Raw genomic sequence first — 72,089 nt, 5'->3', positions numbered from 1 at the left:
AAAGTATTGGCACCCCACCGGATATTCTGGTCACGTCACGTGTTGTCACGTGATGTCAAATGTAGCCCCGCCCCAAAAACAAGCAAAATTAAAAATTTGCACAAAATGGACATGTGACATATCAAAACACTCAGCACAATAAAGGGAACTGCCCCACGGGTATTCTGGTCACGTCACGTGACGTCACGTGAGGTCACGTGTAGCCCCGCCCCCAAAACAAGCAAAATCAAAAATTTGCACAACATGGACATGTGACATATCAAAACACTCAGCACATTGAGGGGAACTGCCCCACGGGTATTCTGGTCACGTCACGTGACTTCACGTGTCGCCCCGCCCCCAAAACAAGCTAAATTAAAAATTTACACAACATGGACATGTGACATATCAAAACACTCAGCACAATGAGGGGAACTGCCCCACGGGTATTCTGGTCACGTCACGTGACGTCACGTGTAGCCCCGCCCCCAAAAGAAGCGAAATAAAAAATTTGCACAACATGGACATGTGACATATCAAAACACTCAGCACAATGAAGGGAACTGCCCCACAGGTATTCGGATCACGTCACGTGCTCATGGCCGATCACCTCCAAAAGTATTGGCACCCTAGCGGTCCAGTAGCTTTCACAATCTTTCTGTCCACTCGCCTCCAAAATGCACCAAAATACTTGCACCGTCAAAGCCAACATCAAAGTTTGTCGCGACGAACTTTACAAATCTAGTTATTTTTGTTTTTTCAATAAGAGATTAGCCTCTGAGTACATTTTATATAAATGTGTTGTTCTTATATCTCAAACAAAATATATATAATTTTTTCTATAAGTATGAAAAATATAAATACATCTTGAATAAGAAGGAGAATAAAAAAGAAGACATGGTACAGTAAGAAAACCTAAAAAATGACCCAAATCGAAATACAGTACCATTTACTTAGGCCTGTTTGTTTCCTACTTTTTACATTGTTCCTTCTCACCAGAAGTCAACAATGACTCAAATAGTCTCTGTAATTCCTATCTTCAAGCATGCATGCATGACTAATGCTCATCTAAACTTCCGGAATGCCATATTAAGGCCATTACTTCAAGGAGCAGGGTGACATTTAATCTTCCCTAATTGTCAGAATATTGTTCTTCCTCTTCACATCACACCAAGAGGATATGATTCTCTTTCTTGGAATTGTGATGTATTTAATCATTAGTAGAACTGAAGATCATGATCTCCTGAGTTATTCTGTGCCTACATTATGTGAATGCAGAATGCATTACAATAAGCTATACACAATAATTAAAAGTTTCCATTTAATAGAAGTAACTATTTTTCTTTGTTCCAATAAAAAAAAGGCTCTCAGATATTTATGGGCCAAATACATTGAGGTCCACACCGAAACTCTTTTTAAAATTATTTTATAGAAATTTGTCAGAATCTTGAATATTCTTTTAAAAATAACATTTGAATAATATGTTTAAATATAAGTTAATTTGTTGATATTTTCCTTCAAAATGAAATGAAAGATTTCTATTTGTAAGAACCTTAAAACAGGTTTCAAATAAAGACAAAAACAAATTAAAAAAACAAGGTCATTCTTATATAACATCATATTTTTTTTACATCTGCTGTGCCTCATTTTCTATTAGATTTATACTCTATTTTCTCCCAGTTTAGTCATTTGCCAATTACTGCCCACCTGTGAGTTCTCATCTATCACATTACAGCTTCAGGATGGCTGAAGTTTAGCATGTACTTCTTTCTAGGATGCTGCAATACACTGGAGACAACTGGGCTTGAGCTCTAAAGATAAATATAAAACAATTCAGAATTTCATCATTTACAGTGATCCCTCGTTTATCTCGGTTAATGGGGACCGGAACCCCTCGTGATAGGTGAAAATCAGCGAAGTAGGATTGGCCCTAAGTTTGACCTTTTCACTGATGGTCATCATCTTCTTCTTCCTCTTGGGCTCACTAGAGGAATATTTCGCAGGGGCACAGCCCTTAAAGTTAATTTCGAACACAATACGCGAGACACAGTTGACAGCGTGAACGAGAGTGGCGAGATACAAGGGAAGAAGCTGGGAGATGATGCGATGATGCACAGCCAATCAGCTCAGATCTTGCGCCGGGAACCAATCATGTGCCTTGTCTGAGTGCCCGTGGGTATGTACGAAGCCTCTGAGAGTTTCTCTCTTTGTCTGGCATTCTGGGAAACCGTTTTTATTTTTATTTTTCAATGAATAATTTTTGAAAAATCAGCGATGCACTGAGGCCGCGAAACTTGAACCGCGAAACTTGAACTGCGAAGTGCCGAGGGATTACTGTATATCTATATGAATAATCTTTGGTGACACCTCTGAATAAAGTAAATAACACCAGTGACTTATTGACATCACCAAACTGTTGCACTCCTCTATTGTGATGTTAATCCTTTCTTGTTTAGCCTGAACAGCCTATTTCACTTCTTGTTTGTTTTGGTGGCTTTCTCCCTTCAGTCTCCTCTTCAAAGAAGTGAAATGCTGCTAAATTGGGTTAAAGTCTGGTGATTAACTTGGCCAGCCTAAAACATTTCACATTTTTTCCTGGTGAAGACTTTTGTTGTGTTGGCATTGTGTTTTGGGTCATTGTCCTTCTGCATGATGAAGTACCTCCACATTAGATTGAATGTATGTCTATATAAATTGTCCGACAAAATGTTTCTGTGTTCTGAATTTATTGAATCGTCATTTATTTCTCCACACTTTGGTCTTCCCATCACTTTGTTAGAGGTTGATTTTAGTTCCAGAACTTCTGAGGTCATGTCCGTATTTTTTGTTAAAATTCCAATCTGGCCTTCTGACTTCACTACCTTCATCCCTGTCATGCGGTGGTTGTTGGTGATATCAATGACTGATGTTTTTGGGTTTTTCTCTTCAAGCTCTCACAATGTTTCTGCCATCCACTGCTTTTGTTTCTTTGATTGATCTGTTCATTTGTAGCTGTGAGTACACCAGCTGCTTTTATTTTTCATGACATGCCAAATTGTTGTTTTGTTTATGCTCAGTGCTTGTGCGATGACTGTGACTGATTTTCTCACTTTTCAAAACATCAGACAGCTCTCTGGTCTTCATGTTGGTTTATCCCTTTTTACAAGAAAATGCAGTCTTCACAGGCAAAACTCAGGACTTGAAGTGTTGACATTTAGAGCTATTAACTGTTTATCTACCTGGGCACACTTGAGAAACAAAAAAAACATCTGTCAGACACATGTTTCAATATTGATTTATATTGTGATATTTCAGTTACTTGAAAAATGGGTGGAATGTCTTTAGTGTATAGCCAAAAATTAAAAAAATAATTGTCCTTGCACAAATGTAACATTTGACAAAATCTCTGTTGTCAAAAGTTGCTTTTAAAAGGCTTAGATTTTCCACCCAATAGATGGCAAGAAATGGCTTGTGGCAATAAAGCCATTAAGCACAATTATGGAACTAAAAAATAATTTTAATAATTTGTGATTTTTGCACAGAATTGGACCATGTTCACGCACACAATGAAGAGAATGATGCCGGATGGAAAAGTAATACAAAGATCTCGATTTTAGAGTTTCACAGTTCAGTAGATTCTTGTGGTTGTAAAGTTTTAACCATTTCAGCCGTTAAATTCCAATTTCAATACAACAAATTGTTTGGAATCATTAAAAGACAGAGTATACAACACCTGAGCAACAAATGGCATTGGACTGTGGTGGGATCATGACCAAACCCAAAAGTTTTGATCATGCACACTTTTTGCATATGTTGTTGAGTTAACATTAACTTTTCCTCATTTCTGAATGGCTAGAATTATGCAAAGCACTGTAGCTACCAGGTTACACAATTAAAGACATGAACACACTAAAACTCAGTGGTGCACAAACCCTATGCTTGTTCTGTGTTTAAGGCATTTTCTTTGTCACCAGTAGAAAGAATATAAGTTCAGGAAGTTTAGGTTTAGTCAACAGTTTAATGCCTGGTATGAATCAGTCACCGGCAGATTATGGCACAGGCAGTTGGCTTGCTTCCAGATATGAACAAAGAGCTTCCTCTTCTCACTACTAGACTTATTGAACTCTGCTTGAGCTTTACGTTCTCCAGTTTCCTGGTTTTAGGTGCTGTAACTAAACTTTAGACTAGACTTCTCTAAATTTTCTTCCTTAGACACACATACTCTCTCTCTCTGTCTCTCTCTTCTAATTTGCTGGCTGCAGTTAGAAATCAGCCGGCTGGGACTTGCCAGTAATTGAAGTCTCCACAGTGACTGCCTACAGCAGAGCATTCAGCGATGCACAGGGGAGATTTCCTGGAGGAAATTCAATAAGCTGTTCAAAGTTAAGTGTAGTCATCAACAGGCCATGTCCAGCATGAAATGCAGAAAAGCACTTGTCAACATATCTTAAAATACATGGAAACATGCCTTACACGCAGGCTAACAAATGTGTCAAAGTGTTCCAGGTTTTGGTAAGTAATGCCCTATAAACAAACTAATGACAAGAGGAAGATGCTACATCATATAGGTAGACAACAATATCTAGTAGTGTTAATCAGTTGAATGGTCTTTGAATACTTAGAAGATCACCAGACGAGAGAAGATCTCTACTTATTTCATTTAAAGGCTTTAAACAGTGAGGAATTACGTGCTTACTTTGGAGCCCACCATGCCACCTCTTTGGGACTAGGTGTTAATTGCGAACATAGACTTTCTGTCAGCTCAACAGTACATTATTCTCCCTATGCTTGATTTCTTATGCTTATTCTTATGGGTTAATTTTACCCACTATTAAGAACTTGGCAAGTGGATAACATTATATAAGATAGATGGAATAAAGATGCAAATGTTCAAAATGAAAAGTTCACAAAGGCACTCTGTCTGAAAGCATGCTGAAACATACTCTGGGGCCTCATGAAAGTTCCTAGAAAGTTGAAGAAAGTACATATTGACAACTACAACAGAGCAGAAAGAAAGGCAGAGCATAAAAGGCACCAGTACAGATGAAAAGAACACTTAACCTAACCACTGAAGTATGAAGCACATATCTTATGACATGCAAGCTGAACTATAAATCAGAACTTCCTGATATGGAGGCTAAAAATGCAGATCCTTGGTGCACCTGGACGTATAAGCTGAAATTCTGACAAGTCACAGAGTGTTTGATGGATGCCTAGTGATGTTTTTTTAAGAGCCTCCCGAAAATCAGGGGGAAAAAATCTGACTCCCATGAAGTGATACAGGCCCCAAGACAACTCGGTGTTGAAGGTGTACTGAATAGTGAGAGGCTGATTATGGCTCGTCTGGTGCAAAGAGGGATAGGGCAGTGTTTCTCATGTATCAACTTATTCTATTATGCATTTTTAAGACAAAATGAAAATAACCACATCAGTTTTAAAGTTAAAAATAACCCTGTGTTATATCTTCAGAGCTGTACATGCACAATGACGTAATTCTCACGTTCTATAATCAAACTAGGGAAGGAAGCTGATGACATGATTGCCTGTTGACGGTGGACTCTTCCTAATTAAAACAGGAAGAAGAATAACTCCTCACACTCTTGCAGCATTATCAGGCTTAAGGCTCTGCTGTGGCTGTGACTCAGCTCTCAACTTCTTCCTCCTGATAACCCACTGGGGCTTAAGAAAAAAAGTGCAAGAGGAAGGGATGCAGTACAGGGCAGCATGCTGTCACTTACTAAGTTTTGTTTACACCAATACCCAGCCTGAGCTGTTATAATGCAATTTCCAATCTGATGTTTAGTGCTCTTTAGGGGCAAAATGGGCCATAATTTTTCAGCTATTTAAGGGTTCCCCTTGGCCTACATAATGTTTAATGAGGTGGGGTATGGTTAAGCAAGAGGGTCAGCAATGTTCCACTGATAAAGAAATATTTCAGGACACTTGACTTCAATCCTGAGGGTAAAACAAGCCTCCTTGTGGATAATGAAATATGAAGCTTGAAAAATGATGCATCTAATGACGCTCCCTGACAGCTCTTGTATTAAGTAGCCATTGCTGTGGGATGAATCTAAATAGCACACAGATGGCCAGGACAATTTCTTTCTTACTTCATAGTAGCCTTAAGCGGTTGTATCTATCTTGTCTTTTTTTAGAAGGGAAACAATGAAGGCTTGAGCTAATTATACTGCAGAAATAATGATCAAAAAGCACACAAGACAACACAGGTGGCCAAATAATTAGTGTCTACTCAGATTTCTGGCAAACTACCTATGAGTAATAAATAATAAAAAGATTCAGCATAAGTGCATGGTGTCCTAGCTTAAAATCTAGCAAACATAAAATTTCATTTAAATTTTACATAATACTTAGTCCTATATTAAAAATAACAATAATAATCCATGTAAGTTAATCATTTTTGTACTTATTGCATTTTGAGTATAACTAAGACACTAACTAACTTTATGAGTAAATTAATAAATACATTTTAAATGTTCATGGTCCAGTCCACTTTTTTCCAGGTGGGGATCACAGTAACACCAGGTTGAGAAGATCATCTTAGACATCTCTATTCCCAGCCACAGATTTCTGCTACTCCTTGGGGATCCCCAACACTCCCAAGCCAAATATGATGTATACTCTTTCCAGCAGGTCCTGGTTCTGTGCAAAGGTCTCTGTCCATTGGGACATGCCTAAGACAGCACTAGTAGGAGTTGACCAAGGTGTGTTCTTGAGACTCAAATGGCTGCTCATGAAAATTGAAAAACAGCACCTCTACTACAAAAGCTACAAAAGCACTGGCATTAGTTCTCTGGGGAAACTGAAGAGACATCAGACTGAATATCCCAACAGTAACCACATTTGTCTTTAAACAAACAATACCAGACTCTCCCAAGCAACCAAAAATGTTCTGCTGGCTTTGGCGAGTAAAACTGGTCAGCACCCAACTAATTTTTTGACATATCTGTCCTTTATTTCTACAGATATGGTCTAATATCTGATGATAAAATCAACAAATAATTAACTTATATACTTTTTGGTGCTCTGGTACCATTTACAGAGCACTCTGACAGACATTAATTAACCATCCAAGCTTCACCCAAGTCTAAGGAAGTCTATTTCACTATTGCAAGTTCATATCCTCAAGGGAAAATGTTTGGTTTGGAGCCTCTGTGTGTATGACTCTATCTAGTCCTTACCGTTCTTATTTCACATACTCTGTTCTCACGGTGAACTGTTCTAGTCAGACCCATCCCTTGTAAAACCTGACCCCTACCCCACATTACTATTTCAAGCTGAGCTTGACCAGGTTATGTGGGTGGCCCAGTCACCAGGCATTCAATTGTGGACACCACATCCAGCACTGGATCCAGGGGTGGTGGGTCCGAGTACCCAAATCAGAGCAGGGTAATGTTTGTACGTATCAAGAGGCCCTCTTTCATATCTGTTCATCAAGCATGGGCTTACCAAGAGCATTAAGCATCTTGTGACATAGCTGTAATGTTCATCAAATTACACAAGCCCCATCGCCAGGACCTGGACTTTATCCAGAAAGGGAATTTCAAAATAATGCCAAATGCAAACACATGAAAGTACATATGCAGTACAAACTGAGTATGACATAAGTAAAACAGGGCTTAAGCTTTTAAAATGCCTCTAAGCCACTGGTTTTCTGCCTCATATTCACTGTTACATCATATCATGTTTAACTTATTTTGTTTTATCGCTGATTAGATGTCTTTTAAGCTAAACAGTTTCCAACCATACTTCTTCTGTATCAGAATGGTGAAATTGATTAAGTTCTGGCATGTATTTAAGTCCTTCTATTTGCTAGAATAGTATTTCAGTCCTTCTATTTGCTTAAAGGCAAAAGAGGAAAATGGCTTTCTCATAAAACCAGTGATGATAGAGCTTAAACTATGGTAAGAAACCATGGCAACAAAAATCTTCCATTTGTAGAGAAGCAATTTTCCCTCTGTCTGCACCAATAACATCGTTGATCTGTATGTCCTTACACACAAATTAGTGGAGATTTTGAAAAAGACACCTGAGACATGAAACAGGCAGAACATCAGGATTAAATTAAGTATTTCCAGCAAGCAGCTAGAGTCATGAATGTCTTGATTTGTAAAGGCGAACTGTGTTTGCTTTAAAGAATTGTGCTTCAACTCCAGTGAGACACTATATATTAAAACAAGTGTAACATTACAAACAGTAAAAAAAAAAAAAAAACAAGTAAGGATGATTAGGATTAACTAATGGATCCTATTTAAGATACATAAATCCTTCAGTAGGTTACACTAGATGAGGTTAATTTACCAGATGCACACATGTATTAACTTACATATTGGAACATGGGGTTAGATCACAAACACAAAACCAGTGGGCTGGTGTCTAATAGTAACCTATTATGTTGTTGATTTATTATTTTTTTTTTTTAGAAAACCTAAGATTTTAGGTTCCAGATGAAGCTAGACTTGCAACTAAATCAACTAAATCTTGCAACTAAATCTACGTAGATCATAATTATGAACAGCTCACTCTGTTAAGTCGTTCACTGTTTATTTTTTGACTTCCCATTAGAGGTTTAAGTTATTTCTTGATGCCTTTACCAGATGTGGAAATTATTGTTTGTTCCATGATAAATGTTGTTTGTACTGGTTTATGAGGTCTCAAGAGGTATGTGCTTACAATTAATATAATGTTTTATGTTATTTTTCATTTACAACTAAACCCATTCACTACTTAAACCTTGGCATGTGTTTGAGTTTTTTCAAGGATTTTACTAGATTTAACATAGATTATAATAGATCAGTATTCACTCAGATCTGACAATGTGCACTTATAGATAACCTCAGGACAGCTACTAACTAAACTATGACCCATTCTCTTCCATTTATCTTTTTTCTATTTATAATTTCTCTTACTCTGCCAATTTCCACAGTCTTTTATTATTATTATTATTATTATTATTATTATTATTATTATTATTATTATTATTATTATTATTATTATTATTATTAGCACCAAACTTGCAAAAGTATAAATGTTTCTTATAGTGTTATAATTTTACCCAGAGTAATTCCATACCATTTTGTCAGATGGTTAGATAGCTTACTTTGCAAAGCCTGGTGAAAGACTTGAAGTTAGGCCTTTTTCTTGTCATTTTCAAATTTATGGTTTGCTGTGAAGTGGACTTAAAATCATATGGAGCTGGTGGGATCAGGATCAAGCTAATCAGATATTTTATTCAAAAGTTGATTGAGATATGAATAGCAAGCTGAAAATTCCTGTTAAATCAGTTTACAGACAAGATCCTAGTATATTAAATCAGTTTACAAACAAGATCCTAGTATTTTTTAAATTTTGCAGTTTTAAATATTAGTATTAAATATTACAAATATAAAACTTGGTACTCTTAAAGTTGGCAACAAACATCTTAATCCTAATTAAACAACTTTGAATTGCTGCTGTACACCCACACACACCAAAACACACACACAACCCCCCCCCCCAACACACACACACACACACACACACACACACACACACACACACACACACACACACACACACACACACACACACACACACACACAGAAAACAATTAATGTTTATTAATGTTGCATCACACAAACACTTTAATCTATTCGGATTTATTCAGACATTTGTTGTCTGTTCAAGCAGAACTACTGAGCTGGGAGGAAATGTAGAACTGTAGCTTTTGTAAGATCCAGCAGAGTGTAATGCAGTGTTTCCTGTGACTAATACTGTGGATGCTCTTTCATGACACCTCCTGCATCTTCCCTTATGCTCATTCAATTACTCTACTTGAGCCAGAGCACAGAAGCTGTAGGAACAAAAATATAGTTTCTTTATGTGCTGTAATGTACAGTAAATACTGTATACAGTAGTGAAGCTGCCATTTGTTAACGTTGTAATACAGCAATAAAGGTATAGTTTGTTCGGTGGGAAAATTATCATGGTAAATAACTATCAGTCCACATTTGTTCAGGCCAGTTTCTTTATGAACCACAAAGCAGCAAAGCTTCGTAGCAAAACATTAAGGCACACAGCAACTACACTGTGAACAAGTTGTAGCATGCAAAAGAATTAGAATTGAGTGGAAAAAGTGACTACTATGTTCACACAATCTAGAGTGAAATACAATCCTTTAACACTCTTTACAAATGGTCTCAACCACTTAAACTAGTGTTTAGAATACTTTTGAGGCCTGAGGTCTGTTTCTTTCTTTAGTACATCAAATTACTTTGTGCCTCTTAGATCACTTATTCCAGTGTTATTGCAGTGAGAGCAGCACTATACACAATAAATTATATATTTTTACTTTTTTTTTAATATGGAGAACTTGAATTATATGTTTCCTGACAGCTGGCTCAAATCTGGCAAACCTGTGCTGATGACCAGTTTGGAGAATGTGCTAAAATGTCATTTGTCCTTTGCCCAAGTTCCCAGAGTTGTTGCCTAGACAGGACAGAACTGAAATGTTTTAAATGTGCAGATCTTGTCATCCATCCTCTACTTCTTATGGGCCATTTTTGGTCCAGTGCCTACAGAGTTCAATATGAGCATGAAGTTCAGAGTTCAATAGAAGTATGAATAACAGTAACAACTGGGAAATAAGGAAACATGACTGAAGTGTCATTCGCAGCACAGTGCTCATCATACATGTCTGTAACCTGGACTATGTGCTTACAATAAATACACTGAATTATGGCTCAGATTGTTTGTCAATAATATAGTTTGTGTTAAAATATTGTGTGTAATTATTATGTCCAAATGTCTCAAAGGAATGGATGAAGAGGAAATATGCTGAATTTAAAGGACAAGAGTTACTGCATTGCCAGGCAGAGATGGAAAAGGGCATAATTTTAATTGATTAATAACATGCAGGGTTTCCTTGTGCTTTAACTGAGTACATGGAAAAGCCAAAAGCAACTGATTGAATTACATCAGACCCTGGAAGGCAGTGTAAAGCAGATCCAAAGGGGCCAGGCCATTAAGTGCTAAAATAATAAATAATAACACATGAAAATGGATCATCTTGTATAATAGGATTAGTAAAGAGATTTTTTCACTGTGAGAAATTTCAACACTCTTAAGTAATGACCAATTAATCACATCCAAAGCACAGTAATGATTATAATAACAGTCCATGTTATTGTAACGTTGAGTAAGTGTGGATCTCTGACCAAACCCACTTGTGTATGATTCTGTCACTATGAATTGCACTTGAAAAACTATTCCAGTGATTTTAAGAAATTAAAATGATCTTATCCTGGTCGGGGTCTTTGTAGATCTGAACTCGTTCTGGACAGGATACATTAACATAGCGAGGCAATTTACAGTTGCCATTTTGCCAATAGGATCTAAGGAGAACTTGCAAAGCTCTGCTTGGACAGTAATCCGAGCTTAAAATAGACCCTGAAGACCCTGGAGCTGGGACGTGAGAACACTACACACTACACTAACATGCCTCTTGATTTTAGTTCAATTCAATTCAATTTTATTTGTATAGCTCTTTTAACAACTTTATAGAAATTTAAGGATATTATAAATTTAGGATATAAATTTTACATTTCAAAAATCTATCAAGTTATCTCTAATGAGCAAGCCAGGGGCAAAGATGGACGGCAGATTGTAAATAATTTCCCCTCTATAAATTTTAACATAAAGTCTATTTGATTTTAACGGTTTGCTGATGGAGCCTTGAAAACTGTCCATCATAACAATTGTAGTCCTAAGCTATTGCAGCAAAATTGTTTGTATCAATTCCAGTGCAAAGCCATCATCAAAATTTCGAAGTAGTATCAGTGATCTCATGTATCTTGGAACTGATTTCAACTGATTAATCAAAATTTTTTGAAGATTTAAACACTTATCCCTGATGTTAAAAAAACATGCATGCTTTTGTACTTCCCAGCAAAGTGCCTTCAGCTGCTGATTCACTACCAATTATTCACTACAAAATACAATTAAAGATAAATAGAATCCTCCTAATTGCTCTGAGTTTGATAAAAAAATGCTATACAAATGACCCAATTTTTCTGAATGTGCACTAAATGTGCTTGTACTGTATTTGTGTGGTAGAAAAACATTAAGATAAAAAAATGTTTTATTTCTTAACTATAACTGTTGTGTGCTACACTTAAAAAGACTAGTTGTTATGGTACAAACAGTCAAGTGCTGAAATCAAAAAGTTACTGGTTTCTTGAGGGAAGCCAATTTATTAACATGCCTGCGATTCAAAGGGCAGTGTCCCTTCCTTTACTGGCTTTTCTGTTTCCTTCACCATTAACTTTCTTTCTTTCTTTCTTTCTTTCTTTCTTTCTTTCTTTCTTTCTTTCTTTCTTTCTTTCTTTCTTTCTTTCTTTCTTTCTTTCTTCTACACTATTTTCCAATGTCTCAATAACTAAAACCAATTAAGCCAATTAAAGTCTTCATCTTAGATCAAATGCACCATATGGGATCAAAACATTACAAAATGAATAGAGAATAGTAGTCATAATATATACTTAACCATGACAAGCTGATTATTTTCCCCTCTATTGTTTAAAGCTGGGCTTTATGTGCAGTTCCAGAAACTCGGTTATCTAAAGCTCTCTCAGGCATTAACAAGCAGGAGGGGAAAATTTCATCTCAGGTGTTTTCCATCCATTTTTGCGTTCGCTGAATGAACTGATTCCTAATGGGTCCCTGATCTCATGTTGAAAAATGACCTGAAGGCAACCTCTCCCTAACAGGTGGAGACCAACTCTGCCCTCACCAAAAAGAAATGATTTATGGTATGGATATTCTGGCCTCAATGCTAGCCATTAAAGACCTGGAGTCATTAATAGAGTCACTTTTTTGCCCATTTCCCTTTCAGCTGATAACAATATGCAGCTGGACAAAAAATGTTACAAAAACCATTGCCATTGGCTTTTTTTTGTGACAGTATATAAATTACATTTATTGCTAAGCAAACCATGGAAACGCTACAAATAGCAGCATGAATTGTTATGTTATTCTTCCCAGACAGAGCAAAGAGAATTCATAATAAGGAAGGTGTCAGCACATGAAAGGCAAATTTCACAGAGATAAGAAACAAAGAAGACTTGGTTCAAAACTCTGCCACTCCAGCATAGCTTTTATGGAGGCTTTTTATTTCCTATTCATTCAAGTGAGTTTCAACAACTCAGCTTCATTCCTCACCTTTTAACACTTACAGCTAACTTTTAAAGTGAAAAAATTATCACTTTACAATAATTACCAAAAAAATTACAAATAATTTTTTTTTGAATGGGAAAGAGAGATTTCTTCCCCAACAAATCCCCAAAGTGGAAATGGATTATTGTTTTTCCAGAAGCTGCCATTGTCAAAGCTCTTTTTTTAAACGCTATTTCTCAGCTAAAGCCTTTGTTCACGCTCCGCAAAAGCATCATAGCAATAACAACCTTTTAAGAAAATGAATATATTGTAAATATCTTCAGTGTAGCAGATATAAGACATATTAAGGGTAATAATACATTTAAAAACATTGAATGTATGGCAAAGTAAAATGATCAGAATTTGTTATTCTTTATAATATAGATCTACACTGATCTACACTAAGAGGAGCATACACAGGGAATTGATGAAAATCTTAAATCTTAAGTGAGGAACAGGCAAAGTTTGCAACACACAAACAACTCACTAATCTGTGAAGATACAGCACTCCCTCGAGTTAACTCCACACTGTTTTTAGCCCCCAGAATTTGCTGCCAGCATCCAGCATCAAGCAGGTATCCAAACCGCATGAAACTGATTGAAATTCTGATAAGTACAACAGCATGTGAGCAGCTGCATAAAAAGGAGGACCGGCATTGGCTACTTCTCTTTGACCATTTCATTTGTTTTGACTTGCTTTAATCTTCTGCCTACAATAAATGAACTTTTGATCTGAATTAAGATCATACTGTAGCTACACTCTTTGTGGAGTGTGAAAGAATTAAAGAAAAAGGTGTCGAAAAATCCGAGAGGATGTACAGGTGACCCGTTTGCACTGGTCCGCTCGCATTCATGCTTGGATACAGAACATTGGAAAGAAACGCAAAGCTTCAGAGGATGTCTCCTGTTCACGTGGCCCAGATCCAATCCACTTTGTGAGACGCAGGCGGGGTAACTAACATCAAGATCACTTGGATCACCTGTCACCTCTGTAAAGATTTGTATGGCTGATTACAGGCTAAATGTACAAAGAATTCAAAGCAATTCTATGTTTGTTGGCTTTAGGCACCTACAGTAAAGCTGTGCTATTATGAGGGCACATGTGGGCTTGACTTATTTTGTTCAAACAGGGCTACTGAGCAAAAACAGCACTCTTAGCTTGCAGACACCAGGTTGATAGAAGACTCCAGGCTTTATGTTATCAATGCACAAAGAGTGAACTTCATGAAATTGAATGGGTCCAGCAAGTACCAGCAAAACCCAGTAGTGCAGGTGGGAACTGCTGTTACCTTTTAGAGCCCTTGCATTGTCCATAAATGAATGATTGGCTGTGGGTTACTTTTACACGATCGTGACCCTAAACTGTCATCCCTCATAAGTTACCCTCAGTTACCACTCTCTAGCTCATAGGCCGGATAACCTGGATTATGGAGACAGCTGCTGCACAGTCACGCAACACTGGGTCAAATGTTCATGGTGATAATTGGCTGATACAGCTTGAAGAATGAGCTTCAAGAAAGTTCCTCCTGTGTAGTAAAATTTGCTTCAGTCAGAATACAAACACAACACAAACAAATAGAATCATGTTGACAAACACACAACACAAAGGGATTTTTCAACCTGATTTCAGTCAAATTGACATGATGATGATGAATATGCAATTATGAAATAAAAAGGTTTGAGCTTTTTTTGAATAAGAAAAAAATTGTTTAGTGTAGTGTTTAGTCTGATCAGTTGCAACCTCCTAGTTTAAAATCAGAACAATGAAAACTACCCCACCTCTGAACATGTAAACTTCTTACTCCATTATATAGTTCAATGCTACTATTGCTTTCAGAGGTGAAGAAGCTCAGTAAAAACACCAGTGGTGACATTTACCTCTCTGACCATTCTTTCTAAAACATTCAACCTACTTCATTTGTTAACGACAGCAACAAACATCCGCCTATTTTTTTTTGTCACTGTATTTGAGTCCGGTAATTAAGTGCAGAATAAACAGGAAGAGAAGGTTATTACTCATGAAAGCAGACACATAACAAGCAAAACATTAAGTCAGATGACAGACCTTTTTTAGCCAGGGTTACAAAACCACCTGTGGAGTGATTAATATCACTCATAAACAAGGAGTCATCTATGTTTCTTATAAGCAACATAATCAGATGATGAAGAAACATGTGCAGGCAAAAATAAACAGCGATATAATATACTGCTTTATTTAAAGCAGCTACGACTTAGACCTCAAATGTCGTCAAACGGTAGCTGACATGCATCATGCATAGCATTCCTTTATTGAAAGAACTTCCTGTAAACATCCAAGTGCTTCCTGTGTCAGATCCCATCCCTTTGAAATACCAGCTTATGCAGAGTCCAAGGTTCCGGATAACCAAGGCCACTTCCAAAGAAATGCCATAAGAATTCAATGCCATCATAGCAGATCATCCGTTAGTATCAACAAAAGGATGTAAGGTTCCCGAACTGGAAAAAAAACACCTCACCACCTGGAAGCCACTTCAAACTAGAACTAAAGTGGTACTTTATAAATGTTTTGACTTTTGCAAAAAAGTCTGATTCAGTGAATTAATGAATAATTGTATTTTTTTTGTTGTTCAAATTTCCAATTTATTTGTATAGCACATTTAACAATGGACATTGTCTCAATCAGCTTTACAGTGCATAAGAAATATTGCAAAAAGTACAAAAAGCATAACATTATACAAAGATTTATACAAAGATTCATGAATAACATTAGACTTATATTCAAATGTGTTTGTGTTTAGAGGTGACTGAAGCGACTGTGCCATGAAAAAACTTCCTTAGATGGAAGAAGAGGAAGAGGAATCCTTGAGATGAACCAGACTCAAAAGGGGAACCTCATCCTCATTTGGGTGACACTGGAGGGTGTGATTATAAATTATTATAAACATCGGACAGTATTATTATGAATAATGTCCTTTCTACAATCATATACAGTCCAACACTTGTGTATTGATTAGGAGGTTTTTGTCCTCAGAGACCACAATCAGTTTGTAACTTCTCTTTGAATGGTCACACTCTTCATGAAGCAGAATCCAACTGAAGTTAACCTCTTCTCAATGAAATCTTCAAGAAACAGAACAAAACTGGAGCTGGTAAAATCTCTGGATGCCTCGGAATGGGTAGAAAAGAGAAGCGGAGGAGAGGAGAGGTGGAGAGGAATTAGCATAGCTGCTGTTCATAATAATAACCAGAACTAGATAATAATGTGTATCCTCTGGAGCACACAATTGTAGGATGTATTATGTGTATGCCTGGCTAAAGAGATATGTCTTTAATCTACATTTATACTGGGAGCATGTGTCTGTGCCCCGGACACTGTCAGGAAGGCTATTCCAGAGTTTAGGAGCTAAAAACTAAAACACTCTAACGCCTTTAGTAGAAAATCTTTAAGAAACAGAAGACAAAAATGTCTGAAAATGTTTTTTAGTTTTTATTTGTTTTAACATTTATGCTTTTATTAGTGTTATGTTGCAGTAAGCAGGTAATTGAGCAATAATACAATTTGTGTTGTTTTGGCTTTGCACTCCAGAAAAATTGAATTACATGAGTAATGGCACTGAAATGAAATAGAAAGTATGGTGTTAAAGTTTCGAATGTCAGTTTAACTATGTCACGTCAATATCAGGTTAACCATATCAAGATTTCAGCCCATTCACATAGGAAACTACACTGGCATCACTTGGATATACTTAGTTGTTAAATTAAATTAAAATGTGCATCTTTTTTCAATTTAAAACAAAATGAGTGTAATTTTGTATTCATCATATACACTCACCCTCTACACCTGCTCATTTATTTAGTTATCCAATCAGAAATCATGCGGCAGCAGCACAGTTCATGAAATCATGCAGATACAGATTAAGAACTATGGCATGTGTATTTAGTGTCAGAAAACAAAAAACATCCTGTTTACAGAGGGTCTGCAGGCAGGTCAGAGGAGAATGACCAGACTGGTCTGAGCTAACAGGAAGTCTATATTAAGTCAAATAATCTCTCTTTATAACTGTGGTGAGCAGAAAAGCATCTCAAAATACACCTCCAAATGCATCAAACCTTAGGACTAATTTTTTTACAAAGGCAGTAATCATGATCCAAAGCACAGCATGTGAGACATGACATTATTAGACTGTGTGGATGCTTCACTTTTTATTTTCTCTGAGCATCTGACGATGGAAACATATCTGCTCAGATCCAATAAAATGAGATCAAACTCATTGAAAAAGTCTAATGAACTGGAATAAATTGACTGATATATATATATCCGGCTGAATATGTGACTGTAATGTCTGAAACCAGAGGAAGCTGGCTGCATTACAACACTGGCAGTGTACTGGAATATCCAAACAGTCATGACTTACAAGCTGAAATTTGATGCTGTTCAGTAGAAGGGGGATGTAAAACTGGCAGTTTAGACCAAAACAGAATATACTTTGTATGAAAAGTTTAGTAATATGGCTTGTGGACCTGAAAATGCATCAGAGTACAGCACACAAGATTACCTGTGTGAGTTTGGTTGCACTAGGACTGCACCATGCTTCCAAGACTTGTACTCAGTGCCGCACAAGACTTAAAGTAACCTGCACATCTATTTTATCCAACAACGATATACAAAACAAACACAACACACGTGTTGCATGAGCAGTGGGACACAGAGATAGTGACAGGCCTTAATGTGCATGCTAGACCAAAAATAATTCAAACAAAGTATATAGTGAATCACACTGTGTTCTCTATACGTGCTCGTGACAACATAAAATGAATGTAAATGCAACAGAATCAAGTGACCAAAGCTGTTGGAGGTGCCGAAAACAATCAGACTCACATTTGAACCACAGCAAACATTTCCTAAAAGAACTCCATTATGGCACACACTGTTTAAATGTGATAATGTCATGCTGCTATTTATTTTCAGGTAACATTTTTCTACCTAGAGCAAAAGAACAGTGAAACTTTAATAGCTGTGCAATGTCACTTAACACTTCCTGTACACAGTAGGGTATAACCATGGTGTCAAGCAACATTATCTCCTGCATCACAAAGAACTAAGGCAGATTTCATCTACACATGCTAGATGCCATGCATATTTGTGATGATGTAAAGCAGCATGGATGACAGTCAGGGACAGTACCTGGTCAGTGTATATGAGTGAACTATCTGACTATCTAAAAAAAGGGCCTAGAAAGGATAAGTACCTTTAAACTGAGCTTTAGCCACTTGCAGGGTGAAAAGATTACCTCATGAGAAGTGAGTGTTTGAAGTGGGACATTTAAAAATGGAAGGTGCTTGTGTTGGTAAGACTGAAGAGGGTGTTAGGGACATGTTTGCCCTGGGGCAGGTGACTCGCTATACAATGCCTGCACAGTGTGTAGAGGGAGCAGGAGTATGGACTCTGAACTGAAGGTTTGATTGAGTAAAATGACTTTCAGGAACATCCTTACTGGGGGAAGCTTTGTGTCTTACATGACAAATGCAATCCATCCATCATGGCTTTCTGTCCATTCAGCAAGAAATTAACTGTTTTTTTAAGTGCTTCACTAACTTCATTCTCTGTGGTTAGCGTTCCTCTCATTTTTAAAAATGGAAATCACTGTTGCACACTACGGTCTACAAATATGCATAGATTAATAATTAATTAAGTAATGCATCCATTATGAGAAATTTATGCATGTACTAATCCTTAGTGCATCAGAAAATAATGGAGCACCCTGACAGCCAACCGAGTCATGTATAAATAGATGTTAATGATGGTAAAGTGAAATAAATCCTAAAATATTGACAGTCATTACCCAACCTTTAGGATAATAGTACTATACTCAGATGTATTCATACAGTCAAAGTACATTGTGATGTATTTAATAATAAATATTGTAAATATTATAAATACACATTTGGTATGATTTGTATTAATGTCTATATTTCATTTGTATTCTTCCTGACTTAGGTTTTACATTAGGATTAAAGACAAATCCTAAAAGGGCTGTGCTCAGGATTAGTGCATGTGTTCTGTGTTTATGTGTAGACCTTATAGAATTTTGTTAGCAATTACACTGAATTTCTGTCTTCTCAGCTAAGTCTTGGTGATTTACAGTATCTGCACTGTTAATTATATTGTGAGAAATTTATAGAGCTGGACTCTAAATGGTGAAAAAGTTGTACAGTGGCAGAACCAACCAACCAAACAAACAAACAAACAGAAAAACAATAAAATGTCAGATGTATCTATCTAAAGAACGGAGATTTTCTGTCATTGCCTGATCTACAGGTTCATTATGCGGAGATGTACACAGCTTTTCTGGCATGCCTAGAGTTTGAAACAAGAGCATCTGTTGGGTTATTACCATAAACCTCTGTGAACCATCTTCCTCATCCACCCCCTCTTCCCCTGTTTTTTGGTGGGAGGGCTGACATGAGGGGTGGAGGTGGAGGGGTCTAAGTGGGGGAGGCCCTCTTTTTTCTGTGACCCCCGGAGTCAGTTATATAAGACACATGATCACGGGAAGCCACTATAAGCAAACATCCACCATACACAAACCTGCCACAAGCCAACTGCCTTCACAGCTCTACTGAACTTGATGCACACTGCAGCTCTCCTGTTCTAGGAGGAGGAGGAAAAAAGAAACCGTGCACATCTCTGTGGGAGAGCTCCAACCGAGACCTGCCCTCTGTCTTAGAGTGGCGCTGATATACAAACACATTCACACAGCCCATTCACACACGCACGCACACACAAACAGCACACACAGACACACACAGAGCCACACGCGCAGGAGCAAACAGTATCTCTCCCTTTCTCTCTGTCGAGCTCACCCTCCCTCTACCTCCCTTCTACACACACTTACACATTCACACACACATACACACATACACACACACCACTACAGTATATCAGCTCACGACTAGAGGAGAGACGGAGGGGAGAGCAGAAATGAATGTGAAGATCCTGACGCTGGTGATTGTGCTGCTGCTTTCTCTGCTGTGTTCAGCCTGTGCTGGTAAGTCAGGGAGCATGCAGGCTGTTGCCTGGAGCCTCCCTATGCTCGTCTATTTTCTCTCTCTCACTCTCTTGCTCTGTCTATAAGCTGTTAGCTTTCAGCTCGACTAGAGGCAGCTGTAGTTGATCAGTTACCCAGCATAGTTAGCTTTCTGTGGCTGGTGAGAGGAGGAGAAACAGCACCTGGGCTGTACACTGTACTGCACTGCAGAGGTTTGCATGTTGTTGTCTATTCTTTTGGTCTTGGTCTTTTTTCTTCTTCTTTTGCTTCATGACCAGATAGCTGTCAGAGCTTTGACAGAAGGAAGGCAGAATTTGTTAGGATGGAATGATTGGGTAATATATTCATGATTATTCCTGTGTGTGTCATGTATTGCTAGGCTAGCTTGGAGGTCTGTGTTGCTGGGTCTCACAAAATATAACACATATGATTATTACTGTGTTCCTCATATTTCTTGCTGTGTTAAATAGGGAAGCTGGTTGTATAATTTATTCAGCCTGACTGATTTCTTTAAAAACAGCCAATACGCTATGAGTATTAAAATTCACAGTCAGTCAGGTGTATAGTGTGGATCATTGTATTTCCAAAATCAAAAGACCTTTCATTGTGAATTTTGGTTCTCTCTCTCTCTCTCTCTCTCTCTCTCTCTCTCTCTCTCTCTCTCTCTCTCTCTCTCTCTCTCTCTCTCTCTCTCTCTCTCTCTTATACTGATCATTGTATAAATGAAAGACTATACAGAGCTTCAATTTAATCCCACAAAAGAGTGTATGATTCTCTGGTTTCATGAGGTGTAATTAATGTGTAGTAACAGCATTATTACACTACACATTTGGAAGTAAAGCTTTATTCCCAGTGCTAGGTCACTCATGTCTTAGCTGTGACTGGAAGCTTGTGTCAGCTGACCGGCGACCGGCTTGCAGATGTGATGCAGGTCGCAGTCTGGTGTTAAAAACAACAACAGTGACCCTTCAGTAGATCTCTGCATTTCTCCAAATACTGACACCAATCAATTAACAAATGCTGGGAAGCATGTGTGATGTATCAGGAGGAGGAGTGTGTGTGTGTGTGTGTGTGTGTGTGTATGTTTGTGTGTGTGCGTGTCCAGGCTAGTGTCTATCAGCCACAACTGGCAACCTGCACGCCTTCATTATGAAGATCTTGCTATTTTTGTCTCTGCATGAGTAAATGGGAAGCAATTAGCCTGAATTACATTCACTATCATTTTTCACACCCTTCTTCTGTGTGTGTGTGTGTGTGTGTGTGTGTGTGTGTGTGTGTGTGTGTGTGTGTGTGTGTGTGTGTGTGTGTGGAGCTTGGGCTGAGGCTGCTCCATGCTTCAGCTCCGTAATGCCCAGACTCAGGCCAGCGCTTGTTCCCAGGCAGTATTAGCAGCATTAGCCTCTCTCAGACAGCATTAGAGGATCAGCCAACAGTGATTGGGAGAGAAAGAGGTAAAGAGTGATAGAGAGAGCAAGAGCAAAAGGAAGAGACCTGCTGCGAGTCTGGGATGTGTGCTGTCGCGGGAAGGTGTTGCAAGTGTCTGAGTGTGTAGGCAGTGCATGTGAAGCCTTTCATCTCCAGACGCACACTTTCTCCAGTTCGCTGCTAGTTTGCTGGAAATTGCGAGCTATTTCAGTGCCGAGATAAAGAGACTCACAGACCAATTGTGTGTGTCTGTGAAAGGGGTTATCTGTAGGCAGAGGCTGAAAGAGGGCGGGGACGAGCAGTAGAAGTCACAGTGCAACAGGCGATTACACTTTCGTTGGTTTAGAGGCAGAACGCCGTGGGACCTTGCAAATCTCATCAGTGCGTACCTGAATCTGTTCAGCTCGCCTTGCAACCGGCTTTCCTCACAAACAGCCAAGCCCTCTCTGCAGTGAGCCATTCATAATTCATTCTGAAAATGATCTGCCTTCCAGTCTCATGATTCTTAAACCTGGCATGTAAAGATGGCACCTTATATTGCCTCAGATATCAGGGTTTCATCCTTTAGTTGCAGAAGGAAAAGGACCTATCCCCGTAACACTTACAGTGGAGACAGTGGGGAGGAAAACAACAGGTTGAAGTGTGCCTGTGCACGTGCAAACACACACACACACACACACACACACACACACACACACACACACACACACACACACACACACACACACACACACACAAAGCTCCTGAGATGTGTAATTTTAGCTGCCTAGTTTGTCACCTTAGTGAAAGCAGGTGAAGGCACAGAGATCACTCACGTCATTTGAAACAACTGTCTGTGTGCAGAGAACCAATTTCCCATGAGCTGAAATTTAGAGTTTAATGTATGGCTTAGACAGAATCAGACACCCTCTAGCACCATTCAGAGTGAAACTGTAGCTTAGAAAGACCAGCGAAACAAAAACGGGACTCATTAATAATTCTACATGTTTAGAGCACCTTGACCAAGAGGAAGGATGTGAAATGTTCAGTCATAATTACAGGCTGTTTACCTAATATAAAGAGGATTCTTCTGTCAACAATCACGATTACAAGGGCCAAGATAAACATAGAAAACTTACAAACTGTAAACCTTTCCAGATGTCCCACAAAAACATGATAATGATGGGTAACCACTGGGAAGTTATTACAGGATTGTGCCCTTTAGCAGTAGTTTTTATTTCATTTCCCCTTTTTTACACTTGTTTCAGTTCATAAGAACACACACAAACAAGGGCAGCGACTTACGTTTATGAGCTGGGAGTGCTGCATATCTCCTGTCTATATTCTGAGGAAATGCTTGATGGCACAGGCATCTGTACTTATGCAGTCTGGGATTTAAATCACAGCTATATTTAAATATTGAAATACATTGTGAGTCCTTGGTGCAAATCAGTTCATTATGTACACTATACGGCCAAAGGTTTGTAGACATCTGGATACAAATACATTGTATTGTATAGGATGGTACCATATGCTGTAGTATTACAATTTCCCTGTGAGATGTGAGATGTACGAGATGGTTTGCCAATGTTGGAGTGGAAGGCCTTGAGAATTTTGCACAGAGCCCTGACCTCAAGCCCAGTGAAAACCTTTGGGATGAACTGGAACACTGACTGAGCACCAGACCCCATCACCCAACATGAGTGTCTATTGCTCTTGTGGCTGAATGAGCACAAATCCACACAGCCTTCTTAAAGGAGTGGAGGTTATTACAGGTTATATAATATATTATAGAGGTGTGATGGTCAGGTGTCCAAAACATTTAACTGTATAGTGTAGCATTATTCCGTGCAACACTCAATTGTCAACATTTCCTATTTAATAAAACAAACAAACAAATCCGACCCTATCAACAGCGTGCAAATCCAATAAACAACAACAGCCAAAAGTTTCAGTCTTGTACAGGTTCAAAATATATCTCTTCAGCAAGATCGCATAAATTATTTTATTAAATTTAGCAACAAAAATGTTTTTAGATTGTGAACTGAAAACAGGAACAAAAAAAAAAATCTAAAAATCTCTAACTGAGTCTATATCAAGTGTCAGCTGTTAAGAAGAAACACCAGTTTGTTAAGCGTGTGATTCATGTGTGATCATTCAAATTAAACACATTCAGTAGCTTTATATAAATTTCTTCTACGTTGAGCGTATGTTGTGCTTTTAACTCACTTTAGACATGAGCTTTAAAATGATTGCAAGGAGCCATGGTGAAATGTAGATGATGTTATGTAACTCAATGTCCGTTGTATGAAGCTGCTCACCTTGACCCACAAACTCAAAGGGTAAAAGAGAATAAAATATTCAAGCTAGCACGCAGTCCAGACTGCACAACAGCAAATGAGACCTTTCTGATGTGGAGGTGTACACAGGCACTAAAATATTAAACTGCCTTTAAAACTTTCCCAGCTGGTGGTCTTGCTTGTTCTCGCACAATCGCAGGTGTACTTCTGCAGGGAACATAAATGGTTTAGTAGCATTCTTAAAATTGCTGCTCGATGCTGTTTCTGCACTCTAGCATCTGGCAACAGTGGCACTCCTCATGTATTGGCAGCTTCTGAGCTACAACAACCAGCCAGCCTGCTTCCTTCAGCCAGATCAACACACTCTCATCACTGCTAATCTGTATGTCTTTGCACAAGAATCGTTTTTGTTCATTAGAATCCTTACTAGTTTTACACAGATTTTGTTGGCCGGAACATTGCTATTGAGCATAGTCGATCACCTGAAACCTCGGCAGCCGGCCTCATTCTCTTAACCAGTTAATTAAAGCCAGACATTCCAAACGCTTCGCCCTGTCAACCCTGACTGAATAATAAAGTGATTTACAGATCCCTGTTTGAATATAAAGCATTAGTTTCATGGCATCAGATGTGAACGGAGAAGACATTTTTATGAACAGCGAGCTGTGCCGGTGAAGATGCATCAGGATTAAATAGGATTTAATTGCTTTCACGTTCAATTTCTAAAACATGTGGTGAGAAAGTTTTGCAAGATGAAGTTAGCACAATATCACTCTCCATATAATCAGAGTAATAAAAATAAACCGTTGTTCTAGGTGTTATCACATATTTGTCACTTCATTTCAGATATCATATGACAGAAAAAGGTTAACCACAACAATTTGTGGACAATTTAAAGATACATGAGATTACTCTGTATGGTATCACATAGAAATCATGATAATGGCCTAGGACTGTAATTTCCATGAACAGTTTTACATTCAAGTCTCCACCAGTGAACAGCTGATCATTTGTCCATATTGTAGAGTAATAGTGGGATGTGGGAGCTCAGTGGTTAAGGTGTTCGACTACTGATCGGAAGGTCGTTGGTTCGAATCCAAGATCCACCATGTTGCCTCTGCAGGGCCCCTGAGCAAGGCCCTTAACCCTCAATTGCTCAGGTGTATAAACTGAAACAAGAAAAAAAATATATAAGTCACTCTGGATAAGAGTGTCTGCTAAATAATGTAAATGTAATAGCAGGTATTTGTTTATGATCACACTATGATGTGTGATTATGATCTACTTATGATTTTGAGTCTTCAAGGTTTCTTAGTCAAATTGTATCAGGGAGTTTTTTCTTGCCACTATTACCACCTATAGCTTTGACTTGAACTAGACATTATGTCTTCTCAGGCTCTACGATATACAAGATGATATCGGAGCCCAGTCCATGGTTTATTGTATACGTAGGCTGTTTGGGCTAAGATGCTTTAATGAGAACAGCTGAAAGTGGATCACAAAGAAATGGTTGAGAGTTGGGAAACACTTTACATGTCCACTGAGAATTCTCACAATTTATAGACTCATGCTACATGATAGGTATGCACTGCCTTTTCAAATAATGTAATAAAAATAATATGCAGTGAAAGTACTTCAGTCTTCACCATACTAAGCGTATAGTGTTTAATATATTGTTGGGTGGTATGTGTATATTTATTTCATTATTATTTATTACTCCATTTTATTGGCAGGATTTAAATATGGGATGGTGTTATCCTTGCAGCAAATCACCGCTAGTGCAGCAATCACTGTTCTCATACTGTAAAAACACGCATTACCTTAGTGTGAATAGTTTGCTCTTTAAAGTGGCACAGAAGACTTAAATCAAGTCCATAAACATTTCTATTTAAGTGTTTCCTAGAAGCACCAAAAAGCACTGCTTCTCATTTAACCACATGTATACACACATTGGTTAATATGCAACACAGATAAACAAAACAAGAGAATGAACTGCAGCTGCAACCTCAATGACCTGAAAATGCAGCGTGAGAACCAGAGCAAATATTTGGGAGCTAGTAAGATACCAGCACACTTCCAGATTTCAATCTGACTCAGTAATTTGAAACTAAATCACTTGCTTAGCTAGTTAAGGGTTGGTTTCTTGTCCTTTATTCATTACTTTAGAAATATTCTCTACTAACAGAGGTGTTTTTTTATTATCAAAGAACACAGCATCAAAATATGTCCTCTCAGCACAAAATGTGTACAGTGCTGGCATTTCTCGAAGTCACCCTGTAGTGTGGCACAGCAGCTGACCCCCCCAGCACTTATAGAGTCACAACACACACGTTCAGCCCTGATGATTACTAGGATCCAGTGATCAGAGGTGCGTGGTATTCATCATAATTTATCAATGCCATGGACGCAGGAAGCAGCTTCATTTTTTTTGCCATGCAAGAGATTTAAATCTGCACTTTCCTTGCCATGGCTGAGAAGGATATCCAAATCTCAGCTTCCCCCAAACCTCTCCTTAAAGCAAATCCTCTCTAAAATGGCAAACTGCCTGAAGCTGATTCATGAGAAATCTTGCTTAATATACTTGCGTGAGCAGCTCATTGAATTAGAGGACCCAACCTGCAGTAACCTCTAGCCACTGATTCAACCCTGTCAATCCGGAGCAACTGTTCGGCTTTCTCTCACATTCGCTGAGCTTCATTAGCATTCCCGGCAGCAGGCAGCCTCGACGCTTTGAACCTGTGCTCTGATCACTTGGAACTGGGCCACTTCTCACCTCATCATTAAAGCAGTGCACTAATTTGGGTCATGTGTAGTTTCCAAAGCTGCGTGCCATCTGAATGTGTCAGACGAGATCAGAGAGCCGAAGAACGACAAAGTACGTGTTTGATTTTTTTAAAAAGTGGAGTACAGCCTCTTTTCTTCTCAGTAATAGGCTCCAAAATGGAGCAAACTTTGTGGGTTGAGGGGTGAGCAAGAAGAAAGACAGCATACTGGGACTAAGGGAGCAAGTTTTTATGCACTCCCTTTTTCCTCTGTGGGGCAGCACCAAACAAAGCTGTTCTTCATTTCCTCCCATGTGCACTACTATTACAGCCACAACATGCTGAATATCAAACAGTTGCATACTTCTAAAACAATCACAAGCAGCAGTGTGCTGGACCACATGCACTGCATTAACCCACCTTGTACAACAGATGCTAATGAAGCACTGAGAGTAAAAAAACTTGCAACGTGTAAAACCTGGGACTTTGATTCAATTCCAGTTCACAATATCACTCCTTTTGGTCCTGACTGAGCGCCTTTCAGAGTGGCTGCCATGGTAACATGGTCTGAAAGTCGACAAGAGATTGGTACCAGTTTCTGCCAAGGCCCTGTGCTACTGGTAGGCATGTGATAAGCAGCGCTGTGACTCTCAGGCTTCAAAAGGCTTCAGAATGGGGCACTGCTGATTTCACATGCAGCTCAAGCGATGGCCGTGGCTCTTTACCTTCATTTCCATATGCCAAGTAGTTCACTGAAGGACTTCATGTGAACTAACAGTACATTTATTAAGCTATACATTAACAAGTGCTTATACCGTGTCTAATCTAGTGCTTTGTCTTAATTCTCATGTCTTATTAGGGATATAATGCTTTTTGTTGTACTATGACTAAGTGGAGGATGGCTTGGCAGACTACAGATTATTGGACTTGGCATAGATTTGTGTTTAGTGAAGAAAATAAAACAGCTCAAGCAGGAGCACTCTATGACCATTTACAAGTCTTATTAATTTTGCTCAGATCAGAAATGATTTTTGGTTTACATCAAAGTTTGTTATTGACCCATATCTGACAATATGAATAAAATAATAAAAATGCATCTTAATTCTGTAGCTACAGTAAACCCAGGCCCCATAAGACTCTGACTAGAATCAGATTTAAATGGATCTGATTCAGTGTTCATAAAGATTTGATTCATATATTTAAAAAAAAGTTGCATTTGTGTGTCTTTAGGCTTGTAGTATTGATTTACTCTATTATACTCTTTTTCATGTCTCACATTCCAGCTCTCATTTTAGTGAATGAAGGACCTTCAAAGCATTGGGTACCACTGCTATGATATCACACACCAACTCCTATGGTTACACAACTATGTAGATCTACATCCCAGTGCTCACTCTCTTACACACATACTGTACTCTTTACTGTTGTGATTCAAGACACACACATGTCAATTGTCCAATGATCCAAAGGCTGTTTTTTTACCTGACCAATCTGTTCACCTCTGGCTTTGTGCTACTCTTTTGTTGTAACATTTGTTCGGCACTACCCCAAGACCTGGATACTTTGTCTATGGCTGTTTTGTACACAAAGCTGGTAACATGCTTTGAAATGCTTAAGGTACTTAAGGTTAAGGTGCTTAAGGTTACCTTCACATACTGTATTATGACACAATCAGACTTTGGGAGCATTGGATTGAAAACGTGACAGCAAATTAATATTTGATTAAATCATTAATACAGCTAGATTCATGCAAATATACACTATATGGCCAAAAGTTTGTGGACATTTGACAGCCCCTTCACACCCATATGTGAGTCTTCCGCAAAGTGTTAACACAGTTGGATGTTGAAAGCACTTGTATATTGATGCCATTGTATGCTGTAGAATTACAATTTCCCTTCACTGGAACTAAGGGGTTCAATCCTGTTCCAGTATGACATTAACACTATGTACAAAGTGACATGCACGAAGACATTGCCAAGTATGGAGTGGACATTGAGTGGTTTGCACAGAGCCCTGACCTCAACCCCACTGAATACCTTTGGATGAACTGGAAATCAGACTGCACCTCAATCCTTCTCACACAGCACCAGTGCCTGACCTTACTAATACTCTAGTGGCTAATTGAGTAAATCCCTAGCGCCACACTCTAAAATCTAGTGGAAATCCTTCCCAGAAGAGTGGAGCTTATTATAACAGCAATTGGTGATTAAATCTGGAATGAGATCAAAAAGCATACACACATGGCTAGGAGTGCACAAACAAAACATAATGTCTCTTGCCATTTCACTCTTCCTGTGAAAGTTTGTGGTTTTTTTTATTTTTTATTATTGTTCGAAAGGCTTCTGACAAGTGTGGCTCACAGGATTAGCTGTGCATTGACTAGGAGTATCAGCTACGAGCTGTTAAAATGGTAGAGATGCTGTGTAAAGAGTGGTCTCATGCTCTGATATATAATCCTGTTAGAGTTCACTTCATACAATGCTGTGGAGTTCCATTAAATGCCCAGTTGTAAGAAATAGTGGAACCAAGCTGGTCAGTTTGAAAGCAGACGCCTTTCTGTGTTCATGATCTAACTATATATTATTCTGTGAATTAATTTAAAGACTTGTGTGCATATGACACAGTATATTTGTTGCAATATTTTTGACTTATCCGTGTCATCTAGTGCCTGTGTGTCATGATAATAGGATTGTTGCGATACATATTATATACATTTCTTAATTTTCTTCTTCTTATTATTATTTTTAAATGACTCACACACTCAAATTTCCCTATGAAACTAGCAGAAGGCAACAATTTATTGTCCATCTTTGTCCATTTTTCTTATAACACTTTCCTACAGTTTTTGGCTAAGCACGTCCCATTCAGCTACTGTTTCAGTGTATAACATGCAAGGTAAAGACAATAAATCACTGAATAGTTTAATAAGGAAGTCTGATAAGTCCATTTTAACCTTTAAACAGAGACAATTTAATTACCTAGCATGGCATATCTCTATTACTTTCCGATGACTAAGAATGGGCAGCATGGGGTAAGTACCAGAGTTAAGCTTGAGGAGTGAAAAGACATGTAATACATCTCCCAATAGAGAAACGCTGTGCTTTCCTCACCTGGTTCTGCTTTGCACATAAATAGATCTAATCTCTCACTTCCTGTGAGTGGCGAACAGATTATATCCATCTGGCCTTTCTGTGAATATATACGCTGGCCAAAACATGTCTCTAATGCATCCTTAATAACAATCGTGTGTCCGTCCTGTTTTGCAGGTTTTTATTTTTTTAATTGGTTTAGCACACTTATATTTGCAGCATATTGTACATTTAAGCTAGACACAAGGTTTCAGTGAGTCACCCATCAAACTCAGCCAACTGTTCATAACTGCCCTATGCCCTGTGGCTCTTTTTCCCTCTGCTAGACAAGCGCTTGAAGAGGCACAAGTTGTCTGCATGAGAGACAGACTGTGGATATAGAGGGACAGGCTATCAACCTCAGTATGTCCAGCAGGAGCAAGGCAGTCGTGTGAAAAAGCCAACATAATGGATAGCAACCATGGAGTGCACAGAGGCAGGGAGAAGAAAATGAAATAGTAGCACTTCTGGCTATTCATCATGACTCTGCAGGATGGAGCAGTCTGTCACATACACACAAAAATGAAATGGGAATAGTCACTGCTGCACTACTATCTTCAGTCGAGCTGAAAGAAGGCACCAAAAAGTTCTCTTTTTCATTTATCCTTTTTTCTTTCAACAGTACAGTAAGGGAATAATGAAGCATTGGGTGAAGCAGCAGATTCTAGTGGGAATAAACTAAATCTTATAGAGTGTTGGGTAAAAAGATGATATGGTCTTACCCTTGCAATAGTATGTTTAACTTTTAAACAGGGTTAGCTTTCATTTTTATTTATATAAAACCAAACCACATTCCTGACGCATTTGTCAAATTTCTCATGACAAAGGGTGTAATTTTTGATATAATATAAGGACAATGATTTTCAGATTCAATGAATTAGCATCAGTAGTGGGTTAAAAAACTGACTAAATATGTAGGCATTATCTGTTATACTACATCCACTGTTATTGTCCTTGTCGTTTTGCCATCGGTTTGATGGAGCTCAAAAGGATGCCACATCCACCAGAGGTCTATAAAGGGCCATGTGGTTTGAGACAAATTCAAGAGCTGTTAAAAAGTCAATGAGAGTGATTGTATGTGCTTAAAATAGACTTCCCCTCAATATTTAGTGCATCTGTCTGATTGAGTTTCCTCTGGGTGTTAAGATTTAATTCATAAAGGTTGTCCTGATGACTGCCGGAGACTTTTATTTTTAGAAGCTTTCATTATGGCTTTTTTTTTTGACCCAAACTCTGATATACTTCCTCAAGACGCCGGGCAAAGACGCACAGCTTTTGATGACAGGAAACCTTTAAATTGTCTCATTATGAAGAAGGGTTATGACAGATTGAGCATGAGGAGAAGAGTGGCTGTACTATGTTGATATGCAGTATTCAGCTTGTTCAGATGTAATTACAACCTCTTCTGGAGCCAAACTGGGACATTCTGCATCAATCTGGAGTGCTCATCCCTTTGAGACAGTTTTGCGTTATTCTTCCTGTCATGTTTCAGGGACAGGCAGGATTGAACTGAATAAGGATTGTACCAACAGTTAGATCATGGTTAAGACCCCCTGAGTGTTTTTCTGTTCCTCGTGAGAAAAGAAAAAACAACTTCCTGTCAGGTCTAACCACACTTACACATGGATCCTTTTTACATTTTAACCCTTCACCTTCTCCCTTCCCCCACCACTTATTAAATAGACATGAATTGACTGAATATATAAGCCTCCTTCATTAATTCTGTTGTTGGTCCAATAATAAGAGGATAAATGCAGAATTAGTCTGCCTGAGGGAAAGGTGGATTTTGTTGGTAATGGAGTTTTTCTATGCCTTGAATGAATTAGTTGACTGTTCTCATGTAAACATGTAACACAGCAGGTAAAGATGATTAGCTTGAACCTAGATTGTAGAGTATGCTGAAATACTCATTGCATTCCATTGAGGGAAAGACAGCCATTGTTAATATTTTCAAGAAGCCAAAATCTTGACAGAAATTCTTGTCCAATGTAAGAAAAGGTTATTAATTAGCTGAAATGTCAACTTCTCAATTAGGAACACGATAAAGACCTGGTTAGCCTTCAAGCCTGATTAAACAAATTCTTGTTCATGATGGTTAGTAAAGCTTAATGGGAAGCTCTGAAATATTAGTTTGTCTGAAGCTATTCCAAAAAAAGAGAAAAAGCTGATGAGTCTTCGTATTGAGTTTTTGGCAGTAAAATTGAGGCTTGGACATGTACAAAGATTAAAATTGTACTGAGAGAGAGAGAGAGATTAATTTTAAATCACAAAACCCATAAATGATTACAACCATTGTTCCTTAAAATATGTTGTAAAATAAGTTGCTTGAAAAATGCTGGATTATATGTTCACTGAATCAGCACTGAGAAGCAAATGGCTATTCAATGATTAAACAGGTTTTTATGAGTTTCATATTAGATTCAATTCGTTTCAATGCTAGAATTACCACAAAATCTGCTCCCTATTTTCCCCATGAACTATGCAGGTTTGTAGTTTTCTAATACAAGACATTTCTGGACTCTAGCAAAAAGTCAAGATCAGTAGTAGAATCAGGTGAGAGATAGACACCTCAGATATCAGAGGGCAGATGAAGATACTCTAAACCGCCCCACACCCTGCAGCACTGCTTTGAAAGGTGAAAGGTTATAGAGCCACACACACAAGTGTGCAAAGCAGGCTTTAAAGATCCTACTACACTTATTGTGTAATGATATGAAACATCTGGGTATATTCAAGACTTGCTATATGTTCAAACATACAAATCTTCACTCACACATCTGTGCATATGAGCTGCTTATGAGCTGTTTTACTTTCTTCTGAGTTGTTAGAAAAAAGTCATAATGGTGTAAATATTTAATCAAAATCTTTAAATATTTAACAGACACTCTTTGAAAGATTCTACATAGAAACCTACAGTAGAGCTGAAAGAATTCAAAGTAAAGCCCCATTAAAAAGCAAAGACCGTGAATCCTTTAAGGAAAAAATTTTTTTTTTTGTGAGGCGTCAATGAACATCTTATTTTTTGGAATAATTTTACCATATCAATTTAAATGAACACAGGCGTGTTTTAAAAAGTGCTAGAGACAGGAACAGAGGTTGGGGTGTGTGTGTGTGTGTGTGTGTGTGTGTGTGTGTGTGTGTGTGTGTGTGTGTGTGTGTGTGTGTGTGTGTGTGTGTGTGTGTGTGTGTGATGAGTGTATAGAAATAGGTAAGATGCTCTGGAACTATTATAACATAATTTACATGAACTACATGCTATCTTTAATGAGTATACTACAATCCCTCACACCACTAATTTGACCATTATAGTAAAATTTACTCCATATTATGCAAAAATATATCATATCGTAAAGCATTGTGCAAGCTTGGTGTCACATGGCAGGAAATGTGCTTGAAAATGAATTGGGCGGTATTAATTTAAAGGTGCCTACAGTAGATGCCAGAGTTTTATTACATAGGAGACATTCGATATAGACACCATGCAGAGAAAAATAACACTAAATAAGGGTTTGATGTGTTTAAAAAGCATTTGGATTCATTTTGGCCTCTATTTATGAAATCAATGGATTTTTTTAATGTACTACACCTTTCAAAATGTGTTGGAGACAAACCTGGCTAAAATAGTGAAGGAACATTAAGTTACACATACGCAGTAGTGGCCAAAAGTCTGAGATCACATTGAAAATCTGGGTGATTTAGGGTTTCCTCCAGGTACTCTGGTTTCCTTCCCCCAGTCCAAAGACATTGCATTGTAGTCTGATTTATTATTCAAGATGTTGCACAATTTTTATGCCTTTTAAATTTAAATAAAAAGTGGCATTTTCTGTGAGGGCTTAGTTATAGTTACATTATTTGGCAGGTGCCTTTATCCACAGCATCTTAAATGCATCTCATTTATACAACTGAGCACTTGAGGGTTAAGGGCCTTGCTCAAGGGCCCAGGATCAGCAGCTTGGCAGTGGTGGGATTTGACCACACAAGCCACAAGTAGTCCAACATCAGACCCACCGAGTTATCAATAACTCGGTTAACTTCTATACCTTTTCTACCTCTATTCCTCCTGTTCAATTCCTTTCTACCTTTTCTGTCTGGAAGAATTGACCTGAAATGCTAGAGACAAAAAGATATATAAAATACTAAGAAACTTTGTAAACCATAAATAAATGATTAACTTTTACATCAGGGTTTTACTGATCATTTGTAATGTAAAGCTTTGTGTTAAATTAAAAAAGAAAGCCAAAGCAAAGCGTTTTCTCTTGTGCACTCAGACGTCTGGAACTCTCTGTGTGAGACAGAGTGAATGTAGGATGTACTGTTTAAATGCCACTCGCTGACTGTGATCCCAGACTAGTGACTGCTGCACCATTTTACAGTGGTTAAGCTATTAACCCCTAAAAGCCTATTATTCAGAAATCACTGTGAAACTCTTAGAGAATGTATGCAATTATCAGACTGAGAAACAATAATCAGGACCTGCCGAGCCCTTGCTAGAAGAATTAGCATATATGCCAAATGCATCAGTAAGGTATACAGTGTTCTTTCTCTGTTCCCACAGGTCCAGTGACCTCCACCGAGCATAGCAAGGAGTTGGAGGAGGTGGGAAGCATGAAGACTCCTGTGCGTCAGAACCCTGCCCGAGCTGGACGGAACCAAAGACCCTCCGGCTGGAGGAGGAGGCGCCCTCGACCCCGCCTGTCCCACAAGGGGCCCATGCCATTTTAGATTAAGGTTAGTCCTATAATGCAAACCATTTTTTTTAAACTAATAAACAGAAACAGACAATTGACACATTATTTTTATGATTTTTATGAAAGTACACTTGAAATATAACAACAAATTCCATGGCTTTCCTTTTGGTATTACAGTCCTAACCTAAGAAAGAAATGTAAAGCACATTCAACAAAAAAGCAGTACTTAAATTTCTAAAAGACACCAATGTAATCAAGGGGAAAATTATGTGTAACCTGAGGAGAGAGAAAAAGTATCTGATGCATTGTTATTTATTTCATTGTTTAATCAGTAAAAATGTATTTACTTCGAGAATCTCTACAGTACTGTACATACAGAATACAAGACGGTAACCAAATATATACTTAGGTTAGTAAAGTCTTATTTCACAGATATTTGGTGAATCATTTAAACCAACACTGCCCCTGAACCCACTTTTTGTTTTTCTAAAATTCATGCCTTTTAAGACCACTTACTTCATACAGTCAGTGTCATGTTTCTGATCCAGAGAATTTCTGAGCCAGAGCTTGTCATATTTTTATTGGGAAAAAGAACACATATAAAAGAAACAATACAATAAATAGAAATAATTCATGTTGCACAGAAATGTTATGGACAATTTTAAAGAAACTATGTAAGGAAAACTATGTAATATGTAAGAAACAACAAACACACACACACACACACAATGCAGAATAGATCTCTGCATGGTGTAATACCCCTGCAGGAGAAGGCAAGCCCATAACACAAGTCCTCCTATAAATTAACCTCATATGCAATTAATCCTTTCAGCAGATGCAGGCGTCAACCCTTTATAGCATAGTTAATTGTTCTTAAAGGCACAGAGATGAAAGAGCTAAAAGAAGAGAAAGCCATGCCCTTATATCCTCCACAGTTTTACAGTCTATAGTGAATTATAGTTTGTTATTGTTTTGGCCAGATTTCGTCTGGGAATTTTCTATCCCCTATTCATTCTCTCGCCTGATCTGAGGGGAAAAAGCAGCAGTGACGCCACAAAGGTGAACACAAAGAGCAGGCCCATGGCATGGAAGCGTGTACTTGTGGGACTACACATGCCTTTAAGTGTTCAATGCCTCTCCTGGCCAGTTAAAAATGAGGCATTCCCTTGGCGAATTAGTCAGTCAATGCTTGTTTTTGAAGCCCAGAATTTTTGGCGTGGCACAATGAGGGAATGTGCAGGAAGTTGTGTAGCTCCATTAAAGGCAACGGCTCAGTGATTCACAATGCACACTCCAAAACAGCACTTCAAACCTAAACAACATGAAGACTTCTATTTCATTCACCCTCTTCTTCGGCTCCTCTCATGCCTTCCATGAGTTCAGAGTTCATCCTGTTCAGCCTTTTCACGCATATCCTGACAGACATAGTAGACTGAGCCAGCTCATTTTGTTAGACTAGCATGCCAATCAAGCTGCCAGTGAATGGCATCATTAGAACAATTATGGACTCTCAAACCAGACATTCAACGTACAAATGCTAATCTAATGAAATCCATTGGTAGTTTGTCATTCATCTAGTGTAGCACTATATTGTTGCTCGACTACTAATTATTTAGAAAATAGGAAAAAATTAATCACATAGCAAATCAAAAATTTTCCCCACCTGGGATACCCCTGTGTTGAGCCTCTAACCTGCATCTGGCTAATGTACAACATGTCACATTGTCCAATGGGTGAGAAAAGCAGCCTTGCACTTCACCCAAATCTGAAACTGGGTTCAGCATGACCAGAAAAATGAACTCTCCTCTAGGTTTGATGATAGACAGAGAACTGTCAAACAAAGCTATTTCTAATGTCTAATTTCTTTTGTCATCATTCTTGTTAATTTATTTCCTGATGATCAAAGGCATAGATTTTGAAATAGCAAAAAGCTAGATTTAATAAGTGAAGAAAAAAAGAAAAAAAAAAACCTTTTGAGCATTTTATTTACATTTTTCTACTCTTTAACAATGCACATTTTACTGCTTTACAGAAATCTGATTATGGATTTAGATTAAGGTCCCTAATAAGCATGCCAAATGAAAAATTCCCTTAGACATGATGAAGAAAGCTTTAGAGCAATAAGACTCAAAGGCGAACCCATCCTCTTCCAAGCAACAATTTATAGTCCTTAAATCAAACTACACTGTTAATACGTGGCAGAGGGATTGAAAAGTGTGTAATTAATAAATAGAACAAGAAGAATATCTCATGACCTTCTTCCCTTGGCCCGCCAGCTGACCTTAACTCTGACATTTATGGAAGTTTAAATATAACCAGTATTACTACTGCACTACTCTTCACTGACCATCAGAGCCCACAGCAACTTAGCTTCCACAGCAACTTAGACCATAGACTGTGCTGTAGACATAGAATTCTATCTATCTATCTATCTATCTATCTATCTATCTATCTATCTATCTATCTATCTATCTATCTATCTATCTATCTATCTATCTATCTATCTATCTATCTATCTATCTATCTATCTATCTATCTATCTATCTATGGCTTAGTGGTTAAGACATTTGCCTTCAGCTTAAGACTCAATTCCCATCTCTGCCCCGTGTTTGGACTTTGCATGTTTCTTTGTGTGCCTTTGGAGTTTCCTTTGTGTACCCTAGTTTGTTCTCTGAGTCCAAAGACATGTATAGGCTGATTGGCATATGTAAATTGCCTGTAGTGTGCAGTGCAAGGCACCCTGTCGCACACCTTGTGCCCCGAGTGCCTGGGATAGGCTCGAGGCTTCCTATGACCCTGTGTATGAAAACTGCTACAGAAAGTGGATATATAAAACTGTAAATTCTTCCTCCATTACTTATTATACTGCACATCACAGCAAATTCAATTAATCAGAAACCTGATGGGAGTGATATTTAATGTGCTTTTTAATTGAAATCTGTTTGCACAGACTTTGCTGTATGTCTGTGTACTTATATAGAAATGCCCTAAAGAGAAACATGCAAAACAAACTTAATGTATTATTGTGCATGATGTACACTGTTAGTGTACTGTAGTGTAGTGATGTACACTGTTAGTGTACTGTACACTGTTCAGCTTGCATTGTTTTCTTTGATTGTTATTAAGTTTACATGTTTTTAGACACAAACTCTAGTGAATCAAGGACTTTGATAATGAGCCTTTGTTCATGAGGATACTGTACACCAAAAGCCGGCATTAAGTAGCATTTGGGTTTCTCTAGTTTTTACATGCTTTATACAGCACTGCATGCGTGGGCCAGAGAACAAGATGTTATAACCTTAGTAGTCATAATGGGACTTGAAGGTTGTGATAATGGAACCACAGCATGATCAGCAACAGCCCTTCATGAGCTCCAGATGCCATAATATTAAAGAAAGAAACAGGAAACCTTTTCCTTAAAGATCTTAAAAAACATAGAGAACAGAATGAAAGTCAGGCTAGTCATCATACTACCTGGTAAAGAAAAAACCTTATAAAGAGCCACTTTATATCCTACTTTGCTTTTGAGATTACAGGCATCTCTGTTTGGTTAGAGAAACAACAGAGCAAAATACCCAGGTGAAGTCACAAACAAAATGACTCAGTGATGATTCACAAACAAAAAACAGTGAGATTTATATCTGTTTTCTCAGATTTATCAAAAGATGTTGGAGATACTGCCTTGTATCAGTCAATGGTGGCTGTTGTTGTTGTACAAATCTATCTTTGCAATCAGATGGCAACAAGCATTTTTTAAAAAAAAAAGATAAAAAGATAACCTTGATTTACACTGACGCACAGCTCCAGCATGTTACAGTATGATGTAATGTTCTGCAAGAAGCTAAACCTTTCTTTATCCAGGTAAATGCCATTTGTAGAAACAAAGGCTGTTTTTGGATGCCCAGTAAAGCAAAAGACACTCTCGTAAAGCACACATTTACTATTCACTAGGGTCCAGTATTTTTTTCAATAAATGTCACCAAGAACATTCACATAGAGACACAATCTGACGAACAGACAAACACAAAAGATTTTCTCATTGTGCACTGCTGCTTTAGACATAGAATGATTCAGTGAACTTTTTAAACCACTGGCTAGGTTTTTTTTTGTGCTCATGATGTTTAAAATTTTGTTCTGTGAAATCTGGAGCACGGAAGCGTAAAGGGCAAATCGCAACCTTTAAAATCCTGAAGCTTGAAGCCTTGAAAAGTGCTGAAAATCTATCAGACGCTCAATGACCCACAGGCAGAATGTGCGAGGCTGGAACTACTCTGATGATATACATAAGCTGAACTGAACAATATCATTACTGACTGGACTTCTGCCTGCAGTGCCTATGTAATTTAAATTACTCTAGAACTTAGTGGAAAACATATGTATAATAACCACCAGTGTAAAAAGTTTTTTGTTTCTTTCTCTTGCAGGCATTGCTTCGAGCACCCACCCCTTTGGTTCTGATTTCAATGCTCTTCCTTGGTCTTAGGGAGGGCCCTGTAACAAGGGGTTTTTCCAGCCCAGCCTGAAGAGTGATGTCCATAGCACCTGCTGGTTCTTCAAGAAACTCTTCTTCTGTCCACAAAATACCAGGACAAGCCACTCACCCTCAGCTCTATGAAGAATTGTGGGCCAGAAATGGGGTGGGAGGGGGATATAGAGCCCGAGCGATCAGATTCTATCTCTGTCTGTCGATATCTCTCTCTCTCTCTGTCTCTCTCTGTCTCTCTCTGTCTCTCTCTCTCTCTCTCTCTCTCTCTCTCTCTCGCTCTCTCTCTACTCCAGTGTTTTTCCTCATTAGCTTTCTAAAGCCCTTTCATTGCCACACTTTGCATGATGTGTGAGCACTGAGAAGCCTGGTCCAAAACAATCTTCATGCACAAGTGTCAGTTTTTTTCTTGGAGGTGTGCTACCCCATTCTCTGCTGTGTAAAAGATGCCCTTTGTTCCAGTGCTGTGTTGTGGCAAATTCTTGTGTGAACAAATATCATATGGGAAGAAAGTGACAGGGATGTAAAGTTAAAGGCACTATTGAGAACTTCATCACTTTTATCCACTTCCATCTTTTGACAAAGGTAACAATGCTCCATTTCTGTTTACCTTATGTCTGATCAAAGTAGCTATTACATGTTTTTGTTTCTTTTTTAAGTAGATTTTATTTAGCTACCACTGCTGATTATATAATTACCTCTGAATTTTGTTGCTTTGCATTAAAAGACCATCATCAGGTGTCAAGTAAACAAACAAACAAATATCTATGGTATATGGATTGATTGCATTTCATCAGTTTTGTACTTAGACAAAGGATTATTGCTCTTAAAGGTTTTGCTATCCAAAGCAGATTATGCATTACCATATAGACACATAACATCACAAGGTTTAAGCCACAGTGTCTCCTTATAGGACTGCATTACTCTACAAACCATTCGTCCTGTCTTACCTCCTCCCTCCATACTTCACCTCGCCACAGCAGACATACATGACTGTTAACTGGCTGGGGCGAGCTGCCCTGCTCAGCAAACCACCTCTCCTTTTAATAAAGTGCCAAATAGTCAATCTATAATGCGATGCTGCCATGAGAATGAAAAAAAAAAATGAAGAGACAAATGAACATTACCTCTTATTTAAGTCTTGAAACAACTAAGCATATGTATGTATAACACCGTATTTGTTCTGAAATCCAACGGATAAAAACAATGGTAGCATAAAAACATAGTTTAAACAAATCAGACCAAAAATCTTTCAAAGCAGACACTTCTTGAAAATGCAGTACTAGTCTGTTTTTCATACCAACCAGTAGTGCTCTCTTCTCTGACTGCTGTGCTAAAGGCTGAATTGCCCCCTTGGACAGAGATATTTGATTGACACAATAATATGCCTTTATTTTACACCATAGTGGAACTTATTACCTTTTTTTAATTTTTGATTCTGTCTTTTGGTTTTCGATTATTTTTTTTCTCAGGGTGCTGTGAGAGAAGCCTGTACTGGATTTTGTGCATTTCTTTAAAAACACACATACAAACATAATTACACATGCACTGTTCAGTACAGAGTACAACATATATCTTTCTCCCTGTCTGTATATCCACTGTTATAACTTTGTATTCAGATCCAGTTTTTGTAAGCCATTATCATTCTCCCTGTTTGGGAGCAGTTGCCTTTTAGTCTGAGCCTCTTCAGCACAGGTGGCCATTGCTTTGATTGCTGTGGTCATTGATTCCCATTGCTAATCTATTTCAGATGGGCTAGTCGGAGTCCGAGGCCCTTGGAGTCAGAGCTCATTGACAAATTGGCTTAAACCGTGACCACACATACCCTCTTCTTCTGTGGGCTTATCATAACCATGTAACGCTCTATAATCTGAGATAACCCACAGAGCAGACGTTGTTCCATTAGCATCAGGCCCTGAAATGTTCTGCAACTATTATTCAGAGACATGAGGCTTTTTACAAGACTGTTACCCATATACATAATTGTGTTGCTCAAATAGCACGGCTGGTGTTTTCTTAAATCAGCAGCTAATTCCCTCCCCCACCCTTCAATAAGCCATTTCTCTATATGGAAGTTAAAGAAAAAAAAAATCCTCCACCATCGACGCCTTGCCGCAGGAACAACTCTCACTGAGAGCGTGCCTAAGAACCACAGAAGTACAAATCCACCCCACCCCCCACCATCACCCCCACATAGCTCACCTTGAAGAAAAATGGATAGGATTCTAGGGAAATGCAAATATTTCTAGTCTTGCTATTATTAGTTCATACATTCTCAGGCAGATACAGTATGTAGACAGAGATGTTTCATGAATGTGTCACACATTAGCTGGGCAGAATATCCGAGTAGTCGAGCAAGTTACCCCAGACCTGTTGTTATACTGTAACTGGGATGAAAGCAAAGAAAGTTTGAATCACTTATTCCTGCTCCTAACAGAGGTACAGGAGAATTTCCACATCCACATTGTTCTTCATGAATGTATCTAGAACATCTGCACCAGCTGAGTGACCCCATTTACAGAGTGAAGTAAAGCAGTGTTTCAGCACAATCCTTGACAAAAGTCTTGTATCTGTAAAAAAAAAAGACAATATAGAAATAAAAATACCCCCATAACACCAAAATAACACAACCTGCTAGTGATGGCTATCTGTCGGATCACACGTCCAAAGACAAACCCATCATCAACATTCAAAGCCTGGTATAGAAGGGACCCCTAGCAGCTTTGCTCCAGCACCTCTCATTATGGGCATGCAAGGCTGCACTTTTGCAATTCCATTATGCTGCTGGAAAAAATATATCCTGAACACACTTTCTCTTGGCATGTAATGATTTTCCAGTGTATTGTGACAATTTTATTGACCGATTCTTGTCTAGCTGGTTGTCCAAAGCTTACTTTTGAATACAGTGTGGAAAGCTGTATTTTCTGTATGTGCGTGTGTGGTCATATTTAAAAAAAAAAAAAATTACAATTACTGTACCACACAACGAGTTGTGGACACATGAGAGCTTTCACACCTTTCTCTCCTGCCTGGTGCAGCCTGAACCACCTATCAGGCTAATGAATCATGTGGTGAAAAGTGAAACAAACGCAACCAGAATCCAAACCAATACTTAAATGTTGGAGAATTGTCCTTTCAGTTCACTTAATAGCAACCTCTGCCCAGTTCCTCATGTGTTTCACCCAGATGCACTCCACTGTTGACTTACAATGCTTGAGTAATATTCCTATGCATTTCAAAGCATGTTTCACTGGTTTGTTTAAAGCGATGCTGTTTAGGCTCAGATCATGTTTGCTATAGAATTGTGCGTTTGCCTGTCATGACACGTGTAGGAAGGCAAGGAGTCGAGTGAATGATTGTTTATGAAGAGAATTGTGGCAAGTGAAATGCAGACACTCTCGTCTCTAAGACTTGAGTTTCTAATGGACAGAAGGAAACCTCAAAGACTGCAGGCAGTACTGAATTCTTTTGCCTTAGTGTCATAAATGCATTTTTTCCACTCTCCTAGCAGCTGTCTCACACTTGACCGAGTGAGGCAAAAGAGAATGACCGACAAGCAACACATTTGATTGCTTGCTTTTGATAAATGCACCACTGCGCATGTGCAATGTAGAATCTTAGGGATCAAATAGCTGAAATCCAAGCCCCCATATTCACACATGTCCACTAGCTGAGCAATCAACAGGATAACTACATTTTGAAATCCCATGGGTGAGGGGCTGAGAATAACTTAATTTCTCCCATAGCTTCTAATGAAACTTCACACCCAGACTAAAGCAAGCTCCATGTGAATATATCTTTTCATACATGGCCAGTTTGTTCAGCACACCAATGTTTTATATATATATATATATATATATATATATATATATATATATATATATATATATATATATATATATATATATATATATATATATTCAGAGGATACCTGCATATTCCACAGCCTTATCAACAGTATTACTAGGCCATCTGGAAAACACAGTAAGAACAAGGTATTAAATCCTCATCTTTCCTGTTCAAGGTGTGTGCTCATAGAACTCACCAGGCCAAATGTACAGTCTCTGTCTCTGTTTTGATGTTAAACTGGGCAAAAAACAATTTAATAAATAAATAAAGTGTATCAGAAATGGTTGAAATACTGTGTACATATTTGAGCTTTTGGGTTCTAATTTATAAAAGATAAGCTTTAGCTCTTGGAGTACTTATTTTCTTTTCTTTTCTTTTTTTTCCTTTTCATGCGTAGCTTTGTGTTTTTATTTTCTATTTCTGTAAAGTGTGTAAATATATCTTTATGATAATAAGTAATATTAAAAATATTATTTTAAGAAACAAGTGTCGATTTGTCCATTCATAAAATGCTCCACATATGACATGTGATTGAAGAAAACATCTCACAATTTTTTTTTACATTTTGAATTAGTATTAACTTCAATAGTTTGATACAGACAGGAAAATATGGACAATTATAAAGAATTCTAAGTGGAGTCCCTTGTTAAGATCAAGGTTAGGATTAAAAAGGATAAAAGGGTTTAACCTAGCAGGTGATAATAATAATAATAATAATAATAATAATAATAATAATAATAATAATAATAATAATAATAATAATAATAATGCAATCAGAATAAAAATGAACATTTATAACCTTATACTTTACACGTTCCAATGAAAGATTACATTTACATAATACATAACAATTTTTAATTTTAACTTAGTATAAAGACCACAAACAATAGTCTGCTTTTATGCTATCAGTCTTTGCTAAAAGTCCAATGAGTAGCTAATTATAAGGCTAAGAATGAGTTAAAAAAAAAAAAAAAAGACACAGCAGTACATTAAAATGAGAAATTGACAGTAGGTACAGAGAGTGAAAGAAAAAGTAAAGTCTGATGGAAGCGAGAGATTTGCCTTTCAGCAGTACTGAGCCCACTGGGACAGATCTGGGAAGTGTCTGCTTAACATGCAAAGCTGACATGGCCTGACAGGCAACAGGCCGCCCCACAGGGCAAACGCACCCCAATCTGAAGAGGTTATGTCATCAAACTCGGGTCAGCTGTATAATTGAACAGAAGGTCACCAAGGTGATACGGAACATGACAACGAAGAGGCAGAGTTTTAGTGTAGCTCTGGTAAGAGTCTAAGCCAGGAGGCAGTTAAGCATCCCAGATGGCTCCCCTAACTTCTGGGGGTGAAGCAGTCTCAACACTTCATCTGCTACAATATCTAGTGGACACTTAAAATCAAAGTGAGCTTGTGACTTTACTGAATGTGTAAAGAGTGCAACTAAAGTCACACAAGTGGCTTATGGGTGTCAGATGCATGACTATTAAGTGCCTTGCTTAATTATTCTTACTTTTAACTTCACACTAAACCAAATCAAAAACATGTGGAAGATCTAGGGGCACCAAGATTCCACAGGAACATAAAATCATTTAATTTTGGTACAGTACTGACTGAAGAATGGATGATTGAGGTTTCTTTAGTTTAGTTCTGGTTTCCAACACAGTTATTTTGGATCTTTTACATTGCTCTGGAGACATCACATTATCAAATCAATGCCATTTCAAATGTCAAAGCTTTAGAATGAACATTAACATCTGAGACAATTAAACACATTAGAGATGCAACAAGGTGCCACTTGAGGTCTGTCACTGAAGTGAAGAGGAAGGAAAACATTGGGACTGCAGCACAAGGCCTGGAGCCAGGTATAAAAAAAAAAAGGAAGAACAACAAAAGCCTAATGCACCTCAGCTGTGTTAACAGTGGCAGTTCTGCAGAGGTGACGGTTCAATGAAGTGGTCATAAAAACAAGACCAGCACAAACTCAGAGTCAGGGAGGTTGTGGTTAGGCACAAATGAGTGATATGTAGAATGTCTATGGCTTTTTTTAAGGCAGGTTTTCCTCTCTGGTTACTGCTCCAGCCAGAGTGTGGATGTCTTGTGTTTTATTTAGTGCCTATGGGAATGATTGGTTCTGATGGACTACTTCAGAATAGGTGTCTGGTATACACTTGTCCTTGAACTCATTTGCATTATGACTGAGCCAAAAAACTGTCTTCAATTATTATACAGGCAAAGCACTGCTTTGTTACATTACATGTCTGGGCAGATTTGAAACAAAGCCAGCGCACTGTCAGGCACCTACCCATCATTGTATTATTACAGTATATTATTCAGATGGTAAGTAACAGCTGTTGATCTGTGAGAGATTCAGTACATCCTACTAACTGTTTACAGCACACATGGTGTTTGTGGAGGAAGAGCTGTAACCAGGGAGACTTAAGGGTTCTGAAGGGTGTGTTTATGCCAGTAAACAGGACTTCTCCAAAGGGACATGGTGACATTGTAAAATGGGACAAGGCCTTTTGCTAAGTAGAATTTTTTTAAAAAAGATTTTTATATTGTCACAGGAAGAATTATGCAATTATTTGATGAAATCCTGTATTTCTATTTTTCAGAGTGCCATCGTCTGAAGTGGCAACATATCAAATTTATTACATTCTAAATATCAATGTTTCTGAAAATTTAAGTTATTTCAGTTAAATTTTTTTTTACAGCAATGCCTTAGCAAAGCATTACAAGTTTTTTGTCATAGCTAAGTAGCATGTAACACACTGGAAAAAAAATGGTTTTTACAAATACGCAAAAAGGCATGAAGAAGCAACGCTTGGGCTGAAACACTGTGTAAAACAACTCCAAGATGTGAACACATTTTGGGCAAATGATTGGTAGAAAAGTTCTTTCTTTCTTGGACAGTCTTTCTAATAATTTTCTTAACATAATTCTTCTTATGCCATAAATGAGACGTCAATGTATAATGCATCATCAACTTTGACTTACTGTACACTGTGAAGCAACTGATAGATAGCTAGTGACTGATATTGATTTTAGTCCTCCCATCTCACATCATGATCAGCCATCACTGATGAGGCCATGGATGATATTAGCATTTCAATGTGATCTGAAGATTCTTAGTTCTGTGAATCAAATATCCTGAATTCAGAACAAAATATCCAGAACCACTAATGCTTCTCTTCTGCGCTCCAGACCTGCCTGATCCATCCTGATGTCCTACATCTGGTTGAAGTCTCATCACTCTTAGGCTGCTTGCTGCTGAGGAGGATGACCCATGTGAACTACCTAAAGATAGATAGGATTGCCGTGAATTTTACCACTTAGAAATCATGAGGCTAATTTTGGATTGCAATTGCCACAAACATTTGGCACTCAACAGTTAATAAAATCAACAAAATTGACTTCATTTAAAATTTTTAACAAATTACCTGGATATGCATTGTACTTTTTCAAGATATAGTACACAGTTATATACATAATTTATATACACGTAGGAGGATGAGTTCCCTTTTGAGTCTGGTTCCTCTAAAGGTTTTTTCCAGGAGTTTTTTTCTTGCCATCTTCTCCTTTTGTTTGCTTATTAGAAAAAAATTGCTGCATTTTTATATTCCTATAAAGCTGCTTTGTGACAATGTACAATGTTATAAGCACAAATAAAATTTAAATGACATGAATTCCAGTGTTGTATGGCCACTTCTAACCACTTTACTACAAATCATAAGGAACTGTGCAGCAATTTTTACATGGGAATTTTTTTTTTCCAATGCTACAATTATATTCTGAACTGGTTAATTTCAACAACGTCTTTTAAAACTGAAAGAAAGTTGAGTTACATGTTGCTTTGAGGTTAAACACAAAAGTGATTTCACTGCATAAACAATAGAGCAACACAAGCTGACCTATAATTTGTAGAAGCACTAACCCAGAGCTCTGCCACTGACTGCCATTAGGAACTTAAAAGGATGGGAGCCGTCATGAAATTACATAGGATGGGGAAAAAATCGCTGTCAGATGGCTTCGACTAACAAGCGCCTTTTAACAATGGCTTTGTGCAATGCCATAAACATGAAAAAACAGACTGCAAATTTGCTTAAGCATTACTACAGATGTTAATTAAATGAAACATGGCAACAAGGCATTAAGCAGCATCTGGGACTGTAGAACAGAATTTGACTAGAGGGTTAGCTCTAATGAGTTAACCCTAGGATTATACTATATCTATTAAAACTTTAAAATAATGTAGCAATGCTTTATTTGTAACCAGCTTCTGAAGTACACCGTGTTTACACCCTACTTACTACACGACTGACTCTTAATGACGTCTTAATGCGGTTCAATTCTCTGAGACCTCTGAAAAAAGAACGTGATCAAAACTAGCAAGCTCAAAATCTCCCACTGCATCTCATTCTTATCCATGTTCACAGCCAGCTGAGACGCACACAGACACAGCAGTGCCAGAGTCAGACAAGGTTTTCTGGAACAGCCTGTACTTCACTTCGCAGCTCGAGCTCAGAGTGGGGCTGACAGCAAATTAGACTGCAGCTGGAGTGGACCTGCTGTCTTGGTGCTCAACATTGCCTTGTGTGATTGCTCGAATAATAAAGGAGCATACCTTCAAGAGGGTCCACACACTGATAGTGAGAGACACTATGCTAACACACTTCCTCTGTAGAACTTTGTATTATGTTTGCATTTCATCACCTTTACTTTAGGTTCTTAATGCATTAAAGATTTCAGCGTGTGATAATGTTTGGCGAATGAAGAGAAAGTGGGTCCAACAGCAAATTATAGTAAGTGTCGTATCAGATAATTGCTTTTGGTGAATTGTTTATTAAACACAGACTCTTGAGAGTTTTTTCTTCCTCGTTTCCAGAGTGAGTGGGGATAGCAGTGCTTTGTCATGTTTGAGACAGACTATAAACACAGACAGTTTGGATGTACAGAACACACAGATGTACTGGACCTCCACCATACTGCCCAGTGTCAGTGTCTGTTGGATTATCATATCACCGCCAAGCCACTGCTGCCACTGCATCACTCCATTACACCACTCCCAGTATATACAAACTGGAAGATTATCAAATATTCACACAGAGAGATAATGAGAGCAGCAGCGAGAAGCAGTTGAGCAAATACAGTATATGTGATATTAACATCAAGTTGCGCGACTTGATCAACAACATGTGCTATAGCGTAATGGCAGTGAGATACAATGTACTGCCAAAAGTATACGGACACCTGACCATTATACCCATTTGTGTGTCTTCCCTAAAGTGTCTCCACAAAGGTGGAAGCACACAATTGTATAGAATTGCACAATTTCCCTTCTCTGGAACTACGGGGTCAAAACATGTCCCCTGTGCACAGACTCCATAAAGACATGTTTGGTTAAGATTGGAGTGGAAGGATTGAGTGTCCTGCACTGAGTCATGACCTTCAACCCCACTGAACACCGCTGGGATGAACTGAAATGCTGACTTTGTGCCTGACCTCACTAGTGTTCTTGTTTTTTAATTTATTTCTGAATCTTTCACATGTAAAGCAATATATCCGACTCTCCCAGCTGTTAAATACATGGGCTTCTTAAAACATCTGTCTAAACAGGGTGAAAAGAACAAAAATCTGTACAAAATATCTATAGAATTTCAATTAGAGCCCAGTTGTGACTCGAAACACAAACACTTCTACTAAATCTAGATCCTATTACATATGGAACTACAGCATAACAAACCAGGCATTAAAACAAAAAAGAAAATATGTGTGAGAAGCAACAGAACAAACGCACATGTAATAATACACACAGATAACGTTTTCCACATGAAGGATGCTTTAATATGATTTATTCTTAATGCAAAAAAGAAATTAACAAACATAAAATTTCATAGTAATATATTTATTGAGTAAGCTGAGCTGAGTGGTGAAACATGCACATGGGACAAACTATGAAAATGATCTGTACAATGTGGGGAATTGATTTAACAAAAATAAAATGAAAACAAACAAACAAAAGAGTTTTTTTGCTTTACAATACAATTCTGGGCAAGTATACTATGGTCAAAAGAGCGTTCAGTTGTAGAAGTTGACAGAATGCATCAGTTTAATATGTATTTGTTGTATGTATATTTATGTGTGTGTATGTTTAATATGTACGCGATATACGTGTATATATATACACACGGTGAAGGAGGGAGTTGAACTATGAGGCAAACATAACTTTCAATGACCACCAAACCACTGTGCCCCCTCTGGGCATTATAATGAACAAACAGTAAGAATTCAAACAAGCTACTATTTTTATGGATGCTCAGTGTCCTCATCATGCTTCTCCTCACCACATTCTCCCTCACCGTGCTCATCTTCACCACACTCATCTTCACCACCATGATAGGATATGAAGTGATTTAGCACTTTTTTCTTTGCACTGCCACATGTGAACTCCACAGATTACAAATCCAATGATTCTGTTTACTATCATATTTTGATTGATTTGATTGATTACTTCCTAATGAACTGTAGTAAATCTGTAGTTAGTATTATCTGAGCTAAATTATTGATCATGTCCATCATAGCAAATCCAGCAGAACCCTGTGCTCTGAAAAAACGGATGTAACAAAGTGACCGGAGGTCATTCAATCTCAATAAAAGCTGATTCCAGATAAAATACATGAAGTGATGGTTAGGGATGCAGGGAGCATGACAAAGTCGTGCAAAGAGTAACCTTGCAAATGAAAAGCAATTCGCTTTGCCATTTACCGCTAGGAGTGAAGAAAAGTGCTATAATTCTTTCTTTATACATTATACATCAATAAATATTAATTACTCCATGTGGAGTTTAAGACAGTCAGTGAGACTTGGTCTACTGCTACAATCTTGAAATGATTTACGTAAAACAGCCCTGGCTAAGCAATATACATGACATGTAGATTTGAAAATGTTCCCAGATGTATTTTTGTTCGGTAAACCACATTGTTTTGCTGCACAGGAAATGTGTATGTGTATTACCTGCTACATACAAAACCCACAGCCAACAGTGTAAATACATCAGAACCCCATAAAAAGAAATGCTATCAGAAAAATATCCCTCGCTCTTGTTTAGTATTTGGAAGTTTTTGTCAGTTGCAAGCAATGACAGATGATGTGGACGTTTGTGGTCATTTAGAGTCGCTCTTGCAGCGAGATCAAGATCCAAAACCAACTCACGAACATATTGTGTGAGGATACTTTGGTGCAATGTAACATGTATATTTCATGAAATGGAGGACAAAGTGGATGCAAATTTCTTCATTACAACGCTAACAAAACAGCAAAGACATGAAAACAAGGAACATTAACACAGATGCATTGGTAAAGTATGAAGCCATACAGACGTACAAGCTACTGTATGAGCGATACTAGCACACATAACAACACAAGAATATTACTAAAACTAAATCCTGACAAAGAAACACAGAATCGAGAAGTTAATATACAGGTACAGTAGGAGTGCTAATGCAGTGAAACATAAAACAGGTATGAGAGATTAGGATGGGACGCACTGGGACTGATGGGTAATGTATTACAGGGCCCTTTGTGAGATTTCATGACAGTAGACAGAAATCTTAACATCTTAACATATATTAAGCAACAATCCACTACAAACCCTCCCTACTGCATTATTCAGTTAACTTAACTTAAATGGCTTTTCTTCATCCTTTAAATTTCAAATTTCACTTTCAAAATTGTCTCAATGCAGAGATCATGTACAGGCTTGAAAGAGTTGGGCTATAATAGGACAATACTTTTTCTGGACTTGCTTACTACACACACACAACCTCCACTGGACTTATTGTTTTGCACTGCACAGATTGCACACATCAGCACTTTATTCCTAATACTCATGCTGTTCTACCACCAATCTGCCTCATGCTTGCTCATTAGGAATAAATCTAAAATTCATTTTCAAATTTTGTAATTGTTATATTTCTGTAAAGTGCTGTACACAATTGAATCGAATATGTACATTTTATATTTGTCTGCATACTTTCTTCTCTTTCCCACCTCGATTTTTTTTACACCTCTAGTTTTTAATCATATTTGTATGCTATAGATGTTTCTATGCTAATTTTTGTGTTTTATTCAAATTTTTTATTTTATTCTCTTTTATTCTTATTATTTTGTTTTTTATGATGTGGACAGTTGAGCAGCATTTCACTTTATGTCATACAGTAAATAAGTTTTGAACTTGAATTCACCTGCAGAACTTATAAACATGTCTTTTCTGGCTGCCATTCTAGTTACACAACTCTAACTGGCTATATACAGTCGTAGAAATGATACTATTTGTAATCACAGATGAGGATGGATTCCCTAATAAGTCTGGTTCCTCTCAAAGTTTCCTCCTCATGTCGTCTCAGAGTTTTTTCATGACTTTGTTGCCTCAGAACCACCAACAAACAACCAAAACAGTGACAGGTTGATCTAAAGCGAGTGAGACAGCCTCAAGTAGAACACACCACTCTCCTTTCCCTCATTTGCAATGGTTCATTACCTGTTGCATAAACATTTCAAATCTTAGCCGCAAATACAACAGCAAATGATAGAAACAATGAATCTCTGTATATGTAGAAACTCCTGCCAGTGAGAAGCAAGGTAGAGCCACCAGTCATCCAGACTAAAACACTCTGTACAAAACTCTGGATTGAGTTTCATATTCAGAAAACATGTCAAACATCTCTTTATTGGAAGCACAAGAGCTTGTTTATCATACCTGTCACTTTCGAATCTCAGCGAGGTGAACAGCTGCAGAAACAGGACACAGCCACAGGTTTGAGCTGCCCTCATTCACTCATTACACCCGAGTTCAACTTATTTGTCATCATAGACAATACTCTAAGACAATACTCTAATACAATTTTCCTCCAAGAATTTCTGCATTAGTGTGGAAAATGAAGATCGTTTATTTCATTAAGACTTTTGAGACAGACTGTTGCCAAGTGCTGACAATGCTAAATAAATGTTTACATAAAGTTTCACCACAGAATTTATTACAGTATATACTGTACATTCTTTATGCAGAGAAGAAAGTTAAACAATAAAAATAAAAATATATATTTTATCCAAAACCACAACACATGTGAATGTATTTTTAGCCCATAGAGACCACATTTCTTTTCAATACCAATACTGACATTGAAACCTTGTGTATAAGCCAGTATCAACTCCCATTCAATATTTTATTCTTTAAAAACTACTAAGCTTTAAAATGACTTTGCAGCACTTAAACATGCAGGAAAAAAAATGACTACTAACATGACAAATAAATGTTCTAAATTTGAAATATAACAAAAATAAATTCTAAGATAAAAAGTCAAGACTTTTTATATGTAATCATTTCCAATTCCAAAAATATATATATTTCAAGCCCAATTCCAATCCCATTTGTTACAGGCTTGCCTAAATTCATTCATTAACATCAATGTAAAGCTGTTCATTGTTGTCTTGCAGCCAGGACTCCTGTTAGAGCTGTGCTGTTCTACAAAATTCCCAAAGAAATGTTAAATAAAAATCAATGAACTGGCTGTGCTAAATGGTTGTAGGTTTGAGTGTGTGAATGTGTCTAAGTGTGTCATACAGAGGACTGATATTTTTACCCTGCACACAGGTTTTCTAAGATCCACTGTGATTGTGATTTATATAACAGACTTAGTGAGATTGGCTGGATAAATGGATGGATGGATGGAAAACATTTGTTTAACCCAAGGCAACAAAGCAGAGGAATTACCTTAGTAAGGTATAGATGATATATTAGCCGTTTGCAGAGTACTTAGCCTTTACATTCTAGAAAGGTCCAAGTCGATGAAGCCATTTAAGTTTCGATACAAGCTTTGATGAGTGACAAGGTTAGGACCATCATCTTTACATTATAAGAGGGAAAATTCTGGTGAGTACGTATAGACATTCGAAGGTCACCAACTATTCATGCATACTGTGTGCCCACAAGACCGATATTAACCTATTTAGAAAGCAATCACTCTTTCAGCTTCCCTGGGGCTATGAAAATCTCTGCAGTCGGGTTCTGCTGCACAGAAGCATAATCCCCTGCTGATGCTTCATAAATTGCACCTTCAGAAATTCCCTGCAGATTCACCCTGGGAGAGAGGGTCTGATGTTTATGCAGTTGCCATGGCAAAGGATGTCCTTTGGAGAAAGGCTGAGGAAGTGTTAACCGATCAGCACCATTCTCTGGCTGGAACTCTTTTTCTATTTGAGCCTGTAACACTCACTCTTGCCATACAGGTACCTCTGTCAGGTTCTGTCTCTCCTTTAGTCTAAATGTTGATGGATCCAAGAACAGCTCGGTCAGACACTGATATGTGTTATTGTACATATATACACGTCATATATTCTATGCACATGTACTGTAGAAAATAAATATACAGAAAATGTATCATTATTTACTACTTATAACTACTTATTGTTATTATAAACGTCACTTTATATTTCACAAGAAACATTTAAATTTCTAAAACTTTATACTTATAAAACCTATAATTTCACCCACAAGCAATTCACATTAACCATGCAATGTATCAAGCCTGTGATCCTCCATCATTCATTCACTGTTTTCTGTATTTCTTGTACTATGCTGGGTCATGTGAATTTGAAGTCTATCCAAGGAAACTCAGGCCACAAAGAAGGGGATACCCTGGACCGGCTGCAAGTACATCACAGAGCACAAACACGTGCTAATTTGAGATGCCAACCAAACTGCAGTGCATGTTTTTGGACTGGGAAGGAAAGTGGCAGACCTGGAGGAAACCCCCAAAACACAGGGAAAGCAAGCGAACTTCACACACAGGGTGGAGAAGTGAATCAAACCCCCAGCCCAAGAGGTGTGAGGCAAATGTGCTAACCACTAAGCCACCACCTAAGAGCCTTTGAGTGCTATAATAATAATAAAATAATGTTGACATTCAAACCATTCACAGGCATTAAAAATTCCCCACTTTGTTGTTGTACCACTGAAAAGTTTGGTTCTGGTGTATGCAAAATACAGTATATACTTTTGCAGTGCTGTTCAGTTTTGGCAAAATCTCTTCTCTACGTACATTTTCTAAGAATGAACATTTGGCACCTCTGCATCACATTTGTTGAAATATATTTTAAGCAGCCACTGCTTTTGGTTTGGCTCAAACTCCATGCATTTTTTATTAAATGACTGAATACATTTTAATTTGCTGTGCTGGAGTGTAAACTTCCTCCACAGCTCACCCTCAGCTCTGGCTTCTATACCCGAGTCTTCCAGTGTGCAGAGTGTCAGCATCATTATTAGCCCTTTAAATAAGTAGTGCTCCGAAATGTCTATTTACTGATAAGGTCTGTTTTAACCCCTCATTTATCAGTCTGTGGATTTGTATAGGTCTGCCTCTCTTTCTTCCCGACAAGGCAGACCTCAGAGCCCTCGAGAATAGAGTGTGGGAATATTTGCCAAATTGGCAGCAGATGTTGCATGAGATTGATGTAAGAACTGTTTTGTCTAGAAATTGGAGGCATGACAACATCTCGTAGTGAAATTCCAGTCAGGGATTGAATTAAATCAATACCATAATGAACATTTAATGGTTACTTAAGACACAGATTTACAAAGCATAAAGCAAGAGGAAAACATCTGAGTTGTAAAGCATATGGACAGTATTACTTTAAAACACCTAAACTCGAGGATAAGCATCCTTCCATCAGTGGCTAATAACTATAAGCTCCACATGCTGTTGGTGTTCTCTGCAAAATCATCCCATAGCTTTAGGCAGATAATGGGGGACATACTGTATAATGTGCAATAATCTCTTTACAGTACATGCCTCATGCAAGATAACGGACACTTTCCTCAATAAGAATAGACGGGTACCAACACATACCCTGAGCGGCTGCCAAATCTGATAGCATCCCTTCATTAAAGCTAAAGCAGAGCCTCCTGCTTACTGGGGAATCATGTCACAGTGCTGAGCATAAGCAGACCTGTGCATGCAATAAAATGAATGAGAACATGCCTGAAAATTATTTTAAAATTGTTGTTCAAAAGCCAGAAATATATATTTACTCTTGGACAGAGACAAAATACTGAAAAAATGTGTTCACACAGCGATTTAAGGCAAGCCAGTTGCCAGGTCAATTCAAATATATCTAGTGATGGAATGGTAAAACTTTACAGGGACAGTACATGAATAATCCTGCACTAACTCCTGAATTAATATTTACATATAAAGTAATGCTGCATGTTTAAATCATATTCTTTTATACAAAGAGTGCTTAATTTAGTTTGTTTATCTCAAAATGTTCATTAAAACATTACCTAACAAACATGTACTTCTTCCTTATTCCCACACAAATTTATAAGACTCCTGTCATAGTTTAAACCATCTCTTTATTGCTTTGTGATTAGTTTATATATACCTAAGTATTCAGGTATTAGTGCAGGATTGTTTATGTGCAATTATTGTAAAGTGTTATCCAGGACATTTCAGCTCAAAACCTGATTTCCTCAGACAGAAGGTTCAGGACTTGGAAAGAGACATTGAAACAAACAAGCTTCCAAATCAGTTGAAAAGGGACATTCAATACGCAAACATACAAATATGATGGAACTTGGGTGGAAAGAAATGTTGTGTAGATCAAGTGAATCAAGATTAGATAATAGACAGAAAACATTAATTGTAAGGGAGCATTAAAAAACAAAAGACAAAATGCAATAACTTAACATGTTGAAATAAAATGATACACACGATGTCCCTGTACAGTATGTCTGAGCTCTAAATATCAGTTATTGCATGTTTCATTGTTTTGATAATGTTCATTTTTGCGCACAGTTGTAGATAAACTGGCAAAACAAAACTAATCCTAGAGCGTGAGTGAATGCCACTACAATATGGAACTGCTGCCAATTCACAAGTGGGAACATATCAAGTCTTTCCTAATTTTCCACCATGTTCATCATGTAATATAGCTTAATTAGGCACATTAAAAGAAAGAATTAGCCTTGTTATTTTACCCCAGTTCTAATGTTAAAAAAATCTGGCAAATAGAAATAGAAATAAATCCACCATAAATGGCCGAAAATATTAGGTGGCGCTGACACGGACAATCTGAGAAAATCATGTAGCAGTTATACATTGAATATTCTGCCTTGGCATGTTGATTTAAAAAACCAACAGAGTCATTTGCATTGCCAATGCACACGTGCTACTGATCTCCAGATAAAATGGAGGTCCACTGAGCATCTAAATCATTTATTTAGTGGAAGAACTCAAGAGTCATCATTAACGGAACAACGGTCATTAGAAAACATTTAAAACACCCAATCACCTCATCAGGAAAAACACTGTAGACCAGGGAACAAGCAGCAGTATAACTCTTCCAGTGAAGAGAGAATGTTTACTCAGGGATCTCCTTCCCAATGGCTCTAAGAATAGATGGAGGAGCAACTGAAGAGAGAGCGAGAGATGAAAAGGCTTTCCTCCTTGAATCTCATTCAGAGAAGTTACCATAATTTATTATTGTTCCACTGTTAGGGAAATACCTCTGAATAGTCTCCCCTTTTTGTATATATCTAGTCTTTATTTTTCTCCTTAATCACCATCCCTTCCCACCCTGTTTATTTACAGTAGAGATATCTAACTCATTGCATACTTCTTACAACCTGAATTGAATTGTAAAATATTCCTCTCTTTCAGAAGGACACTGTTTGTTTGCATAGCCATCAGGCCGCTATGTATAAACCCGGTCCAGGACACCTATCAGGAGAAGAGAGTTGGATTGAGTTATACAAGCTGCTCAGGTTCCATTCTCTAAATCTCCATTCTCTAAATCAATTCTTCATGTCCGAGGCAGAAGAGGTGTTGACTGAAAGGGCCTGTTTTACTTGGATCAAATATCATCAGCAGGCATAAGCAATGTCTGCTCTTCATGTAGGCAAGCACCATGGTCCTACATGTGGTATCTGATGTGTTACCTTGCTAAAGTCAGCATACAACAATCACAATTCCCATAAGCTTACTTGTATAGTTATATTTCTTCTCTCTTCACAAAGCCCAGTTGTTTTGCTCAATTACTTTCTGAAAGTCTAGTCAAGAAACGTACCTCCAGGAAAGAAATGTTAACAAAGACCTTTTTTTTTTTTATCACGGATGGCACTCCCACTGTCTTCTCCCATACTCTATCCTTATTAATGGTATTGGGATTAAAAGGCCAGACCTGTCAGTGACCAATGACCCAAGCTCTTTGATGACCGACCTCATGACTGAATACTCGAGATTTGGGTGTAAAGGGAGGAATGACCTCAAGGTGCTGCTAGGCTGTAAGGGTTAACAGCTATCGTGCTGGTGCGGTGGAGGATAAGTGGTAAGGCTTGCTTGATGAATCCCCAACCCACCACCAGCAGGTCTTTAATCAACAATCAGTCCATTAAATCAGTGTTTTGGAGTGCTGTGCCAAAGAGCAATCATTTCCATTTTAATGAGGCCATCTCAGCGTAGATATGTACTTGTTTTCCACTGAGCCAAAACTAAAAGGATGAAAATGGAAAATATGATTAAACTGTTTAGTAGAGAATATGATTTAAATTTGCATAGCACAATACAAGTATACAAAGACTTTTATCAAATCTAATTTGTGCTTCAGCATGTAGAGAACATATTAGGAAATAATTCTATTACAGCATGTTGAATGCAAACAGAGATGTCAGCAAAGAGAGAATAACCTGAGGGAGACAGAAAAGCACACAATCAAACTAACATAAATCTTACCACAGTTCCACAGTCAACCTTTTGCTTGGTCTCCCCCTCCACTGAACCCCATAAAGGCCAGGAACTGCCCGCTTGCCCAGGGGGCTAGGCTGAATGTGCCATACTTCACCAGAAGGTCCCAGAAGGCAAGTGTGTGTGTGTGTGTGTGTGTGTGTGTGTGTGTGTGTGTGTGTGTGTGTGTGTGTGTGTGTGTGTGTGTGTGTGTGTGTGTGTGTGTGTGTGTGTGTGTGTGTGTATGTGTGTTTGCGACAAAAGTGGTTGGGGGAGTAAGTCATAAGAGATCTGGTGCCCTGAAGCACTAAGAATGATGGAGTGCCTCAGCAGCAAAAACAAGGGCCCCAAAGACAGAGTGACTTCCTCCCATGTCTGTCATGTTTCATATCCACACAATTAAAGTAGTCAGCTTGCCTGACTAGGTCGGTAAGGATAATCTTAAATTCAGACAGTTCACCAGTAGCTGTAATCTTATCTGATCCATTATTAGTAACATTTTGCAGAGCTAACAGAACAGTAAAATTGTTATCTCATAGCACATGTAAAGTTAAGTTTAAAGACAAATGAGTAAACTATAGTGGACATAACTCAAGACAGGTTAAAGGAAGGACATTTAAGAGATTTTTCTCAGGTGGTCAGCAAAATTGGAGAAAGGTGGAAAACATGAATTAATTAGACTGAGCAAAAGATTTAATCATAGAATTTGACAAGCTTATTAAGTTGCACCTCCAGCAAAAAAAAAAAAAGCTCAGTAGCATTTGGACAGTGCAGAAAAGGGCAAAGGTTTAAGAGGATGTCATTATTCAGTGTCAGGTGAGAATTCAAGAGATGACTTATTCCACAGTGCCATACTTCATTATGGGTTTCTATGCATGTGCTTCAGACCATTGTTTTAGGAGATGTAGTTTTTGAGACTCTGAAGCTACACATGGAAATTTCCATCACTACACCCACACACCAAAGCACAGACATTTCCCTTCTTTCACAAGTTGCGGTTAACAGCCACTGATTACTATAAGCATTATCAATGGTCTGGAAAGATTCTTAGATGCCATTTATCTTTGGGAGCAGGTCTGTATGTGCTCAAAATGTTGTGTCTAATGGTCTTATTCAACTATGACTCGCTTGCATTGTAGACACATACTGAGTTTTTAGGCAACCTAGAACACAGGTACACTTTGTAGCTGTATACAGTTGTAGCTTATGATCCACCACTGTATCATATATGATCAATGAGCAATGGTCCTATATTTGTATCTTGATGGATAAGGTAGAGGGAGGCTGACAAACTGTGCACAGTAACAGTTAGGCTGATTATCATTTATTAATTACAAAGAAGAAAAAGAAGTAGAAGAAGAAGGAGTTTCCATGTAAGGCTTTGGATCAGCAATCTTTGTTGTACTACGTTGCACAGTAGACCTATTTTTGCTTTACAGCTCCTTTTTTTTAAAATGTGCAGCTATAAAACAAAAATAACCATAAACTATCAACACATTCTTCATACAAAAATGTTTTGAGTTTTAAATGGATTTCCAGATTGCTGTAAAACCAATGACGTTGTGTCTTATTGCTATTTTAGACATTTCAAAACTGGGCATATATTATAATTTTTTTATTTCGGCATGTTAGCACCATCTTGAGAGTTCTATAAGTGTTAAGGTTAAGAAAACAGTAACAAATGTGATTATTTGTAAAACAAACAAAATAAAAAAGAAATGTAGCACCCTTCAGGAGTCTCACAATATTAAAAATGACAGTAATGTATCCAGTCAGAGATGGTTTAACTTTAAAATACATCTATATACTATGTGTACTCGATAAGACATCCAACGAAAGTAGATCCAGGTACAGGCAATTTGATGTAAGTCTGTTAGTTCAGCAGCAATACACAAGATATTGTGTGTCTTAAGGGTAGCACAATCTCTCCTCCTCCATCTCCACCAAAGCCCTGGGACAAAGACATAAGAGGAAAAAATACAAGTAAGACTGCAGTTATTTGACCTTAGCCCTAAGGTTTTAAAACACTGACTCAGTCTGCATTGGATCACTGTTTTTCTCACTTAGATCCTTAATGCTGGTCATGAAACACTATAGGGCTCAAATCTTCTTACTAATGACAGTTGTGTATTATATACAGTGTGTTCTGTGTGCAAATAAAGCTAAAGCTCTACGGTAACTCTGTGATAGGCCGGATATGTAGGCATTCTTTTGGACAAACAGATTTAAATATAAACTGTGGGAAGAGCAGTTGCAGAGAATCTTGGTCTAAAAGGACTTTCATGAATAAGAGATGAACACGTACTGTATGTAGCCCTTCTTTATTTTAATCACAGAACAACCTAACAGCTGTCAGCTAAAAGAGACTAAATATAAAGACAGCCTGGTAAGAAAATAGAGTTTCCAGACCTATCACGGTCATGCAGCGCTGAAGTAGTAGAACTACTTTTGCTGTTTGCTGCGAGCTCTGACATTAACAGTCTGACAAGGCCAAGTTTGCCTCCCGCCTATTTTAATGAGCCATTGTGTGCAAATGCGAAGAAGGGCCACGTGCGTCACAGTGCATACCAACAGGTGACGGTTAACAATGCAGTGGAAGCACGCGCCTTCAAGGATACAGGAAATGGCATCATGGTTTCTACGACTGCAGACGGACGCATTTCCTGTAACTGAGTTTTTTCTTGTAAAGGATGCTATTCTTAGTAATGTCTTCATCTAAACACGGGTTTGTTCAGGTGTGAAGACACATAATGATCTCATCTTTGCTATTCTCACTCTCTCTATTGGGACTCGATTTTAAACCACAGCAGGAACTGTACATTTCTATTAATATTATATTTCTATTAATATTATTAATATAATTATTATATTCATATTATAATATAATATTATAAGATAATATTATATAATGATATATTATAATATTACAATATAATATTATTAATTTCTAATAATAATAATAATAGGGTGTATTTGTGCATTGCAGATTGTTATATTTTAAGAAGATAAGCTTCTCTATTATGACTTATAAACCTATAATACCTAATTAAGCCTAGCTACTGAATCACATTTACACTGGTATTGGTCGAATCTTACCTGTAGGCTTCAATTTCTATGTCCAGTGCCATCTTCTCATTGAGCAGCTCCTCATAGTCCCCCATCTGTTCCTTCATCTGTGCTTGTAAGTCAGCCTCTTCTTTCTCCAGCTGGCAGATGCAGGTCTAAACCCACAAGAGTGTGTTAGTGAAATGGGTTCATGCCCTTCTACAGCTCTGCTGTATGGAATTTGTCTATATAATAGTCAGTTTTTTACTTCCAGCTCCTCTATCTCCAGCAGGTGAGCCTCTTTTTTCGCTTCAGTCTCTGCCTCTAGTTCCTCACCACATGCCTCCAGATCAACGAGCTCCTTTTGCAGTTTAACAATCTAGAATCACATGTGGTTCAGATGGTTGTACTTGCAGTGCAAGTAACTGTACATGTTAACACCCAAGAGTCAGATTTAATAGAGTGTCGACATATTTTGTTTTGAAACTTTGTCTATCAACATACAATGTCTAGGCTGCCAGGATATGGTATGCATGTTAATATGAAGACTGCCAGAATGTCAGGTTGCTTTTGTTCCTTACAACAAACACAATGCAGAGAGCTATATGGCCCACCTCAGGGCAGTCTAATGCTGTGAATAATTACTGTAATCAGGTAAGCTAAACAGTCAGTTGGCAGAGATGGATGGAAAAAGCTGGCTCTGTTTCTCTTTGAGGTAGATCACAGGAGCCTCCAAACTGCCTTATTAACTGCCGATGAGCCACACCACAGAGGTGGTCGCTGCTCTGCTCCAAGATTGATTGGTGAGGTGACTGGTGTCCTTTGTCGATGGAAGAACATCAGTGATGCTTCCCTTATTACACAAAGCCCAGAGCGATCTCGTTTCATCACAAGCAGTTTGCTTAGCCATACTGGGTCTTAGGAAGCAACCTGCCTGAAAGCATTGAACACTGACCACAAGATGAAGAGAGAGAGAGAGAAAGAGAGAGAGGGAGAGAGAGAGAGAGAGAGAGAGAGAGAGAGAGAGAGAGAGAGAGAGAGAGACAGAGAGAGAGAAGGAAAAATATAGTGAAAAGAAGAACCGAAACCAAGAGCTGGATGCAAGGTGGACATGAAAAAGAAATTGAAAAACAGGTTTGAGTCAAAAAGAAGAGAGTGCAGGCTGTCCATCAATGCTGGCCTGCATGAAGCAGATTAAGGAAGAGCACGTGGTGTTATGAAAGCAGCCAGAGTGCTTTATTTTCTGTTTATTTTCAGAGTGGGCTTTGACTACAACCAACATAATTAGAACCAAGCCGCTGTGTTTGTTATTGCAAATGAAAAGGTGTCAGCTGTGACCAACTGATGATTTCCCTGTCTTCTAAAACGTAAACTGAGAGAAATGAATGGTTTTTAATCATGCAATGCTCAAATTTGAAAATTTGAGATGCTTCTCATGCTTCTCGCTACAGTGAATTATACTTAAAATAATAATAAGTAAAGATAACACACACCCACAAACACGCACCCACCCACACACACACACACACATATATATATGTATATATATATATATACATGTATATATATATATATATATATATATATATATATATATATATACATATATATATATATATATATATATATATATATATATATATATATATATATATAATCTTAAGTGAGAAATGGTGACTTAAGGTGACTTGATAGGAATTGATAGGTGAAGTGTTATTATTACTGGGCTTTATTTTTTCTGCTACCTTCTCCTGAGACTCAGCTGGAATGTGTGAAGTTTATAAAGTATAAACGGGGAAGGGCTGGCTGGCAGACTGTGAAATGTGATAACTTCAGAAGACAGATAAACACTGGTATGGAGACGCTGCAGCACTCTCATCTCCCAGTGTTATCACTCAGTGTAAACACTCCGGTCACAGGAACACTCATGCTTTATTCCCTGGCGTTCCTGTTCAGCCTTCCGACCTCTCATGACTCTTAAGCACTCGTTTGGTTCATTCAAGCAGAAACATCGAAGGGCTTTCAACACTAAACTGGGATAGGGCCATCATAGGCTTAAAATCGTTTGAAATCATGAGGTATCAAACTGTTCCAAAACAACAGTAGAAGGATCAGGCTGTTAAAACAGCAGGTCGGTGGCTCGAGTGTAGCACTGAGGAAATGTCACTCACCAGCTCCTTCAGACCATTCACGTCCATCACCTCAGAATTATCCTTAACCTTCTTTCCAGTAAGTTTTTCCAGGTTCCTCCTCTCTTGTCCTCTGGCAATCGCAACAGCCCTGGACTCAAACTATTAACACAAGAAAAGCATACTGCATCAGGCATGTCCAATCACTCAGATCATCTTGCTACACAAAGTGAATCTGGCATATACGGAGAGTAAGCTGTGGGCACTGCAGATTAATCCCCACCTACATTACCTCATACTTGTTCCCAATTAACGCAGGCATAAATAAGAGTGAAAGAAAAGCAAATGAGGGGCCATCACGTAAGCTAACATGATGAGCCAAAATCAGCTGGTAATTATCATTAGTCCAAGACCCAATCACTATCAATTGTGACTGAGACAATTGGCCCTTTGGAGCGGTAATGAGGCCCAGACTCAAAGATGGGCCCTGGATCCAGGTGCCACAGGGCAGGAGAAGAGAAGACAAAAAGTACAAAGGAGAAGAGGGACATAGAGAAAACAACTGTAGAGTTTAACATAGCTGTTTAGAAAGGAAAACCCACTCTCTCTCTCATGCCTTTGAAAATCTCTCTAATACACACACATTCACAAACACTGAAGGCTCTCTTGGGACTCCTGAAACCAAGCTCCCTGTGCAATAGCCCTCTTACCTCTTACCAAACTCCCAAGGAGCCCTGGAAGGAGGCCAGGACACTGATTACTGGCCATGACCCAGTGTAGAGCCACCATTCTAGGGGCAGGCAGGGTCAAAGGGGAATGGTGCTAGTGGATGACCTTTAAAGAAAAATCTCTAAACACACAATAATACTCTGTGCTGAAAAAAAGAAGTGGACAGAGCTTCTCTAGAGCGGGTAAAGTGAGAAAGAAAACACGGATGCTGGTCCCACAGAGACATGTGAAAGCTCAGGTTTGCACAGTGGGAAGAGAATTGAGACTCTGTGTGTGTGTGTGTGTGTGTGTGTGTGTGTGTGTGTGTGTGTGTGTGTGTGTGTGTGTGTGTGTGTGTGTGTGTGTGTGTATTCATAACTCCTGGGCAGGACTGTAGATTAGTTTTCAGTGGGTACACAGATTCTAGAAGATTTGCAGTATAAATAAAGACAATGTAGCACTGAGTTAATCATACTCTCCACATAATCAACCCAATTCTTCAGTTTAACGGAATAAACAAATAGAATAATATAATAATATAATAGAATAATTTCTAGTTTATTGCCTTTAAAATTGACAGATAAATTCATCAGTGATTTGTCTTCACTTTTGGATTGTTTTCACCTAAATGATCATGTTTCCAACTTGTGCCTTTTTTACATTGAGGAGATGAAATATAATATCTTAATTACATAATTGACTTAAATGCTCTTTAGGCCTTGAACATACTATTGAAAGAAGATATGAAGGCTGCACTATGTACAACACGCATTCTCTTGTTTGTTTGAGCACAGAATAAATCTTTGCTAGCCTGTGCAAAGTGACCATGTGTACACAATTGCATGTTTAAAAGGTTAAGTGTCAAGGTAGAACAGGCTCTAAATATACCCCATAATGTACCTGTAGGCTTTCAGCCAGCTGGCAATAGTAGTCCTTGATAACCGTGATGGCTGGAGTGAGGTCGATGGAGGGGAATTGCAGAGATACGGTCGGATCATGCCGATCTTCAGCTTCAGGCTCACAAAGACTCTCAATACTCTGTGGACCAGCACACCATTAAGAGGATACATTTCTGTCTTCATGTTACAGTTCATACTCCTCTGCATTCCTAGATGCCTAGAATAATTTCCTGAATAATAATAATAATAATAATAATAATTATTATTATTATTATTATTATTATTATTATTATTATTATTATTATTATTAGTGCAAGAGTTATCCAGAGAATGCAAGTTGCTTTGAATGCCATGTCAATAGGAGCTAACATAAAAATGCCTGTCCTTATTTAATACTCCAGATGAGTCCATGGACTGCAAGCATGCCTATGAGGAAGTGTGTTAAACATGAGATAACTGGGGAAAAAAGCATACTGATTAAGTTTTCTCTGCCTCTAGCTCCCATTCCTGATATGAGGGATTTGCTAGTCTATCACCTCCTGTAGGAAATGCAGTGAGGGTAGAGAATAACAGATGAGAAAGGTATAGAAAAACTGTGAAAATATGGTTTGCATAGGAGAACGTATAAAAAGATAAAAAGAGAACAAGAAAGAAAAGCCAGGAGAGAGGCAATATAGACAGAGAGAAAGCTTCTTTCAAAGCTTATGTTGTTATGTGGGCCAAAGCTCCATCATCTGTGACATATAAGTCTCTATGGCTAGGTCTTGGCTGTTATTTGCTCTCTCTCACTCTCTTCCATGTCAAAGTTTAATGGAGTGTGCTAACAGCTGATGAGAGTGGGTACTTACCACAGCACCCTCTCTCTCAGCATCAATGCATGTTTATGTGTGTGCGCTTGCATGTGTCTACTAACCAATCATACATACAACTATGACAATCATCTACTTATTATCATTTACATATTGCTAGAATCATAGCAGAGGATGGATTTTTCTTGTGTTTTGACTTTTGTTGTAAAAACCAAAAGAAGCAATAGGATTGGAATGACCAGTGTTATCTCTTAGACCAGAGATGTCAAGCATACGGCCCATGGGCCAGGACCAGCTCAATTACTCCAGCCTTTTAAACTAGCAGGCAAAACAGAGCAATAAATTCAGGGCCATAAACTTGACTACTGATAAAACATGCTAACAATATACAAACCATCTTTAGCAAGCTTAAAATTTGACATATGATCCCAATGAATTTAATTCCTATTTTGTAACACTGAACACTGAATGTGGAAATGTATACAGGAGTGAATACTTATGCATGACTCTATGATAGGACTGTAGAATGAAACGTGTTTTCTGGGTAATTATTATGCAGTCTGTTCATCTATTCTGTAGGGGATGTATACTGATAAATATATATGAGAGATATTTGATATATGCTGATGAAGGAGCACTTTTGAAAGAGTTCTTGATTTTCAACTGATTTTCTGGATCATGCCCACTTCACAGTGGACTAAGAGTAAAGTGGACTGTTAACTAAAATTAGTCAGACATGTGGTGACAAAATATAAATAAATGAATAAATGCATGGCAGAATAGGACCTCAAGTAACAGTAACACTTCGGAACTGAAATACAGATAGAAAAATCTCAGAATACAGTTCAGTGTCTTCTTACAAACTCATGCTGTTGCTCCATGGTAGCTAACTGCTCCTCATAGATTGTTGCTTGTTCTCTTAGTGCCAAGCAGTCAGCAGTCACTGCATCCACCTCCTGCAGAGGGCAGCACACACCATCAAACTATGTGCTTCATAGCCATTGTACAAGCAGCATGTTAACAATATGTCAAAATAGTGCAGAAATGATGGATTTAGCCTAACCAGTCTATACACACAGTATTATCAAACTATTTTGACCTGCTTATTACACTGATCACACCTACCACATAGTAAGCAGTGTCTAATATAGTGTCAGTGCACCCTTAGGTGGACTATTTAGCGTGTTATCATGTGATTTTGGCATACCATTCAGGGAAGTGGGAGTGAAACCCAAGTTGAGTTACTGCCTCTCCAGCTACTGTGTACACACAACAATGTATGGCAGAGGCATGGTCCTTGTGAGACAGTCCTATTTCACTTAGCTCATCCGGGCTTCTCAGGGTGCCTGATTAATTGGCGAAGAATTCAATTACTCTGAATGAAGGCATTTCCATATGAATGTGCCAGAGTGGTGATGGACCACAGGAAGCTTGGATGCTGACGACACAACACACACTTTTTCTCCAGCTCAAAGATGCCAGAGGCTAAATTCCATACAGTATGATGACCTTATCTGTTCTGTGGCCGTATTAAATCTGCCTAAATCAGCTAATGATACATTTCAAGATGATTGAATGCCATGCCAGCAACCAAAACTTTTTAAAGATTTAACTATTTTCACCAAAGTCTGCCATCTCTATTTTTAGCCTATTTAACTTTGAGTGCACCGTGTCTCTCATGCTCGATTTCTGTGCTTTATAGCAGCTTTTTTCATTCTCCATTCAGATTTCAGTGCAGCCAAGCACACCACAGAGCATGTGGCAGTGAGAGATGAGAGCCTGCATGAATGAATTATAAACCGTTGTAGCAGCTTTCCCACATCTGTTCTTTTATTGGAAGAGACATGTGTGAAGTGATGAGATGTTCGATGAACACAGCGTCTCATGTTTCGGCATGGTCTCTAGCCCAGAGTCAGCATGGGACTGCTAATCAATGCTCTCTAGAACAGATTTGTGCTGTTTTGGCCCTCTCTTTTACAAAGTTATTCTCATCTCTTAGGAAGGGCGATGTCATTACACAATGATCTGGATGTAGAGGCTGCCATCTACTGGAAAAGGTCTGTTGAAGCTGCTCTCACAAACTGAATATTAAACTGAAAATTAAATACTACATTTTGTTTAGATTTTTACGAATTATATTTTGCATGCCAGTCTGGCTCTGGAAGAGATGAAAACAATTTACTTCATTGAAAAAGGTGAAAAATAGAATAAAAGGTGTGTGGAAATTTCCACTGTATTACACATGAAGTAAGTAAATATTGAAATTTATGTGAAGGTTCCCCTATACCACTGAGGTACCTTACTAGTGTAGATGCCATTTGGTTTAATAGACGAAGAAATGAACAAAGAATAATGGTGAATGCACTGTTCAGCTCCATAGGGTTTTATGGCATTACCACGGCAACATCCTTGCGCTCCACTTGGAGGTGAGTCCGCTGCTCTACAACCTCATCACACTTTAGTTTTATATGATGCAGGTTTTTCTTCAGCTCCTCTTTGTGACACAAAATTTCGTCCTGAGGAAAACAGAGCACAGGAAACCATATTAGGCCTGGATTTGAACTTAGTTAATAACTCAACATGATGTTGCATTTCTAAACTGTGTTTATTATATCAGTGAGGGAAAAGTATTTCCAAGAGTCATGACTATGCTTATGAACAGCCAATATGTGAATGTTATGCATCCATACTGACAATATTATGCATGTTGTATTACTGGCCCGTGCCATATGTCTATGAACTGATATGTAAAATGGCAACATTTGGTATGTCTAATGCTGGTGAGTTTAAACACCTTCTCTCTGCGCAGTCTCTCAATCACAGCCTCCAGGCTGGAATATGATGGGCAGTCGGGACTGCTGGAGACGGAGGCAATCGGTCTGACTGCCAATCTCTCTTCCATCTCAATAATCTGAGCCTCCAAAGACTCATTTTCTTCTTCCAGACATCGCACCTGACACACATACAATATCAAGCTACAGAAGTACTGCAGGGTCTTCTAACACTAAACTCCTAAAATATCTCTTATAGTGATTTTAAAAACACAGACAGACACCCAGGTTAATCACTACCCTCTGTAATCAATCACAATAATCAGTAGTATCAAAGTAATAGTCTGGAAATAAGTTAATTGGTTCTAGAGAAATAATCTATTACTTTCATACATGCATAATAAGCTTTTTGTACTGAACACAGGAGTAATAAGGTTGGGCTTTGTGGAACCTTTAACATGTAGCCAGTTATTCTGTACCCGGTTGGCAAAGTGCCGCCACTCCCAGTCTCACCATGTCGATAAGGACCGCCAGGCGATCATTAAGGGCACCGATTATGGAGCGCTCCTGGGTGAACCGCATCAGACTCTCCCTGTTTAAAGCTTGAGCTGCAGAGAAGTCCGGTTCAGGGCAGTCAATCATGGAAACTCCACTCCTACTAAACAGACTTTATGATGATGTTTGACTTGAAACCACAAGCAAACAGAAGAGCATACAAGCAAATGTCTACAATGTGAAGGAATATTCAAGCAATCACGCCATCAGATATGACTAATGTGAAGTATGTTTACTAGTCAAATGGGTGAGGTCAGAATTTCATGACTCACCTATTTACACCCCCCTCCCAAAAAAAAAAAAAAAAAAAGGAAAAAAGGAAAACAAACATGGGCTGTAACATACGTCCTGATTCTAATAATTGGACATAGTGAAACCGGACTGCTAAAAAAAGTTTCAGTTTGACTTATCTTAGCACAGAGCAAAATAAAGAAATACAATGGAAGGATTTCTAATAATACAAGGAAATAATGGAAATACACTCCATCACTAAGCCTATTTCACTTATTCTTGACTGAAAGTGGCTAGTCATTCGATCTACAATACTTAATATAGGGTCTTTACTCTTTCACACCCTGCAAATACAATTGATATCATGCATATGATGATATGCAAATACATATAAATATCATTTAAATGTGTACAACAGTATTTTTGGCTGTTTTTGGAACAATAGAAGCTTGGGTTAAATCATTTCAATTCAAATGGCCTGTAAATAAACATAACAGTTTTGTTAAATGTGGGTTTATAGAACGATTATGGAGCATTCCTGGTAGAACCGCATGACAATTTTCATTACTGTAACAAAACATCTGTTTCCTGAGTCCTTGAACTCCTTTCCTTATATAATATAAAGAAAACGTAAATAAACAAAATTACTGAATAGACTTTCTATCCCTCATGAAAGCAAAATGCTATAAAAATGAATTTTATGTATATCTGAGTAGCTGTAAAATATTGTCAGATAGGTCTGACCTGGCAGAAGAGGAGAGGATCTGGGTTCCACAGCGCTGGCTGAGCCATGAAGTTGATCTTGGATGTTCCTCTTCAAAGAGTTTGCGGTACGAGGACACTCTCAGCATGGCCATGGCTGCTCCTAAGCTACACAACAGGTGGGGAAAGCGATGGCTTCTGCTTCAGCCTGGAGACTTTATACATGGCTGGATGGAGAATGTCACACACACATGAGGGATCTCTCATAGAACACTGAGCAGGCTAACTATAGGAATGGTATCAGAAGCTAAATGTTTCACACAGGAGAAACAACCCTGCAACAGCAACAATGTCGAGTCCATGTAATAGAGAATAGAGAGCACTATACAAAGACTAGCATTTGACCTTCATTTCTTTTAATATTTAAACATTGTCTGACTGCATTTCCTGCATCACAGAGGGACAACTATACATACATACATATATATATATATATATATATATATATATATATATATATATATATATATATATATATATATGTGTGTGTGTGTGTGTGATCCAATACATGTATACAAGACACGCATGCATTTCTTTTTTTTTTTTTTTTTTTTACACTTTTACATTATTTAGCAGATTCCCTTATCCAGAGCAACTTTTTTTTTTTACTGTCTCTCATTTTTATACAACTGAGCAATTGAGGGCTAACGGCCTTGCTCAAGGGCCCGGCAGTGGGAACCTGGTGGACATAGGAATCGAACTTACAACCTTCCGATTGGTAGCCCAACACCTTAACCACTCGTTTGCATGCATAGTTCTTAACCCATTGCATGCATAGTTCTGATATGTTTAAACACTCCAGGGGGATGTGGTAGCCTAATGGTTAAGGTGTTGCAATTGTAGGTCCACCAAACTGCTACAACTGGGTTCCTAAGCATGGCCCTTAACCCTCAGTTGCTTAGTTGAATAAAAGTAAGATAAAAAAAAATGTAAGTCGCCTTAAACGTAAACACTCTCTCACTCTCTGCTTAGTCTCTCAGTCATGGCCTCCAGACTAAGGGACAATGAGGTCTGATTTCTAGCTGCCAATTTCTCTTCTCACAATAACAGCAGTCTTCCAAAGACTCATTATCTTCTTACAGACAAACATGAACAATTTGAACTACACCACATTGAAATCCACTGCAACACAAAAAGGTATGTTCATATAGGTTAAACACTAAACTAAAACCACATTGAAACACCAAAACCCAAATTTATAACCCAAGGCTACATTTTGCAATCAATTTAAAATGACACTAATCCTGGTGCCTCTTAGGAAAGAAATTACATCATGAGTATGAACTCAAATGACTTATACAATCACAATGTTAGGTTTGAATATTTTATTTCCATTAAATAAGTTAAAAAATACAAAAAACAAACAAACAAACAAAAAACAGAAGTGCAAGTTGCATTTGTACCATAATTAGAAGACGAATCAGTGCAGAACCCAACCCATGAAAACAGAAAAAGAATGCATGACAGGAGACAATACAAATCAGCAACCTTCCAATTCTATTTTCCCATGGAGCTTGATGAGTAGGAACATAGTCATCATATCAGAAAGCAGACTTCCATATAAAGAACATTTAAATTCAAATCTCAGGTCTCTGAGCACTAAAGCGTCTCCCAACCAGAGTCGACAAGCTCTGGCAAAGCTGAGCAAGTGCTTCACACTTTGAGGAAAGCAGAAGCTGACTGCTGTACCCTTTTCAGGAATCTATCCATGATCTCTATTTTAGAGGAAGTTTCAAAATAAGAGGCCTAGTGACTAAATTTATCCAGAGACACAGGTTTAGAAAAAAATGCTAGACATGGATAATTGGTCAGACAGTAAAGATCAGCATGTCTGTGTCTGTGGCAATTTACAGAAGCTGAATGTGAAAGCAGAGAGTCTGGTGGCATTGGATCAAGATTTTTACAGTGTTATGGTAAAAGGTTTTGGAGACAGCAATAGCTTATACTTCTCTTTTAGTTTTTCAATTTAAGCTGTGGAAACAAGATCGGTGAAAACATGTCCATTGATAATATCAATGACCTTTCATTCCTTGCTCTAACATAGCTGGCATACCACAAATGTCTTGCATTGCTAACTTCAGGGACAACAGGTTTTACTGTTCAAGTTGGTTTCTTACCAACGTAACGTGGCAGATTATCTCAGATTATGTTGTTGCTATGCTACATAAATCCTGACCTGTAATCAGTAAATGTCACAGCACAGTACAAATCAAATAACTAATCAAACTACATCAAGTCAGGTCAAAGTGATCTCATTTCCTCTTCAGCCTAAAAATATAATTAGGAACTGATTCAGTGACCCTTGGGTTAACTCATTAGCAGTATGCAGGATTAGGATCTAGAATTCTAAGTAATATTTCATGACAAACCTAAACACAGGCTTTAATATGGACCGGAATACAGAAATGACTAAAGATAGAATTTGCATACATGGATTAGAGAGCTATATACAGTATATGTAAATGTTCAAGCAACACCCCAAGAGACTATTTAGGGTGTAGACATTTCTATTGAAGGAACAATAGACAAAAGAAAATTCCTCTAATGATTATATTATACAGTTTTGCAGGGTTTAGGTTATTGCACAGATA

At 38.0% G+C, this 72,089-nt stretch overlaps 3 protein-coding genes across 6 annotated transcripts in view; 1 reads left to right on the top strand and 2 right to left on the bottom strand.

The window, feature by feature from the left end:
* Positions 1-19,700: 19,700 nt before the first annotated feature.
* apln (apelin) lies at positions 19,701-43,150 on the top strand. The gene is made up of 3 exons (XM_027135677.2): positions 19,701-20,195; positions 34,348-34,520; positions 38,905-43,150. The coding sequence occupies exons 1-2, from the start codon at positions 20,129-20,131 to the stop codon at positions 34,512-34,514; spliced, it is 234 nt and encodes a 77-aa protein (XP_026991478.1). The 5' UTR covers positions 19,701-20,128; the 3' UTR covers positions 34,515-34,520; positions 38,905-43,150.
* Positions 43,151-58,906: 15,756 nt separating this feature from the next.
* vimr2 (vimentin-related 2) lies at positions 58,907-69,680 on the bottom strand. The gene is made up of 10 exons (XM_027135297.2): positions 69,481-69,680; positions 68,464-68,605; positions 67,974-68,132; positions 67,576-67,695; positions 66,040-66,135; positions 64,372-64,509; positions 62,806-62,925; positions 60,903-61,013; positions 60,686-60,810; positions 58,907-59,540 (listed from the first exon to the last, which is right to left on the bottom strand). The coding sequence occupies exons 1-10, from the start codon at positions 69,591-69,593 to the stop codon at positions 59,498-59,500; spliced, it is 1,167 nt and encodes a 388-aa protein (XP_026991098.1). The 5' UTR covers positions 69,594-69,680; the 3' UTR covers positions 58,907-59,497.
* Positions 69,681-70,808: 1,128 nt separating this feature from the next.
* The window catches only part of ocrl (OCRL inositol polyphosphate-5-phosphatase), a 21,857-nt gene continuing 20,576 nt past the window's right edge, over positions 70,809-72,089 (bottom strand). For all 4 annotated transcript variants that reach the window (XM_047802302.1, XM_047802301.1, XM_047802303.1 and 1 more), the window contains one exon: positions 70,809-72,089. This exon is cut by the window's right edge and continues 1,382 nt beyond it. The gene's annotated coding sequence lies outside the window, so the exon portion shown is untranslated.

The sequence above is a fragment of the Tachysurus fulvidraco genome, chromosome 17 (genome assembly GCF_022655615.1).
Source record: "Tachysurus fulvidraco isolate hzauxx_2018 chromosome 17, HZAU_PFXX_2.0, whole genome shotgun sequence".
In the NCBI taxonomy this organism is placed as follows: Eukaryota; Metazoa; Chordata; class Actinopteri; order Siluriformes; family Bagridae; genus Tachysurus; species Tachysurus fulvidraco.
This window is presented reverse-complemented; position numbering and strand designations above follow the sequence as displayed.

Bases quoted from the DNA above. Each gene is read 5' to 3' on its own strand.
- apln (XM_027135677.2), top strand. From the start codon at position 20,129: ATGAATGTGAAGATCCTGACGCTGGTGATTGTGCTGCTGCTTTCTCTG. The intron at 20,196-34,347 runs GTAAGTCAGGGA...CTGTTCCCACAG, and splicing joins GCTGTGTTCAGCCTGTGCTG to GTCCAGTGACCTCCACCGAG.
- vimr2 (XM_027135297.2), bottom strand. From the start codon at position 69,593: ATGGCCATGCTGAGAGTGTCCTCGTACCGCAAACTCTTTGAAGAGGAA. The intron at 67,696-67,973 runs GTGTTTAAACTC...TGTTTTCCTCAG, and splicing joins AGAGACTGCGCAGAGAGAAG to GACGAAATTTTGTGTCACAA. The intron at 59,541-60,685 runs GTAAGATTCGAC...TCTTTGTCCCAG, and splicing joins ATAGAAATTGAAGCCTACAG to GGCTTTGGTGGAGATGGAGG.